General features: G+C 37.4%; 4 protein-coding genes across 4 annotated transcripts in view; 1 reads left to right on the top strand and 3 right to left on the bottom strand.

The window, feature by feature from the left end:
• Positions 1-91: 91 nt before the first annotated feature.
• LOC126778736 (uncharacterized) lies at positions 92-5,650 on the bottom strand. The gene is made up of 4 exons (XM_050502359.1): positions 4,891-5,650; positions 3,643-4,808; positions 2,951-3,086; positions 92-138 (listed from the first exon to the last, which is right to left on the bottom strand). Exons 1-4 carry the CDS (start codon positions 5,648-5,650, stop codon positions 92-94), a joined length of 2,109 nt encoding a protein of 702 aa, XP_050358316.1.
• A 14,382-nt stretch (positions 5,651-20,032) lies between these two features.
• Positions 20,033-39,822, top strand: LOC126778737 (isocitrate dehydrogenase [NAD] subunit gamma, mitochondrial-like). Its single transcript, XM_050502360.1, has 4 exons — positions 20,033-20,686; positions 37,922-38,061; positions 38,592-38,746; positions 39,534-39,822. The coding sequence occupies exons 1-4, from the start codon at positions 20,033-20,035 to the stop codon at positions 39,752-39,754; spliced, it is 1,170 nt and encodes a 389-aa protein (XP_050358317.1). The 3' UTR covers positions 39,755-39,822.
• Positions 39,823-43,537: 3,715 nt separating this feature from the next.
• Positions 43,538-46,086, bottom strand: LOC126778738 (fatty acyl-CoA reductase wat-like). The gene is made up of 3 exons (XM_050502361.1): positions 45,896-46,086; positions 44,202-44,583; positions 43,538-43,543 (listed from the first exon to the last, which is right to left on the bottom strand). Exons 1-3 carry the CDS (start codon positions 46,063-46,065, stop codon positions 43,538-43,540), a joined length of 558 nt encoding a protein of 185 aa, XP_050358318.1. The 5' UTR covers positions 46,066-46,086.
• Positions 46,087-66,056: 19,970 nt separating this feature from the next.
• Positions 66,057-72,089, bottom strand: part of LOC126778739 (fatty acyl-CoA reductase wat-like) — a 7,909-nt gene continuing 1,876 nt past the window's right edge. The window contains exons 4-8 of the mRNA XM_050502362.1: positions 71,894-72,018; positions 70,799-70,957; positions 70,473-70,582; positions 69,215-69,282; positions 66,057-66,122 (exon numbers count right to left, since the gene is read on the bottom strand). Of these exons, the coding sequence (XP_050358319.1) occupies positions 66,057-66,122; positions 69,215-69,282; positions 70,473-70,582; positions 70,799-70,957; positions 71,894-72,018 (528 nt within the window). The remainder of the gene's footprint in view (positions 66,123-69,214; positions 69,283-70,472; positions 70,583-70,798; positions 70,958-71,893; positions 72,019-72,089) is intronic.

Raw genomic sequence — 72,089 nt, forward strand, 5'->3', positions numbered from 1 at the left:
CACCATATATTAACCACCAATTTTCATTAAAACTAAACTAAATTTAAATATTTTCCATACATTTAACAAAAACAGATAAAAAATTTATAGCTTATAATACGATAGCTTCCCTTTCTTTAGCGACGGGTATAATGTTGGCTGGAAATAGAAAAAAAGTACTTTAATTAAAACTATTACTAGATTAACTTAAGAATTTTACGTCACTATCTTAAAATTGGAGAAAATCGGGTTTAATTTGAACTATTTAAGCCGGGATTTACTTTATCTAGAGAAATAAAAAAATAAAAATAGTGGGAGTGCCAAGGTACACGAGAGTTGATGTGTAAGCATGCGTGCTCGTGTACCGATCTCACGCACACATTAACACACTCACAATAACAAATCTTACGCAGACGTCATCTGACGCTCGAACTCTTCACACATATAAACTAAATACACGAAAGGGTCAAACAGGTGTAGCTTTGCATCGGTAAAGCCATTGCTTTATTTATCTGAAAGACTTGTAAGCGAGTGTTTGAAGTAGATATAATTGCCACCGGACGGTAAGTGGTCACCACCGCCATATAGATATTGGCACTGTAAGAAGCAATAACCTTTCTTTAAGTCGCAAATGCGCCGCGTTGGTAACTAAGATGTTATGTCCCTTGTGTACGTAGTTACACTGGCTCACTCATACTTGAACCTGTAACACAATAATAATAAGTATTGCTATTTGGTACCCAGACGGGTTTGCACAAAAGTGCTAAGTCTAAATCTAGTAAAAATTTTATTTAATTTCATGTGGTTGACATAGGACTTTTTTTAATTCCAGTTGTAATTTTTTATTTAGGGTCCTGTTCTAAAAACGCATACCAATCTCACAAAAAAATACTAACCCTATTCAGACGTGTAATGGAGGTTACAAAGTCCTGTATGAACATCAACGAATACCAAATCCAAGTTTCAAAAAAAAAAAATTTTTTTTTATCATTGTACTTCTGACGCTACACTGCCATATATCGCAGTTTCAAACGGTCCTATACTAAGCGGCTCATGGAACACATAATATACTTTCTTATTGATCTTAAGAGAGATTAGCCAACTGCGCGGGACATTTTATAGGACACAAGTGTGTGCACAAACACAGGTGCACTCTCTATTCCCTCACTCTCATAATACGATGGGACGACAATCCGACACGACCGGAAAGAGTTCAGGCGCAGATCCAACGGCTTTACGTGCTTTCCGAGGCACGGGAGTGTACACAATTTCAACTTCTAGACTCCGGGCTGCTACTGAGATTTATCGACATAAAGTCCAGTAACTTTTTATCAGCCTTACCTGAGGTTAGACCTCGGGGTGTGCGGCATATCTAGCCACTATACCAACGAGGCAGTCATTTGGTAGCATATTGCCAATATAACTCAAGAGGTGAATACTTTTTTTTTTTACGCTGGAAAAACGCATTACGCGTTTCCCCCACGGGAACAGTGGGGGGGTAGTGGGGCTCGCCGATGTCCGAGGCGCCGAGAGCGCCCCGAACAACGGAATACCCACTAAAAAACCAGCGGTACCCTTTCCGTCATAACGAGGAGCGCCACGGGATCGCTTGCGCATGCTACCGCGACGCTCTGACGGGTGGTCTGCGTATGCAGGCCGCCATTCTCTATGGGGATTACCAGGGTACTGAGAACCCCCTAGTCCCAGCGACGCCTATTGCGGCGGAGGGAGAAGGTGCGCATAGCGCCTCATTCTTCTTCTTCCGCCGAAGAAGACTGGAGAGAAGAAAGAATGACCTCCTTCTGCGACATTACATTTTCACAGAAGGAGACCATTTCCGACCAACACTCATCGCTTCCGAGCATCGCGTTGATGATGCTCGGCAAGGAGAGGTCTCCGCCGACAACTGCCGCCAGAGAAAGCCTCTGGGGCCCCCACGCGACACACTCCGTCAGGGTGTGTTGCGCCGTGTCGGTTGGCGCACCACACTCGTGGCAGGAAGGTGACATTTCCCGCCGTGCTATCTTGTGCAGGTACTTACCGAAGCAGCCGTGTCCGGTAAGTACCTGCGTTAACCTAAACGAGAGCGTGCCTCGTTTTCTTTTGAGCCAGCGATTTAAGTGGGGACGTACCGCCTCCACTGTCGCCAGGCCCGCTGTGGGGGACCTCAGATCTTCCTCCCATCGGGCTATCAGGGCTTGCTGGGCTAGAGCCCTGATCCGCCTAACATCAGCCGACCCTGGACGGTCGCCGCGGTCTCTCGCCTCGGCCCGGAAGCGGTACACCTCTGCGAGTACCTCCGCCTGGAGTTCCCAGGGCAGATCGCCCGCGAGGAGCGTCGCCTCAGTCCAAGACACCGTACGATACCCTCTTATCGCTCTTACCGCTATGACCCTCTGTGGCCTTCGCAGGAGGGCTCGGTTGTGAGCAGTGAGCGCATCGACCCATATCGGGGCACCGTACAGTGCCATCGACCGCACTACGCCAGCATAGAGGCGCCGACATAGCGATCCCGGTCCTCCCACGTTGGGTAGGAGGCGACCCAAGGCGGCAGCTGTGTTGATGAGCTTCGGGCCGAGTTGCACGAAGTGCTGTCTGAAGCTCCATCGCCCGTCCAGGATCAAGCCCAGATACTTCATCTGGGCCTGCACCTTGATCACCGTCCGTCGTGGACGGTGATACTTGCCCCCCGAGGGGGGCCTCTCCGTGGACCGTGGAAGAGGAGAGCCTCCGTTTTGGATATGGAGACTCTCAGGCCCAGCATTTCCATTCGGTCCACGGTCAAAGTTGTTCCAACTTCGGCCAGGCGGGCCGCCTCCCCAAAGTCCCGTCCCGTCGCGGTAATGAGGGTGTCGTCCGCGTACCAGAACACCCCCCTACCGGGAAGGACGGGTGCCTTCAGAAGCCAATCAAAACCGACGTTCCACAGAATTGGGCCGAGGACCGACCCCTGTGGAACGCCGCAGCCTACCCGACGCCGGACCAACTTTCCGTCGCCTCCTGCCCATACGACCTCCCTGTCCTGGAGGTACGCCTCCAACAGTCTCCTCAGATAGATCGGCACCCCTTGGTATCGGAGAGCCTCTGTGCTCGTCTCGAATATTAAACTGTTGGAGACTGTTAAAGGCGTTTGCAACGTCTAACCGCCAGGACCACTTGCCCCTGGGCCACTGCTTCCGTGGTCCGAGTCTTCAGGGCGTTCAAGGCGTCGATCGTTGAACGGCCCGCCCTGAACCCGAACTGAGCCTCCGAGAGACCCGGACCGGCCTGGTTGAGGTGTTGAACGAGACGAGCTGCAAGAATCTTCTCAAACAATTTGCCCGTCTCGTTCAGCAGCACTATCGGCCTATATGCCGAAGAGGAGCCTGGTGCCCGCCCCTCTTTTGGCAAGAGCACCAACTTCCCTTGCTTCCAAGGCTTCGGAAACTGCCCGCTGCGCAGACATTCGTTGAACAGCTCCCGAAGCCTTGTACCTAGGTATTCCAGGGCATCGCACAGAACACCGTCCGGACCCGGCGCCGTGTTTTTGGTCCTCAAGCGGCCGAGGGCTATCTCCATTTCTCGCTCCGTGATCAATGGTGGGGCCACTAGGTCTTCTATCACAGAGCGAGGGACCATCTGTGGAGGGACAAACTCGCCTGGGTGGGGAAACAGTTCCCCGACCAGGCGCAGAACGAGCTCCGGCGGCAGCGTCTCCGTCACGGGGGTAGTTTGGGTGCGGAATTTTCTGCGAAACCCTCGATATGCTCGCCCCCATGGGTTTCGGTTGAGGCTCACCAGCAGCTCTTCCCTCGCCTTCTCTTTGGCCCGACTTATTGCCAGCTGCAGGTCCTTTTTTAGCTGGCGGTAAGCCGCCAAAAGCTGTCCCTCCAGGTCCACATCGAGGCCGTTGCGTCTTCGACAGCGGACGTAGGCCCGCCGCGCCCGATTGCACGTCGCCCGAAGCTCGGCTATTTCGGGCGACCACCAGTACACATGCCGGCGCTGGGCTCTGCGACGGGTCCTCGGCATGGCCGCATCGCAGACCTCTTTGAGGGCACGGCTAATGCGGCCCGCCAGCTCTTCCACGCTGGCACCCTCCCTCCGTCCCGCGGAACCCCACCGTTGCACAATGGCGGCCTCCTTGACTAGCTCGCGGTCTAACTGGCCAAGAGACCACCTCGGCAAAGTGGTCGGCACCCTCTGGAGTTCCGCCAGCCTGCGAGTGGTAGAGATCTCGAATTGGATGTAACGGTGGTCCGACAGAGTCTCCACCTCTTCCTCTACCCTCCATTCCGACACTCTGCGTGCTACGACAGGTGTGGCGAAGGAGACGTCCACCACGGACCCCCCGTTATGGCGCACGCAGGTGTGAGCCTGCCCCTTGTTCAGTAGGGATAGGCCGGAGAGTAGTGCCCACACTTGGACAGCCCTTCCTCGCAGGTTCGTGGCGGGGTTGCCCCAGGCGCGTGACTTCGCGTTTAAGTCGCCGAGAACCAGAATAGGTTTCATCGACTGTCTGGCCACCGCAGCTCTGAGCGATCCAAGATATGTCTCGAACTCTACCAAGCTGCGGTTAGGGGAGAAGTACGTTCCCACAACTACGTACTCTCCCCACTCCGCCACTACGTAGCCCGAGCCCCTCTCAATGAGTGAGAGGGGAGGAACTGTTCCGTTGCGAGTGAGGACCGCCACGGTGTCGTCCAAGTCACCTGCCCAATGAGGTAGGGGAAGGACGTAGTAGGGCTCGCAGGCCACAGCCAGGTCGATCTCCCACTCCGCCATGGACTGCAGCAGTAGGTCTTGAGCCCCGGCGCAGTGGTTTAGGTTCGTCTGAAGGAAGCTGATTTCTGCATGACGACATTGCAGCTTCCTTCTCGGCCTGGTGCCGTCCGACATTGGAGGTGGTCTGTGTGCCTAAGACCACCTTACCCTTCGTGATGGGTGGGATGCACTCCCTCGACCCCATCATGTGCCCGGAGGGCTTTCCAGCGTCCGCGCACACTGCGCAGCGCAGCTTCCCCGTGCAGCCCACCGATTTGAGGCCATCGACGCCGCACCGGAAGCAAAGTCCCGCACGTTCAGCCCTAGATGGGCAGAGTGCCTTGGTGTGACCAAGACCCATGCACTTGAAGCAGCGCAAAGGACGCTGCTCCAAAACGTGTACCCTGGCTGAACTCCATCCAACCAGAAGACAACCGCTGTCAGACAGTTTTTTCGCCACCGCTATCGGACATGTCACACGAGCCATACCCATGTATCCGGGTCCGCGTGACATCTCTCCGCACTTAATCGCCTCAACGGGGCAACTCCCCTCACGAGCGACAGCGGCGATTAACTTTTCCCTAGTGACGGAGTCGTCTAGGCCCGTCACCCTTAAGTCCACCTTCATTGTATGGCGGACAACGTTAGCCACCCCATCCAAAACAGTGCGGAGCTTCTCGGCAAGCTTTTCTGCTTGGTCCGACTGGGCCCTAGGCAGCTCCAGGACTCTGGCACCCGTCGCAGAACGACGGACTTTAAGTCCGCCACAGATACCGAGGTCCTGAAGCTTTACACCCTGCTCGGCTCGCTCCAGGACGTGGGCGTACGTGACACCCTTTACTTGCGCCTCCGGCTGCAATGTTACCACTGCAGCCGTGCGAGGGGTAGCCAACTTCGGTTTCGGAGCTTGAGGTGCTATTGGCTCCATTGGCGCAGCTGCAGTGGGTACAAAAGCTGTGGGGGAAGGTTTCTTTCCCTTCCTACCCTTCTTTACTACGGTAAAGAAAAATAATAATAATAATAAAAGAATAGATAATAAGAGATGAATGATATGATAGAATGATAGATAATAATAAGAGGTGAATACTTACCATCACACTATTTATTATATTTATTTACAATCGACTATTTTATCAAATCTTATACAATTAAAAACAATTGTAACAAGAACAAAAAAAAATATAACTACAGAAGCGGTTATAACTCGCTTATTTCAATAGATTTTTAAATATATATTTAAAAGATATTAAAATTAAAAAAGGTGTTTGCAAGGTTACGTCCAATCGCTTGTCTGGAACTAGCTTAAAATTTAGTTAGCGCGAGTCACACATACTAACAAGTGAAATTAAAAAAAAGCTTGTAAAAAAACGCGTGCAATTATATACCCTAAGCTTAGCGATAGCGACGCAATAGTCCCCGAAAGACGCCCAATGTTTTACTTTAATTACGGCAAATACACACTTATCGAATTTATATAAAAATCTATTGAAAAAATACGAAAATACGACAACAATAATAAAACGACCGTCTAAATTTTTCGTATTTATTTGTTTACAAACTAAAATAAATATTTAACAGAATACTCGGGTAACTTTGTTACGACATATTTTTGCACAGAAAAAAAAATCACACTTAAAATTACAGATAATATATACAAAATTCGTCTAATTATAATACATATTGTAAAATGAAGTACATTAATGATTTAAACGGCGCTAGAAAGAGTCCGATTCATTAAATATACAATTTAATAAAAAAAATAAAATCTCAATTTCAATTCTACTGCAATTACTTATCGACTTTAAAAAGCTTTTATATAATCTATGGTTAAACAACGAAAACTATAAATACTAATCGGACAGACTACAGTTTGCGACTATAACATTATTACAGATTAAAAAAAACTAGTTATTTGGTTGAAATTTAAAATAATACTATAAATTCATTTATTTACACTTGTAAGACCATTTTTCAATATGATTTAGCAAAAATTAAAGTCTTAGTGAAGTGTAAATATGTCAATATAAAGGTAGGTTCAGATAAGCGATGTTAATCGACAGCCGCTCGGATACGATTCAGATGTAAGCGGTTAACATATCACTAATCAATATGATTGCGTTCATTTATTTAATCATATGATAATGGCAACATTAATTACGTCATAAATAGTAAATTTGAGTGTTCATATAATGTACATACTATATATATATGTTCATATAATGTACATACTAAATACAATGTTTAGCGAAATATCGCTTAAGACAATCGCTTTGGTATTAGAGAATTTCGCTCATATCTGAATAAACCTTATATATTATATTAATCATCAGGAAACTGTTATTAAAATTAATTGTGCATCTGTTTTTACATTAAATTTTTAAATTGGTTCCATTTTTAAAATCATAATTGACATATTGTTTTTTTTATAAATCCATTCTTTGAAATTAAATTTACATTTATAAATTAAAATTTTAAAAAGAAATGTAACAATTAGTTCCTTCTCAATTTATTTTTATCAATAATAACTGATTTCTGTGATAGATACTAGCTACGGGGTATTTAGAAAACAGGGGAAGCCAATTAAATAATAATAATTATCATGATAATAAAACCTTTTTAGTATATATATATATATATATATATATATTACAGTTCAGAAATCTTAAAACATTTACTTTTTATGTATAAAATTTATTGAATATAATCCAATTTGATTTATGCATTGAACGAAGAGACATTTGGTCATTTCCTTCTAAAACTTAAAATCCAAATGTAATATAAATTATCATGATAAACACCAATTAAATACTTAGCAACGTCCAATATTACCCATAATGTGGTTGACCACTTCCGTCGATGAGGCTGTACCACCCACGTCCGAGGTGAGGACCTTGTCAACGTTGATTGTCTTATTAACAGCTCGTCTTATCAGGTCAGCATGGAAGTGGTGACCGAGGTGTTCTAGCATATCGATGGAAGCGTTAATCATAGCTATTGGGTTCGCGACATTCTTGTCAGCTATCGCTGTGCCTGGAAAGATTCAAAATAACAAAAAATATAAAGTTAGTTAATGTCACATGCTGCTCTAATGTGGTTTAGTGGCTACACCTCTTCTTGGTGCTAGGATTTTTTTTTTATAGAATAGGAAAGCGGACGAGCATATGGGCCACCTAATGGGTAGTGGTAACCAAACGCCTTTAGACAATGGCATTGTAAGAAATGTCAACCATCGCTTACATAGCCAATGCGCCACCAACCTTGGGAACTAAGATAAACCCTCGTGCCTGTAATTACACTAAAGCTGGATAGTTGAAATGATTATGCTGTGTTGTGTGTGTGAGCTTATTATTATTATTGGATGTGACACATTTGACAGAATATCATCAGAGTCATGTAGGTTTTCCTTCACAGATGAGCAGGAGATAAAGCCCAGCGGAGCTCGGATTAAGCCCACAGCCTTCAGTTAAGATTCACTGTTGATATGTATGTATATATATGTTATAAGAATAGTTGATCTCTACAACAGCGCTAAAAAAACGCACGCTAATTTAAAACCGCCATTTTGTTTGGGGACAAAAGAGTGAGGTAATTAATTCATTATTGGCGTGATCAAGTCACGCCAATAATGAATTAATACGCCAATAATGATTTGTTGAATGTGTTCGAAGTAATTTAGTGAGTTATTTATATCAATATTTAAAAAGACCAATTCGAGGTTTTTATAAAATCGGTTTCACTTCTGTATGCTAAATGTATTATATATTATTTTATAATCTTACCTAGCAACAAGTTGCATACAACAGTTGTCGATAATCATGTCGTTGTGTTCAATCTCTGGGTACTCCTGTGCGAGCCAACGCGAGGTTTCTAGGAACAGGCCATCAGAGAGCTTCATTATATTCGCCTTGTGAACTGTCGCTACCTGAATAATTGAGAAACAAGAAACGTTTATTTAGTAAAAATGGTAGGCACGTAAATGGATCAGCTGATGAGAGAGTGAGGTGAGACATCACCAACGCCCATGGACATTGCCTGCTGTAACATATATTAACCAATCCTTACAATTTTAATGTGTCACTAAACTTAGGAACTGAGATGTTATATAATAATAATATCCCCACCGACGTATCTTTACGTTGCCGACATGGTGGGGCTTGTGCGCTTCAATGATTCTTAGGGCTATGCCAATAGAGCTACTCATGTTGGATTGGCCTAAGATGAGAAGACAGACCAAGAGAGATACAACCCAAGCCAAGGTGGAACAGCGTACGCCGAGGGCTCCATGACTAAGGGGGTGCTAAGTCGTTAGTATGCGAACTTTAGAGACAAGGGGACCTCTAATTTAATTTACCCTTATCACAGTGAATGCAGGGCTCTGCTGTGATTGACTTTTATGTCCCTAGCTACTTGTGGAAATAATATGATAACTAGGTCCAAAACTAAAAAATATATACAGGCGAACGTGCCATTGTTAGAAGAAGAGTCCACGCAGACTTCTAATTCATCCTCCAAATCTTTATTCCCATTAATACCCTCTTCATCACCAATTTTGTATGCATCTTCACCAAATTCATCACCAACCGGTGCTCAACTGGCAGATGTTGCACAGGAGACAAATTTTGTCAGTGAACCTGTGCCCACCACCAGTGGCGTAAAAAAACGTAAAAAGTGGAGTATGGAAATGAATAAGTTCATCCTACGTACCTACCTATATCTTACAAATTTAGAATCAGACACAAATTCATATCTTTCTTCATTACATATAAAATTTATAGATAAATTAATAAAAAAATAAACAGTTGCGCTGTTTGTTACATAGCGACAAGACGTATTAACTATTGGTGCTTTAATATTATTTGCCAAAATATAATAGTTTTCAACAATAACTTTGTAAATATAAAAGTGATTTACATATGTTTAACGTTGGTCAAGTGCATCGTGATCTACTTCGTGCGTCAAGACGTTAATGAGCTTCATATTGAAAAAACATACCGCAACCGATAGGTCATTGACCACACATAAACAACGTACAAAACTGATAACTATTTTTGCCCGGTCAACTTAAACAGTTGTTGGAACAGAGGTTTCGAACGCACCGCATACGCAGTCGACACAGGTTCAAATCTCACTTGTGCGTATCTATTTTTTTTTTTTTTTTTGGTTACGAAGTAATAATATGGAGTTCGCCTGCTGTAGCAAATCAATAAATGATGCTGAAGATCCTATTGTATGTACATTTTGCGATAGGGAATTCCATGTAGCTTGTATGCTACAGCTAAAAGATCAAGAACTAAAACCGGACGATGATCTTAGACTCTCCTGGCGGTGTTCATCGTGTACCTCAAATAATTCTCGGGACAACAAATCTGATACCCCAATTCGCAATGTCACAAAGCGGTCCAAGCAAAAAACTGATAAGAGTACGTCTTCTGAAAAAAATACACATAAGGTAAATCTCACTGCGCTACAAATATCAAGGGATGAAATTCGAAATATTATTAAATCTGAGTTTAAAGAGGCTTTTTCTGGATTTCAAAATATCCTTGAGGATGTTAAAAAGGAAATTTTGTCACTCCAAGACTCTGTGAAATTTTTAAGTGATACTCATGATGCGATTCTTAAGAGACTAGAAACAGCCGAGAATGGGATAAAAAAGTGTGATGCATTATATTCCGATGTAAAAAACTGCCAATTATCTATGATAAACCTCCAAAATGAAATTAATAATAAAGAACAATGGTCCAGGCGTTCTAATGTTGAGATTATTGGCCTTCCCGAATCCAAAAACGAAAATTTAATGACAACAATGAATAAGTTATCGGAACTGGTGGATCACTCAGCTTACAGTCATTCGGACATCGATTTTATAACCCGCGTGGTCCCTAAAAACAATGCTTCTAAAAAACCAAGACCCGTAATTATTCGATTTTTGTCCAGATGGAAGAAGAATGATTTCCTTGCTAGATTACGAGCAAAGAAGAATATCAGGGCTTGCGACCTTGGCTACGTGGGAAATACTAATCGTGTTTACTTTAACGATCATCTAACAAGTGCTAATAAGGCGCTTCTTCGTAAAACAAAAGAAATAGCTCGCGATAAAAAATATACGTATATTTGGGTAAAAAACTGTTCTATTATGGCTAGAAAAACTGACACTAGCCCTGTTATTCATATACTTAACGAATGTGATTTAAAAAAATTGTAATACGCGCAATTAATTTATCCAACATATTATATTTAAGTACATTTGGTGGCTTCTTTATAAATTTACTAAAATTATGTTGGCTTTTCTATTTAATTGTAATTTTATTAGGCTTTGAGAGAGAGATGAAACTGCTAAATCTGTTTAAGGTTTATTCTATTTGTATAATTTTGGAAAGGAGAATTATTATAATTAATTTAGATGAAATGGTCAGTTTAAATGTATTTAGTATAATTCTTAAGTCTTATATGATTTATAAATTATTTATTTCGCAATGGTATCCAAAATAGCGATTTTGTAACAAAACGTGCGAGGTCTCAGAACAAAAACTTCTGAGTTTTTTTCAAATATATTAAATTGTGAACATGACATAATTTGTCTAACTGAAACGTGGTTATTTACCTGGAATTTTTGATTCAGAAATTTTTGATAGTCGCTACTCGGTCTATAGATCTGATCGTAACTACAATGAACGTAACGATAAAATGGGAGGCGGTGTCATGATTGCGGTGCGTAACGGACTCGTTGTTAAAGACCCTGTCTTTTTGCCGTCAAACGATATCGTTTCCTGTGACGTTTTTTCATTATGCGTAGCTTTAAGGACAAAAGGTAAGCCCGTTAATTGTAGATTTTTTTGTTGTTATTTTCCTCAGTCGGATTCACAATTTCAAGATCAGTTGAACTTTTATGAACGTATCTCTGAATTAGTGATATTGAATCCGAAAGATATATTTTTAATAGTTGGTGATTTTAATGTTCCTAGTGCTATTTGGTCTCCTTCGTCCACATCCGCTGAGCTCTGTGAGAATATTGGAAACTCAATGGTCAATGCAATGTCTTCCTTCATGTCCTTAAATAACTTTTCCCAGTATAACTTAGTCTCAAACATCAATAATCGCCAATTAGACCTTGTCTTCAGTAACTCAAATTGTAGGGTTATGCGCTGTGAAACACCTTTAGTAAAGGAAGATTTACACCATCCCACGTTGGATATTATGTTAATAGATATTAACATTAGTAGCTTTCTTAGCCCTCCTCGTATTGTTAAACTTTTTCATAAAGCTGACTATAAAATAATTAATGAATTATTGGCTAACATTGATTGGTCGGTTATTTCTGATTACTACGATATTGACACATCCGTTGAGAAATTCTATTACATAATCAATGATATAATTACAATGAATATTCCTTCTAAAGTGGTTGTTGATCTTAGTAAGTATCCAGCGTGGTATTCTCCTGCACTTATTAAAATTATTAAAGAAAAACTAAAATATCACAAAAAATGGAAAATGTATGATAATTACAGTGATTACAGTACTTTTAAATTACTTCGTGATAGACAAAAAAGGGTTGAAAAGACATGCTACGATAACTATCTTGATTTTGCGGAAAATAATATTTTGAGAAACTCTTAAGTGTTTTTGGACATTTGTCAAGACCGAACAGAATACAAATGACATACCTGAGCGGCTATATTATAACGATATCTCAACAAGTGACGGTCAGCAAATGAGCAATCTATTTAATGAATATTTCTATACATCCTTTGAACATAGTACACATCTTAACAATTTTTCCTGTAACAGTCAAAATAATAGTGGATATGCTAATACAATTAATTTGTCATCTGTTGATATTTCACTTGCTGATGTTCGTAAGTATTTCAAAACCTTAAATATTAAAAAAGGTAGCGGACCCGACGGTATACCACCTCTTTTTCTAAGTAAACGCTATATGGCTATATCTATTCCTTTACATTTATTGTTTTGTATTTCCCTTCATACATGTACTATGCCTTCAATTTGGAAACAGTCTTATGTTGTGCCTATTTTTAAAAAGGGAGATAGACATGATATCAAAAATTATCGTCCTATTTCGAAATTAAGTTCAATTCCAAAACTTTTTGAACGTATAATTTATGACAAAATCTTTCCAAGTATACGTCCCATAATTATTGACCAGCAGCATGGATTTATTAACAAGAAATCAACTGAAACTAATTTGTGTGAATTCACTGTCTATGTTTTGACTGCAATGGACAAAGGATATCAGGTGGACGTTGTGTACACCGATTACTCCAAAGCGTTTGACAAAATCTCTCATTCTATCTCAATAGCAAAAATGGAGTTCATCGGTGTACATGGTGACCTCCTTAGATGGATCAAGTCATATTTATTGAATAGAAGTCAAGCCGTGACTGTGAAAGGATGTTGCTCATCTTTTCTACCCGTTCCATCTGGAGTCCCTCAAGGCTCACATCTTGGACCACTGTTTTTTAATATATATATATAAATGATGTTGTTTCGGTATTTGCATCTTCTAAATTTCTATTATATGCTGATGATACAAAAACTTATAAAATTATTAAGAGTGTTGATGATTGTATTAGTCTGCAAAAAGATTTGAACTTACTTAGCGATTATTGTACTACCAATTCGCTGTTTTTGAATATAAAGAAATGTAATTGTATAACATATACCAGAAAAAGAAAAGTGATCATTTACAACTACCGATTTAAGGAAGATGATATAAAACGTGTATCAGTGGTCAAAGATCTTGGAATAACACTCGATTCTAAACTTCTTTTCGATGAACACATAAATTCCATAACTTCTAAAGCGTTTCGTATGCTAGGATTTGTGCTGAGGATTTCCAGAGAGTTTAAGCGTGTTTCAACTTTTGCTCTTTTATATAAATCATTTGTGAGACCTATTCTAGAATACGCTTGCACTGTCTGGAACCCACAGTATAGTAAATATATAGAATTCATCGAAAATATTCAGGAAAGGTTTTTAAAATATTTAAAATTTTCGTCTATAAATAATTTGAATCAAATAGAAAGGATACCGACAACTGAACAGAGACGACTTGAACGTGATATGGTGTTTTTATATAAATTGATCCACAACATATTTGATTCCCCTTATCTCCTTTCTAAAATAAATATCAAGTGTCCTCGCCCTGGTAGTCGCAACAAATCTATTTTTGATTTTCCATTGACAAAGACTAAATGTGCAGCAAATGCATTTATTAATAGATCATCTAAACAGTACAATAAAACATTTATTGAATGTGACATATTTCATCTCTCCCTTAAAAAATTCAAACTGCAAGTAAAAGAAATATTATACTCTGAAGAGCCTTAATTTACTTATGCATTTTTAATTAATTAATTATAATTTGATTATTTATTATTAAATTATGTTTTCTTGATTTAAAAGTTAAATTTATATTAAATTAAATTATATAAATGAATTATATAATTTCATGCACCTATTAAATATAAAAAATGTTTTGTAATTACTTATGATTAATTTATAAATGGAAACTGTTATGGTTTAAGAATTGTTTTATATTTTTTATTTTATTGTAATTATTTCACTGTTTGTTTCCTGTACACTAAATAAATAAATAAATATCCACATATGGAAGTAAGCAGACAGAGAATTGCTGACCAACGTAGAGCTATTATATTATATTATATTATACAAAAGAAATTATTATCACAAGAAACCATTGATCAGATTTACGATGAAGTTAGATCAGAATTGCAAGTAATCCAAACTCAGTTACAACAAAACGCTACAAATCTTAAAACATCCTAACAGGAAATCTTAACACACTAACAGGAAAACGTATGAAATGGACAAATGAATGCAATGAAGCAATTATTAGGATTTATTTCAAAATAACACAATTAGAGACTAATAAGACCGCTTATAGAAAACGTTTGTATGAAGAGTTTATAAACTTATACCCAGAGTTTACACACATTACAGAGCAAAGATTAGCGGATCAACGAAGGGCCTGCCTGACATCAAAATCAGGCAAAGTGATGTGCGTGCGGAGCTGCAATCACTTGATATACGGAAAGCTAGCGGTCCCGATGGAATACCAGCCATTGTGCTGAAGAAGTGCGCGGCGGAGCTGTCTCCTGTGTTAACGCGCCTGTTCCAACTTTCTCTCTCTTCGGGATGTGTGCCGGAAGCTTGGAGAAGAGCTAATGTGCAAGCGGTTCCCAAAAAAGGGGATCGGTCTGACCCGGCAAATTATCGACCAATAGCTATCACCTCAGTACTTTGTAAGGTGATGGAACGGATTTTAAACAACCAACTGATCCATTACCTAGAAGATCACTGTCTGATTAATGATCGTCAGTACGGGTTTCGACCAAAACGGTCCACAGGTGATCTTCTAGCGTACGTAACACACCTCTGGGGTGAAGCTATCGACAAGCATGGAGAATCGTTGGCTGTCAGCCTCGATATCTCCAAGGCTTTCGACAGGGTATGGCACAGAAGTCTTCTCTCCAAGCTGCCGGCATATGGTCTGCCTGCTCAGCTATGCACCTGGATTGCCAGCTTCCTACACAAGCGTAGCCTTCGTGTTTTAGTAGATGGTTGCGCTTCACAATTCTATGTAGTGAATGCTGGGGTCCCCCAGGGATCTGTGCTATCTCCGACACTCTTTCGTTTGCATATCAATGATATGCTCTCCCTTGGGAACATACATTGCTATGCAGATGATAGTACAGTGCATGGTGGATACCACAGACGTGCAGTAGCTGGGCGGGCGGAAACTTAGAAGAGGCGGGAGAATCTTGTCATTGAACTCGATAGGACGTTAGAGCTCATCGCCAAATGGGGTTCTGATAATCTTGTTGAGTTTAATGCCAAGAAAACACAGGTATGCGCTCTCACAGCGAAAAAGTCACCATTTTACCCTCATCCCTCCCTCTGTGGCACACCGCTGATGATACAAAGCAAAATCGCCATGCTGGGGATGGACGTTCGCTGCGACCTTAGTCCAAGGGATTACATCGAGGCTATTATAAAAACAGCTTCACGGAAACTCGGAGTTCTGAACAAGGTGCGGCGTTTTTTCACGCCACAACAACTGTGCCTGTTATACAAAACACAGGTACGGTCTTGCATTGAATATTGCTCGCACCTTTGGGATGGCTCCGCTAAGTACCTACTGGAGGCCTTGGACCGGTTGCAGTGACGTGCAGTACGCATTATTGGCGACGTAAAGGTCACAAACACCCTTGAACCTTTACAATTGCGTCGCGAGATAGCAGCACTGAGCGCTTTCTATCGACAGTATCACGGCGAGTGCTCTGAGGAATTATTCTCTCTAATTCCTGCTTCCCCCTTCCTTCTTAAGTCCACGCGAGCTGGTTCTCGATGTCACCGCCTAACTGTGACATCAATTCCATCGCGCACAAAGAAATTTGGCAACTCCTTTCTTTGTCGCACTTCCAAAAAATGGAATTCCTCACCAGCTCACGTGTTCCCCTCCTCTTACAACCCGGGCTCCTTCAAACGAGGCGTGTAGAGGCATCTTGCGGGCCGGCAAGGCGGGGACGGCTAGTACAGAGCATTCTTCCCGACTGTACTGGCCGACGTCGCGTTTAGACTCTACTACCACTTACCATCAGGTGGAGTAAAGTCATTTGCCATCCCGGCGCATATAAAAAAAAAAACAAAGGACTTCTAAAAAGTTTTCATTATTAATGAAATACATAGATGCGATGATACTGACAAAATTTGTAAACACTGATACTGATTTTATCATTCTACAGACAATAATTTACTGTGCCGCATGGACAGCTGCTAAATGTAATGGAGCAAGAATGACATTCTCAAGACAAAACAACCATCAAAACAAATTATTTAGAAATGCAAGGATGACATTCTCAACACAAAACAACCATCAAAACAAATCATTTAGAAAACCTAGCTGGCAAAGAAGATAAGTAAATAAAATAAGGAAATTTCGAGTCAATATAGGCAGGTTAACGCAATTTATTAGAGGAAATAAAAACCGAAAAGTAGTAGCTGCAGTAGAACTCATAAAGACACAATATCAATCATACGCACAATATGAAAATACAAACACGCATATAGAACACTTCTTAGATACCTTAAAATAGAAACTCAATGCAGCAGCAGCAGCAGTAGACTTAAGAGATATTTGAGGTGTACTGCCCGTAAAATAGAAAACAAAACATTTGCTAACAATGAAAAAATCTTCTATAGAAATTTATTATCTAATGCAAAGATAATGAGCAAAATCTAGAAATACCTACCCCTGAAATATTTCGACAATTCTGGGCTAAGACATGGGAAAACCCCATAGAACATAATGAACTTGCAGACTGGGATAACGAAATAACTATACATATTCCAGAGATGGAGTTCAAATTCATACCAATAGAAAAATTTATAAATGTCATCAAACGAATACACAATTGGAAATCCCCAGGCTCAGACAATATTCACAACTATTGGTACAAGAAATTTAGTAGCATACACTCATACATACATAAGTACTTTACATTCATTCAATCACCACATTTACTACCGAAATATATAACACATGGAATCACATACTTAGTACCTAAAGATAAACATGATAACACAAATCCAGATAAATACCGACCAATAACTTTCTTACAAACCATATATAAAATTTTATCAGCTTGCATAAGTGAAGAAATATACAATCATTTAACTAAACATAATATATTAGCCGAACAGCAAAAGCGGTGTAGAAAAAATAGCCAAGATTGTAAGGAGCAGCTTACTTTTGATGCAATCATTTTAATTAGTGCGGTAAAATCAAAAAAAGATATCCATACTATGTTTATTGATTATCAAAAAACCTTTGATTCAGTCCCGCATAGCTGGTTATTGTATGTCTTAAAATTGTATAAAATAAACCCAACCCTCATATCATTTCTTCAAAATTCGATACAAAACTGGCAAACTGTATTAAAAATAAAACAATCGTCCATGAAATCTCTAACTACTGAACCAATCCGTATCGAACGAGGAATTTTTCAAGGATACGCTCTAAGCCCCCTCTGGTTTTGCTTGGCCTTAAATCCTCTTTCACTCTTGTTAAATAAAACCCATACAGGATTCACACTTTACGGTAATAACACCCAATATAACTTATCACACCTCATGTACATGGATGATATAAAACTTTACGCCACTGACAAAAACACGCTGCTTGAGTAAGCAAGCATTACGGAACAGTTCTCAAAAGATATTCATATGAAATTCGGAGTCGACAAGTGCAAAATTCTGTCAATCTCGAAAGGAAAAATCCTTAATGATAGCTACACACTCGAAACTGGTGAACAAATTGAACCAATGGATGAACTAAGCACATATAAATACCTTGGTTTTAAACAATCTAGGCATATACTACAAACTACGACAAAACAAGAACTGCTTACAAAATTCTTGCACCGATTAAATCTCGTATTAAAGACACACCTTAACTCTAAAAACACAATAAAAGCTATTAACACATTTGCCATACCCTTACTTACGGACTCTTTCGGAATAATACAATGGTCAAAAAGTGACATAAAAAAATTGCAGCCAACTATAAACACTCACTTCACTAAATATAGGAAACATCATCCAAAATCTTTAATTCAAAGGCTCACACTACCACGCAAAGAAGGAGGAAGGGGATTAATAGACATACAAAATTTACACAATAAGCAGATACTCTCACTCAGAGCATACTTCCATGATAAATCCGAACACTCACCTCTACATAGACACGCAACAGAAATAAAGAAAAAGCTTACACCATTAAACCTACATGACAAAAACATTCAAGTAAACGAACATATCATAAGTACACAAAAACAAATGTTGGCAAAACGCAATGGAAAGCACAAACAGTAAACATAGTCCCAATAGTCCTATCATCCACAGCTATCGTGCCAAAATCCTTGACAGAAAGTCTGAACAACTTACAAATGCCAACATATATCCTCCATATACTTCAAAAAGCCGTAATCCTTAACACCTGCCGTGTCACCCGAAAGTTTATATCATCATCCACTTTACAACGCTTGTCTGCAGCCCGCGTTTTAGGTTTAAACCCTTCGAAAGAAGAGAAACTTTAAAAGTTTAATAGAAATAATAATAATAATAATCGTAATTTATTTGCATGAAACATAGTTTTACAGATGTTCTGATTTCTTTATAAGAATCTCTCATCTCATACATTTCGCCCACGATAGGCACGCAAAAATATTCATAGATCATACCAATTGTTCATTAAAATAATTATATTAATATATGTATAAAATGATAGGTATATAAAATAAAAATTAGTTTAATATTAACAATAATTAATTAAATGAAATGATTTACTTAAGTTTATACATTTAAGTGCATAGTTACATAATTAATAATAAAATATACATTTACTTTATTTTAAAATAGGTAGACATCCTTAGATTCGCCTTTCGGACGTCGTTGAGCGTGGTTGTGTTTTTTACTGCGATAAGATTGTTCGAATTGATGAATAAACGACATCTGGCTTTGTAAACTGGTTTTGTTATCTCTAATGCGACACATATGGACATTCTTGCTTGGTATATGGACTTTTGTTTCGCGTATTGATTGGTTTTGTTGTTTTGAATTAGGTCTTTATAGACCTTGTTTTTTGTTAAAGTTGGTTGTTTTTTTTTTTGCGTCGTTCGATTTCGATTTTTGTTTGTTGTTTTCGGCAATGGATGTCGACACTGAGGTATCAGCCGCAATGCGGCACTTATTCTGGAGGTTGCCCAGAAGTCCAGCAATTTGATAGGTGGCTTCATCAAGAAGTTGAAGGAATCGGCAGCTTCTCTTCAGAGCATTGTGGATGCTCTGGCTTTAAGAACCGAGGCGGAGGAAACCCGTCGGCTTCGCGCCGACAATAACCGTCTTGTAAGGAATTAGAGGGCCTTAGGTCAGAACTGAAGGCCCATCGCCGCGAGTTTAACGCAGCAGCAAATGGGTCGGCGAGTAATTTAAGTGACTCGCAGGTTGTGGAGGAGCTCAAAGCCTCGATTATTTCGTCAATCGAGGTTATGCTTAACGCTCGGCTAGCAGGGATTGAGGAGCGCCTCCCCCTGCAAACATTCTTCGTCCACCTCTAGCGGCGGATAAAAGGCCTGTTGTGATGCAGAATACAGCACCAACCTACGCACATGCGGTCCACCTGGCCCCTCTGCTGAAACCCGCACCGGCACCTAAGCGGGTGACTCCAGCCGCCACGCAGGCATCGATCGTTGCCCCATCGAGCGCTATGATTGTGCCGAAAAGGATTCCGCCACAAGTGGTCCAGGAGACGTCCTGGTCCACAGTGGTTAAAAAGGGAAAGAAGGGGAAGAAGACTGCTACTCCGGCAGAAGTCACCGCCTCAGCCACACCGACAGTGTCCAAGGTGCTACAGGTGGTCAAACCTAAGCTGGCAGCACCTCGCACGGCTGCAATAATCGTCACATTGAAGCCGGAGGCGCAGGAAAAGGGCGTGACTTACGCCCACATCCTGGAGCGGGCCGAGCAAGGCGTTAAGCTCCAGGATCTAGGGATCTGCGGTGGACTCAAGGTCAGAAGGTCGGCAACGGGAGCCAGGGTCTTGGAACTCCCGAAGGCACAAACAGAGCAGGCGGAGAAGCTAGCCGTGAAGCTCCGCACTGTGCTGGATGGAGTGGCCAACGTTGTGCGGCCTGTGAAGCGGGTGGACCTCAAGATGACGGGTCTCGATGACTCCGTCACAAAAGAGAAGGTGGTGGCCGCAGTAGCACGCGCAGGGGACTGCTCCCTAGAGGAGGTTAGCTGTAGGGATATGCAACGTGGTCCCGGTTATATGGGGATGGTCCGGGTGACGTGCCCCATTACAGCAGCGAAAAGGCTGTCCGAAGCTGGTCGCTTCCTGGTTGGGTGGAGCTCGGCCAAGGTGTGCGTGCTGGAGCAGCGCCCTTTGCGCTGCTTCAAATGCATGGGCCTTGGTCACACTAAGGCGCTCTGCCCATCTAAGGCGGAACGAGGGGGACTTTGTTACCGGTGTGGTGTCGAAGGCCACAAGGCAGATACCTGCACCGGAAAGTTGTGCTGCGCTGTATGCACAGATGCCTTCCCTCCCATAAACATCTTACCCCCCCTACTGCGCTCGCCAACACGACTGCCCAGCGCGGCGAGTATGGGCAAACCCCTCCATTAATGGCAGATGCGCCCAAAAAAAGGCCCCCAGTTACCGGCAAGCCCGCTAGGCCCGACCAAGGTAGCGGTCGCGGTATCGGCAGGGCAGGGGGTGCTAAGAATCACCGGTTCACGGCAGGCTACCGTATAAAACGACTGAACATGGCAACGTATAATGGACGCTCGATGAGGCTGGACCATCACCTCGCCGAATTAGAAGTAGAGTTAAGTCATATAAACTGGCATATACTGGGGTTATCTGAAGTCCGAAGACAGGGGGAGGACACGATAACTCTAGAGTCCGGTAACTTACTCTACTTCCGCGAAGGTGATAACCGCTCCCAGGGTGGTTTCGGTTTTCTAGTCAAAAAGGATCTCATTAGCAGCATTATGGAAATCAGTAGTGTGTCGAACCGGGTAGCGTACCTTGTCCTAAAACTTTCCGACAGGTACTCCCTGAAGGTTGTACAGGTATATGTGCCAACTTCGACATACTCTGATGATGTGTTCGAAGCGATGTACGAGGACATCGCAAAGGCCCTCAACGACACCTCGAAGGCCCACTACAATGTTGTTATGGGAGACTTTAATGCTAAAGTGGGAGTACAAGATAGCGGTGAATCGAAAGTCGGACCTTACGGCTTGGGCTGCAGAAATCACAGGGGGCAAATGCTGGTAAACTTTCTCGAAGCGCAGGGGCTTTTTTTGATGAATTCTTTCTTTCAAAAGAAGCCTCAGAGGAGGTGGACCTGGCGAAGCCCCGATAACGTGACAAGGAACGAGATAGACTTTATCATTTCGAATAAAAGGCACATATTTAGAGATGTTTCAGTGATCAACAGGTTTAATACCGGAAGTGATCACCGCTTGGTTCGAGGCACTCTAAATATCAACTTAAAAGCCGAAAGATCGAGAATGATGAGGTCTACTCTCCGACCTACCATGCTCCAAGCTGCTCAAGGCTCCGAAAAGTTCCAAATGGAACTTCAAAATCAATTCACCGCGCCCCATGCCCATCCCCCCTTTTCCCCGTCCCTCAGTCGCCTCTTACGACACCCACGGGATGAGATTGGGGGAGTACTATTCTAAGCCGGTACTCCACGGCAAATTATTACATTCATAGGGACATAAAATTTTGCCATCCTTTAAATCTTTCATAGCCATTTCTATTCCTTCTACAATGCTTGTTACATCAGGTTCTGTTAAGTATATCATGTTTTGAGGTAAGACCTCAGGTATACCCCCTACTTTTGTCGACACAACTTTTAATCCACATGACGCTGCTTCCACAATTGCCATACAATAAGCCTCAGTTAAAGAAGTGTTTAAAAAAATGTCACCTTTGACTAAAACATCCCTAACTTCCGAATTCCGAATGCTTAAGACTACCTAGCAATGTAACACAATGATGAAAACCTTTTTGCTCTCTTACTTCTTGTAGTAACCACATTTTTGGACCATCACCTCCAACTATAAACCTGATATTAGGATATTTTGGACACAATGCAGCAATGACAGCAGCCATTAGATCCACACCTTTTCTATAAACTAATCTTGAAATTATAACAATGGTTATGACATTTGGGTCTCTTTGGCTTGGGTCTGGTGTAAAGGTATAGGCATCAACTGCATTAGGTATAACGGAAACTTTATGAGCTCTAACTTTCGCCCTTAAGACTGTATTTTCGATCGAGAACCGACAAGGAAATTAATTCACTTATATTAAAAGCATCCCTAGTTAACCATACTTTGGGGATAAAGTTTTTGTAAACACTGATATTTCTAACTTAATAAAAAATAAAGTTACCCAAAATTATCCATTTACTAATGTTGAATGAATCATCAAATTCATTAATTATTCATTCATTCAATACATTCTTGGATTTTTAAATATTCATAATTTTTTTTTTTATCTATTAACCATTTTTTAAGTTTAGACCTGAGTAACTTTAATGGTAACTCTTTTAAGCTTTTTGGTATATTATTAAATATATTGATGCACATTATGTAGGAATTTTTTTGAAAGAGCACAGTGGCAACGTAGTATCAATAACCTAGTAGGATCTCTTAATCCAAGCTTGCTTCTTTCACCTGCTTTTTCGAATAAATGTGGATATTTTTTTACTAACATGACTACATCCATTATATACAATCCGGCTAGTGTTAAGATTTTGTTAACTTTAAAAATCGGTCTACATTAATCTAAAGGTTGAATTCCAAAAATTGCCTGTACACACTTTTTATGACAGATAAAAACATTATTAAAATTAGTAAAATTGTCCCATAAAATTAAGCCATAATTTAATAAAGAAACAGCATATCCATAATATGCAGTGAGAGCAGCATTTTTGCCAACAGTACGTTGTAGTTTGCGAAGAGCATATACAAACTTATTTATTCTAGAAGTAAGATTACTTATATGCAGTTTCCAATCACAATGATGATCCAATTTTACACCAAGGAATTTTACATCATTGTTTTCCACAATAACCAATTTTTAGTTTTATTTTTTTGTTTTAAAATTTGAAAATTGGACAAATCGCGTTTTTTATATGTTGGCGCATAAATCATTTGATTCTACCCAAGACAACACTGATTCGACTATATTATATATATATTCACTATTCTAGTCATAGTCTACAGATTAAGAGTTTTTGAGTTTACCTATTATATTCACTAATTCCACATTTGATGTTGGATACAAGAATATGCTAGCACTAACGTCGTTTATTGCAAAAGAATGCTTTGGTTTATTATTTGCTAAATTTCTATTTTTTGTGATATCTATAAAGTGCTCATTAAATATTTTTTGCGATTTCCAATGCGTCATCAATTTTCTTGTTATTAAAGATAATGTCGGTAAATTCATACAAATATTTTTACAATATTTTTTATTTTTTGTTATGTCCCATGTCGCTTTACTTTTGTTATTTGCAGTTTGTATATATTTATTATTATCTTTAGTTTTTGAACAATTGATGCATGATTTTAGTATTTTAGAATAACTATCATATGTCTTTTTTAGACCTGCTGATTTTTATTTATAGGATAAGAATCTTAACTTTCCTTTATATATTCAAGAATTCCTAATATCCTTTGTTATCCATTTTAATTTTGCAACGTTAGAATTAATTTTTAATTTTTTGTAAGGGAAAGCAGAGAAAGTAAAACATGCTAAATATTTCATGGAAATTATTAAAAGCTAAGTTCAAATTATCATCTGCTTCAAAAACTTCCGACCAAGCCATACTTTGTAATGAATTTTTGAATATTTTCTTTACAATAATTGTTGCGTCTAAATATGTACCAGGAATTATTTTTTTGAATTGGATTGTTTAAAGATATTTGTATTATTTGGCATGTATCATGATCTGAAAGATTAGACTGTTTCGAGATTGTTTCAGCTTTGGTAATATTCGTTGCAATATTATCTATGCAAGATTTTTGTCGTGTTGGCTCATTTATGCTTAATCTAAGATTATATTCTAATAGAATGTTTTTAAATTCTTCTGTGATTTTATTGTTTTTTAATACATCAATGTTAAAATCACCTGCCAAAATTATAGATTTTTTATCTTGTTTGGTAAGCCTACTTAAAAATGAGTTAAGTTTATTAAAGAATATATTTATGTTTGAGTTAGGTGTTCTGTATAAGCAAATAATTAGATATTTCAGGAGAGGTATATCTACACCACAGCATTCAAATATTTTTTCTGTTGACATATCACGGCATAGTTGTATTAGTTTGCATTCTAAGTTTTTATTTAATAGTATACAGACTCCCCCACGCTTTTCCAGTTTTCTACAATAAGTTGATGCTATATTATAGTTACGTAGACTAATATTGTGTTCCTCACCTTCTTTAATAAACGTTTCAGTAAAACAAAGTGCATCGACATGAAAATAGCTATTTTATAATTCATTTAAATATAATTCAATCAAATCTAGTTTATTTAATAGCCCGGCTATGTTTTGATGTAAATTACGTTTACGATAGCCGGAGGATTTGAGAAAAACCAAAGTTTCTACTAACATTTTAATTAATTACTAAATATTATATTTAACTTAATCCCAAGATACAATACTGCCCGATGCTGGATGCAGATATTGAATCATACTTAATATACAATATAACTTAATCCTATGAAACAATACTGATCGTTACTGGATCACATATTGAATAATACATATAATTATTCCATTCTAATATATAGTGCTGAACCTAGAACCCTATTTCATTTACTTACTATTTTATCACTTAATACAAATATTTTTCCAACTTCAATTCAAACCAAAAGTTCAGCCCGCGCACAAACTACACATTTGCGACTTTGACGTTAGTTTGACGTTTGTAGGAACACTCACCATAGACTAAAGTGTAGGTTTTTTCTAAGTACATTGTAGAGTGAGCGATCGACTTACTCGTGTCAATTTGGCTACCACTTATCGTTTTCTAAATTCGCTTACGCTGAGGCGCTAACCATTGTAGAAAGAGATTCGATATGAAACGAAAGTAACTTGGCTAGGCACGCTGCACTAAAAATGAAATTCCTATTAACATAAATATTCTTAACCAAGATCATCTTACTAAACTTTTTATTAAACCAAGTAAATTCAAAGATGGAGGAGCTGCTATATTGGAAGATATAAATAAAATCATCATATACTTATAGAAGGTATAAAAGTTATTATTACTATATTTAAAAATAAACTTCGTCTATTAATTCGTTCATAATTAATATTAGATAAACAAAATATACCAGATGAACACAATCCATGACCAATTATTAGAATATAAGAACCTATAAACCCGAGGTTGTTTATAATTGCTCATAGATAAAGTTTTATTAAAGAATTGTGGCAAGTCTGTCGACAAGTCTACTAAGTCATTAGAAGTAGAAGGTTTTAAAGTCATTTTATCATCTCCATCCGTCATAGCTAGCATATAGCATGTCCCAAATATTAATTATTTGCGACAATACAATTAAGACTTCAAATCAAAACTTTACAAAGTTATAAACTTGGCGTTCAAATTACATAAATACTTAACAATAGTATTTAGTACAAAATTATTATATTGTAGAGTCAGTCGAAAAGACCGGCAACAAAGGGGCACCGGGCTATAAAAGAACCCCTCTCGCCATGATGGGCCTCTTTTTGTTCCTGAAGATTGGAACTCTAATTTCACCCACCTAAGCTGTGTCGTAGTGGTATATTTCTCTGTTAATGTTAAACAGTCATTTTCCGTTACTAATTTAATTCCTTTGTTTCTTTATTTAACTTTTAATTTCCGTTATTTTAAAATCCACTTCTGGTTCCTATCCTTGTAATTCTTGACACGTATCGTGTTTTGCACCAGTGTTTGTTTTAATATGTCGAGTAGACCGCGGTGTCTTCGTTCTCGTAGCCGAACTCGCCGAAATTCTTGTGACAAGTCCAGTGATAGTGATAAACCCCGTTCACGAACAAGGTCACGGGCACCGGTGGTGCATAGGTCGCGTAAAAAGCGTTCTAAAACGGAAAAGCTACAACGCTCGTTAGACGTAATTTTTGCAAGATTAGACATGATTGAACAAAATGGCGGACGTACTGGTGTTAGAAATACGGAATCTGTTACAGCTCAACCTTCAGTTTCTGAAAGTGAATTAAATTGTGCTCAATTGAATGATACGAACGTGTGTGTAACTAATGGGAAAAAGAAAAGTTTACTAATTAATTGCTTACTATTGTCCTTATTGACAGTATATCATTTGATTTACTGTCAATGTTTGATTTACTGTCGATATTTATCGATGATAAATCGTTTTGAATTAATCGAACTATTTTTTTTTTATTGATAATTCGTGCTTGCGTATGAGCGTGAGTATTATACATGCATATTTCAAGTTTTGTTCTTATAAATGCAAAATATACTGTCAGCAGAAAAAAAGTTGTTGTTTTAAAAACTACAACATTAACGGTTAGCTACGTTTTATGTTATTTATGTAAGGATGTAATAAGGATTTCCGAACATATTTTTTAAATATGTCGTTATAAATTAATAAGTTATTTTTGAACGTCGTGTTCAAGTTATTTATCATTAATTAAAAATTAAATAGACATATTTAAGTTTTTTTTAAAGAATATGTAGGCGGACGAACATATGGTCCACCTGATGGTTAGTGGTCCCCACCGCCTAAAAACATTGGTATTGTACGAAATATTCACAATCCCTTACGTCACCAATGCGTCACCAATCTTAGGAACTATGTGACATCCCTTGTGTCTGTACACTATCTCACTCATTCGGTATTGTAGGCGGTAGAACATGCCATAAGTGGGTGATACCCACACTGGGTTTTAAACCACTAAGTGATCCACTGAATTCTAATAATAATGAGTTGTTTATATACGTATATATATATATATATGTCGCGGATTCAAATGGATCGCCATTTAATGGCCGCAATTGTCGTCCAATAATTTATTAAATTTTTGGATTTATTAAATCAGTCAGTGCGCACGTCCGGCGCTGGCGCAGTCCTGAGAGCAAGAGACCAAGAGACCAAGGGGGTCGCTCGACAAAATGATTACACGCGCTACTGACATATTCCTTTATATTTTATATTTCCATCAGTCGGCTACATAATAAAATAGGCACCAGTCTTATATTTTTCACACTTGACGTCTGACAACCGACCAACCTACAAGACACATATCATCATCACATACATCACGTTGTGTGGTGTTGCTATTCTAATAAGTGACGTCGTATTCCCGCTTAAATTTATTATATCTGATATATATATATATATTATAATTGGAACCATTATCAATTGTTTACGCGTTTGTAATATTTAGAACACTTTACCTTTACGACGTTTGCGGTTATAACACATTTTATGTTGTAATTTATTTGTAAAATGTTTTACAGAACAAGTTCATTGTTAAGCGTGACTGTGTATCTGATTGTGGGTGGCAGTTATATCGATGGTGAGGTAGATTTAATCTTTTAATTATAAGTATGTATTATTGAGGAGTGATCAATTACGTTTATTATAAAAACAATAAAAAGTAAAAAAAAAAAAACAAATATTTTTTGAAATTTGTCATATTTACTCTTTGATGTAGACGCTCATTAAGAACGGACTTTACGCCAATCCTATCCGTAATACTTTTTTCTTCTTATCGTGTGAAGCTAAACAGATTAGCTAGTATTTTAATATAAGCGTTGCCTTATTCGCCTTTTTTTTAAGAGATCAGTCACCATTTGTGACTATGACGCTGTTAGTTATACAATACACTTATTTCCTTAATTGTAAACATTTGTTGGTTAATTTGTATAATATTTTCGCCTCATTGCTGTTAGAAAATGTCATAAAAGTTATACATTTATCAATAGTTAACGTAGTTTTTAAAGTAAATACGCAATTGAGTTTAATGCCAGTTGGTCCGCTATCTCATTGCCAGTTATTTCAATATGTGATGGTATCTACTGAAAAGACACAGATTTTGTGGTTTTATTTAATTTATCAATTTGATCTAGGATAGTGTAGGCTATTGAAATACCCCGATAACTGGTGGTCATTTAGTCAAATGCTGAAGAGCACTCTTGGAGTCTGTTAAAAATACGAAATTCATTAAATAGCGCAAAATGAGAATACCTTTTTCTGGTAAATTTTTTAACATTGTGTATGATATACCATCACAACCAGGAGCCGTGTCAGTAGCCTTAATAGCTAATAAAATCTCTTGCATAGAGATAGGAATTTTTAAACTGCTGTTGTGAATATCAAAATAGGGCTTGAGTGGCAAAACATAATCGGGGGTTAAGGATTTTAAAACATCGTGAGTCAGTTGTTCATCAATTCCATCGCGAACAAAGAAATTTGGTAACTCCTTTCTTTGTCGCACTTCCGGATTTGGAAAATGGAATTCCTTACCAGCTCACGTCTTCCCCTCCTCTTACAACCCGGGTTCCTTCAAACGAGGCGTGAAGCGGCATCTTGCGGGCCGGCAAGGCGAAAGCGGCTAGTGCAGAACGTTTTTCCCGTCTGTACTGACCGTCGTCGCGTTTGGACTCTACTACCACTTACCATCAGGTGGAGTAGAGTCATTTGCCCTCACGGCGAATATAAAAAATAAAATAAAAAACAATATATGACTTTGTAGTTCTATAGCTTTTAATCCAACGCATACGTTGCCACAATTCAGTTGAGGAAGAAGTTTGATTCAATGACGAACAATATTTATGCCACGAAATAGAATCAGCTTTTCGAATTTTTGTAGTTGAGATATTTTTTTTTTTTTGTAGAACATCGAGATTACTTGCTGGTGGGTTTTTTTCTAAAGTTAGTAAGAGACAGTCGACGTTCTGCAACTAATTTTGATAATTTACTATTCCAATATGGTTTCGGGGTAAAATTACGTGTTGGATTTTGATTTATGTAACTATTTGGAATATACGTATCCGCTGCTTCATTTAAATATGATATAAAAAATACGTAAGCCTGTTGAGGATTTTTTGGTAATCTTAGGTCGGAGAATATGCGATCAAGATATTCCCGATAACATGGCCAGTTCGCTTTTTTAAAATTTCGTTTTTTAAGAGGTTAATATGGGGTTAATAACAGTTGTCATTTTGATAATAAGGTGATCACTTCCTGATGTCTCATTAGTCACTTTCCAATGAAATTTCTCAAACACGTTAGATAATACTATTGATATATCCGGAGAAGACTCTTGTAGAATGCCGTTAACCAGTCTAACACGAGTTGGCGATGAATCGTTTAATGTTGCAAAATTACTATCTAATATAGATTTGTATATTTGAATACCTCGTTGATCAACCCTATTAGACCAATTTTGAACTCCCAGAATTAGTGTGTTTTTATCGACTAAAGAAAATAAATGGTCCCAATCACTCTGACTAGTTCTTACGGAGGAAGGACAGTATACTACAATTATATTATTAATATGTGAACAATTATACATTTTTACAAAAATTATTTCAATGCCTAAATTAGGTCTAGAATTTAAATGTATCATTTGAGCTTTAACAGAACGATGAGTAAGAACTGCAACGCCTTCTCTTGTCTATCCACTCGATAATTGACATATTTATTAATTGTAAGGTTCGTTTCTGAGTCTAGCGACGTTTCACATACAGCAGCAATATGAATTTTCTCTTATGCTAAAAACTGACGGAATGCACCTAGCTGCCCTTTTATACTCTGAGCGATATTTCTAAAGCCTTTTTATACGTACTATTAAATTCAGTCATGATTTCACGTATTTTTCTTTCTTTTCTGAATATAGGGTAATCCCTGCTCAATGGTAGATGAGATCCTAAACAATTAACACATTTAAGATTTATTAACTCACAGTTAGCATGATTAGATCCACACTTAGGGCATATCATATAAGCATATATATATATATATATATATATATATATATATATATATATGTATACCCCCATATATATATATATGGGGGTAAAGATGAATCTTTAATCCTAATCGAACTGCTTCACTCGTTAACCAGTCCGATTCGCCATTTCTCCGCATCAATCGTTTTACAAATAGTAAATCTCTGTCACTAGTAATATTTTCTTTGATATATTCTTCGCTTAACTCAATTTCTACATTCTTTATGAAACCATATAATATTCCTACTTCATATCTATTGTGCATTCTCCATCCTATTTCTATTAAGTTATTACATGACATTAATTTTTTTGCACTGTCTTCTTCAAATTGAATTAAAATTTCATACGGGCTTATATATTTTATTCGAGATATGTTTAATATATTTTCTTTCTTTAGTAGTTTTGCTAATTGAAATTGTTTAGGCATTATGTCTTTCGCATACACACGAATTTCTATTAAATCTTCTTCAAAGACAACTACAAAAAACACGACTGCACTACTAAGAAGTATCGTGCGAACTGTTATTAGCCTATTTTAATATAAGTTAATATAAGGGGGTAATTTGTTTATAGAAATGAGCATCAACGTTTAAATTCTTATTTTGTGAATACTTTTAGTGATGTTCAGATACAAATACTGTGTCGTGTGTGATAGTGTTGGTTTATTATAAATTATCGGTGACAATTCAAATAAAACTTGCGAATAGATTTATTCGGTTCAATTAATTAGTGAATGCACAAATAGAAAACGAATAAAACTGTTATATAACGAAATCCGTTTTTGTTTTTGCTTATAACTACTATATAAAATGTCTTTAATTAATAAATGTCATCAAATGCATTTCAGTTTGACCATAAATGACTGATTATTTTAATTTCTTGAAATCAATTCCTTTAACCGTTGCTAGGACTTTATGCTGGTAGACTGGGATATTGGATCGAATCGATCACGATTAATCTATTGTCAAATAACTCGTTGAGCCAGTGTAATAACAGACACAGTGGTGACATATTGGATCCCGTGATGAGCTTAAATCTTAATACCGAAATGATAATAGTCGAGATGGGTCAGTGGTCATATGATCTTTATACAATGTCCTTATTAGTTAGCTAGCTTCATTATTAAAAATATGCTGCCAATGTTTTGGCCTAGTGGTTAGAACGCGTGAATCTTAACCGATGATCGTGGGATCAAACCCGGGCAAGCACTCCTAACTTCTCATGTGCTTATTTTGTGTTTATAATTCATATTGTGCTTGACGGTGAGGAAAAACATTCAAATTTCACTGAAATTCTGCTACATACGTATTCTACCAAACCGCATTTCTTGTGGATATTTTTAATCATTATTCATTAATTACAGCTGACTCAGAAAGGAACGTTTATGGATATTTAAGAAATAAACAAATTCTCGGATTAAAACAAAAGAATTTCAGAAATTATCTCCTTTTGAGGACAATTAATGAAGCGATATATATAGCATTAGAAGAGACGAAGATAGTAGACGCGATTAATCTAGCTAGAACTAGTTTAAAAGAGCAGGAATACGAGCAGAATATAGGAGATTATAGTGACCCACAGACGTGTGAAAGAACTTGCTCAGAAGTATGTTTTTATGGGCCTGGTTATTAGAATGAAAAAGGAAAATATTATACAGCCTAAAAATACATTTTAATTAAATTCTTGAATCGCTGCACTAACAGTTGCCCCGGAGTTAGTCTATATTGTTGTTAACATTATATAAATTGTCATAAAATAAATTATTGAGTAAAACTTTTAAAATAAAATATTTTGAAATACTTTCTTTTGTATTAGATTGTTCTTTTTTTCAAATTTAAGTACCTATTTTATTTATAATCAAAATAATCAATAGTCTCCCTAAATACAGGCTAAATAACCTAAAATGATTAATCATATAATATAAACATAATGTAAATATTTAATGTATAAAATATGTCTATCTAGAGAGTCGGTGCTGGGGAAATTAAACATTAAACCAACTTTCACAGACTATCTATAAATATGAAAAAGTGACTGCATCGTATAGTCGAGTGTCCGTAAATCTTCAGCTAAATAATATGTTCGTTAGAAGTGGTTTAAAAAGTTGCAATAAGCACACACATACTTGTGATTTTATTTTTAAAATTGGAATCATTGTAATTTAATCTTAGAACCGAATGGGAATAGTTTCCTAAATGATTTTCTATTCGAGATTATTATTTCATTTTAATTAAATTAAATTTAACAAGGATCACACGTGTATCACAAATGTACTCGCTTCGGCGGTACATATACTAAAACGTGTATCACAAATCTTCGTAAGGAGAACCGCGGACGTTGTAGAAATGATCACAAACCTGAATAAGAAACATACTGTTATATGTATATTGATAGGTACCTAGTAAATTAGCGGCTGTTTAGTTAAACAATTTATCTCTTTCTATCATTATTCTTTTGATATTCGAATGAAGAAGACAACATTGTTAATATAATTACCAGCTGAGCAACATTTATAAGTAAGACCGTAAATATTCGTATTAAAGTAACGATGTACTACTAGAGCTTTAATAATAAATTTGGTTTTATTGTTTTTTTTTAGAATATATTTCTTGGTAATTTTTTAGTTAAACTAACAACCAAATTCAGTTAAAAAAATATATCTATTACAATTAGTTTTTGTCTAGCGGAGACAGTTAGTTGCCTAGAATTGGTACATATATCATTTTTTTTATAGAATAGGATGGCTGACGAGCATATGAACCACCTGATGGTAAGTGGTCACCATCACCCATAGACATTGTAAGAAATGTTAACCATCGCTTACATCACCAATGCGCCACCAACCTTGCGAACTAAGATGTTATGTCCCTTGTGCCTGTTATTTATATTATATTACACTGGCTCAATCACCCTTGAAACCGGAACACAACAATTCCAAGCACTGCTGTTTTGCGGTAGAATATCTGATGAGTGGGTGGTACCTACCCAGACGAGCTTGTACAAAGCTCTACCACCAGTATATATATTTCTTAATTGTTTCGAATTATCAAGTATTTTACATATGTACTGATGATGTGCCTTTTCAAACAAAATAAACTGTTTTCTTTACCTGAAACTGTTCATTGAACAGCGTTCCATTATGAAATGAATATATGAAATGAAATGCCTGGAATGATTCATTAATCGTATATAAAAAAAATGCACGTGACAGAATTGAAACTTAGAATATATATAATCTCTCACTTTCGACGTCATATCTTTCTTCTCTCTCATGTAACTATGTTCCTAAGAATTTTCACTTCAAAATGATATGACTTTTGCAAGTATTCTATGAGATGAGATGATGAAAAAGTTACTTAATCGAATGAACTATGCTATATGATATTGAAAAAAATGAGGTTGATTTCTTTTTCTATTTATTTCATTCTCTAGTTACCTGACAGCCGCTGTCAACCTTCGCAAGTAAGGTGCGTTGGTGGTGCCTTCTCGAACACGGGATGGAGTGGCGGGTCATGAGGTAGATGCAACATGTGGTAGTCTGAGTATTACCACATCTTGCATCTACCTCATCCTCCATCTTTGGGATGCTGACTAACGACGGCAGTTAACGCTGCAAAAGTACGTATTTTGTAAAATCAATCTGCAAATAGGCAACGAAGTTCCCACTGCATAGATTTGTAATAGTGTTTACAATAGAAATAAATAAAAATCATATGTAATAGCCGTGGACTTGCCATGTAAACGGTACGTAATAGTATCCTTACTTTTTTCTTTTACCCACCTACGACAATGTTAAATTATAACAAACTAGATTAAGAAATTACTAATACCCACTTGTTCCATAATTTTTGTATCTACTTATATTAATAACGTGTATTTCTCATATTAAGTGAATTGTATTCTTTTTTGAGAAATAAATGTCTTAAACCATAATATTAGGTTACATCATCAATGCGCAATCGACCTTGGGTGCTATGATGTTATGTCTTGTGCCTGTAATTATTAATAATAATAATTTTAATTAAAAACCATCATATAGATCAGAAAAAAAATGTGAACGATAATTACTGCTATTGTGTACAATAACACTGGTTACCTCACCCTTTAAGCCGGAACACAACAATATTAAGTATTGATGTTTGGCGGTAGAATATATGGTATATGTTTGTCTGTTAATCCTTAATTCTTATGGGTGTTTTTTATTGCGCCCTGGCGCGTAATCTTTAATACGCTACTGAAATATTGAACCGCTGTGGTTACTAAGCAACATATATTTTCCAATGTAATCATTAATATAATATTTCCAAATAAAATTAAAATTCACGGTATTTTTTTAATAAAAAAGGCAATACTGTATATATATAAATGACAGAAGAGCACGGAGTAAGTTTTCGTTGATGTTTGTACTGTATAATAATAATAATATCCTGGGGCATTATTCACATACGGCCATCTGATCTCAAACTAGCAGAGCTTGTACTATCGAAACCAGACAACTGTTATACTACATATACTACTTTTCTTTTGTAAATACATAATGAAACAGACATGTTCATACACACGAATGTCTGTCCTGGGTGGTAATCGAACTCACAACCTTCGGCATAAACAGCAAGTATCTACCAACCACGCCAACCGGCCCGTCGAATATATAGATTCTAGTATATATAGATATAACTGTATATGATTGTTCCATGACATTTTTTGGCTGTTAAAAATACTAACTTTTAAGAGTTTCTTGCCGGTTCTTCTCGGTGAAAATTACGTTCTGAACCGGTGGTAGTTTTATATTAAAATTGTTTAATGACGATTCAAACGTGCTTCTCGAGCTTCTTGAATAAAGTATATTTTGATTTTGACCTTGACGAAGCAACAAAAAAGAGCCTTAGTTATCTTTAGGTCTTTATATTGTAAGGTTCACTCATTCATACTCACATACTGGTGACTGTGAACTCATTTACGAAGTTCGTTTTCATAGAGACTTAAATGTGATAAAAGTATGAGGAAACTAGTTACGCCCGCGGTTTCACCCGCGTATTACGTAAAGAAATCACTAAAAGCAGACTAATAATATTTTAGTATAGGTATACAACATTTTTAGTTTTATTTTCGAAGGATATTAATATTTATTGGTTATTACCCGGATCTAGAAAGGACAACATAAGATTGGTCTTGAAGAAACAGCATTCCCTTGAATCTATTCCGACATTTATTATTTAAACTTAGATAATTCTGAGGTCAGAATTACCTAAGTTTAAATAATTGTTTCTCTACTAATTGTTTAATATAAAACTACCACCGGTTCAGAACGTAATTTTCAGCGAGAAGAACCGGCAAGAAACTCTTAAAAGTTAGTATTTTTAACAGCCAAAAAATGTCATGGAACAATCATATACAGTTATATCTATATATACTCGAATCTATATATTCGACGGGCCGGTTGGCGTGGTTGGTAGATACTTGCTGTTTATGCCGAAGGTTGTGAGTTCACAGTCTGCTGCTGCCGCTGCATTGAGTTTCTATTTTAAGGAATCTAAGAAGTGTTCTATATGCGTGTTTGTATTTTCATATTGTGCGTATGATTGATATTGTTTCTTTATGAGTTCTACTGCAGCTACTACTTTTCGGTTTCTATTTCCTCTAATAAATTGCGTTAACCTGCCTATATTGACTCGCAATTTCTTTATTTTATTTTCTTATCTTCTTTGCCAGCTAGGTTTTCTAAATGATTTGTTTTGATGGTTGTTTTGTGTTGAGAATGTCATTCTTGCTCCATTACATTTAGCAGCTGTCCATGCGGCACAGTAAATTATTGTCTGTAGAATGATAAAATCAGTATCAGTGTTTACAAATTTTGTCACTATCATCGTATCTATGTATTTCATTATTAATGAAAACTCTTTAGAAGTCCTTTGTTTAGGAATGTATGTATGGTCTGCTAGTTGGTTCAGTATCACGAAATTGTTCTAGAGCATGTACGAATGTGTTCTCTATTTCAGTGTTTACTTCTAAGGTAGTATTAAGCATTGATTGCGTGTTGTTGAGGTGCTCCATATCATGATCGTGGGTGATACTTTCTATGTTTTGTTCATCGATAGGGGTTGATGTAACGGAATCAGTGCATGTAACTGTAGTGTTTTGCATTTTCTTAGCTTGTGAGTTTGTTTTTGAATTAGACTTGAATGCATCGTAGTATGTCATATTACTTTGTTCTGTTGTTTGTAAATGTTCATTATCTGTGTCTTCCGTTAGTGTGTGTGTATAATGTATTTCATCTGCTACTTGTTGTTTAATCAGTGTTAATCTATCTTCTTTAATATATTTATTATTTATTATTGCCCTTCGTTGATCCGCTAATCTTTGCTCTGTAATGTGTGTAAACTCTGGGTATAAGTTTATAAACTCTTCATACAAACGTTTTCTATAAGCGGTCTTATTAGTCTCTAATTGTGTTATTTTGAAATAAATCCTAATAATTGCTTCATTGCATTCATTTGTCCATTTCATACGTTTTCCTGTTAGTGTGTTAAGGGATGTTTTAAGATTTGTAGCGTTTTGTTGTAACTCAGTTTGGATTACTTGCAATTCTGATCTAACTTCATCGTAAATCTGATCAATGGTTTCTTGTGATAATAATTTCTTTTGTATAATATAATATAATAGCTCTACGTCGGTCAGCAATTCTCTGTCTGCTTACTTCCATATGTGGATATTTATCTATAAATTTTATATGTAATGAAGAAAGATACGAATTTGTGTCTGATTCTAAATTTATAAGATATAGGTAGGTACGTAGGATGAACTTATTCATTTCCATACTCCACTTTTTACGTTTTTTTACACCACTGGTGGTGGGACAGGTTCACTGACAAAATTTGTCTCCTGTGCAACATCTGCCAGTTGAGCACCGGTTGGTGATGAATTTGGTGAAGATGCATACAAAATTGGTGATGAAGAGGGTATTAATGGGAATAAAGATTTGGAGGATGAATTAGAAGTCTGCGTGGACTCTTCTTCTAACAATGGCATGTTCGCCTGTATATATTTTTTAGTTTTGGACCTAGTTATCATATTATTTCCACAAGTAGCTAGGGACATAAAAGTCAATCACAGCAGAGCCCTGCATTCACTGTGATAAGGGTAAATTAAATTAGAGGTCCCCTTGTCTCTAAAGTTCGCATACTAACGACTAAGCACCCCATTAGTCATGGAGCCCTCGGCGTACGCTGTTCCACCTTGGCTTGGGTTGTATCTCTCTTGGTCTGTCTTCTCATCTTAGGCCAATCCAACATGAGTAGCTCTATTGGCATAGCCCTAAGAATCATTGAAGCGCACAAGCCCCACCACGTCGGCAACGTAAAGATACGTCGGTGGGGATATTATTATTATATAACATCTCAGTTCCTAAGTTTAGTGACACATTAAAATTGTAAGGATTGATTAATATCTCTTACAGCAGGCAATGTCCATGGGCGTTGGTGATGTCTCACCATCAGCTGATCCATTTACGTGCCTACCATTTTTTGTTTACGTTGTACTATTTGCCTTTACTAAATAAACGTTTCTTGTTTCTCAATTATTCAGGTAACGACAGTTCTCAAAGCGAATATGATGAAGCTCTCTGATGGCCTGTTCCTAGAAACCTCGCGTTGGCTCGCACAGGAGTATCCAGAGATTGAACACAACGACATGATTATCGACAACTGTTGTATGCAACTTGTTGCTAGGTAAGATTATAAAATAATATATAATACATTTAGCATACAGAAGTGAAACTGATTTTATAAAAACCTCGAATTGGTCTTTTTAAATATTGATATAAATAACTCACTAAATTACTTCCAACACATTCAACAAATCACAAGTCGCGCCAATGATGAATTATTTACCACACTCTTTTGTCCCCAAACAAAATGGCGGTTTTAAATTAGCGTGCGTTTTTTAGCGCTGTTGTAGAGATCAACTATTCTTATAACATATATATATACATACATATCAGCAGTGAATCTTAACTGAAGGCTGTGGGCTTAATCCGAGCTCCGCTGGGCTTTATCTCCTGCTCATCTGTGAAGGAAAACCTACATGACTCTGATGATATTCTGTCAAATGTGTCACATCCAATAACATGCATTGGATTAGCATAGTGGCATAAGCTCACACACACAACACAGCACAATAATTTCAACTATCCAGCTTTGAAATAGTTGAGGACACATCGCATCCTCATTGTTTTAAAATGATAATAATATACTTTCAAACCTCATCAGTTCGACGTGATGCTCATGACAAACTTGTATGGTTCGATCGTATCGAACGTCGTGTGTGGCCTGTTCGGTGGCGCCGGCCTGCTCTCCGGCAGGAACTATGGTGACCACTATGCTGTGTTCGAGCCCGGCACCAGAAACACTGGTGAGTGCGATTTAATTCGAACCCTGATGACGTTTGTCATAATATCTTCTCGGCGTTTTGGAATAAGGAAAGTGCGGTTAACAATATTGATAGCTATAGATCCTTATAATATTATAATCTGTCTTTCCGTATAGTTCAGTACTGTGGGTATTGAAAAGATAGGGTCACTTGATGGTAACCACCGCTCATATTGAAGATATTATTGCTGTAAGAAATGTTAACCATTCCATACAACGCCATTGCGCCAACAACCTTGAGATAAGATGTTATGTTTCTTGTGCCTGTTACATAGGCTCACTCACCCTTCAAATTGGAACACAACGATACTAAGTAACGCTGTTTAGCATTAGGTTATCAGATGAATTGGTGGTACTTACCAAGACGGGCTAGACCAATTGCTTTACTGGTGCAGGGCTTTGTGCAAGCTCGTCTGGGTAGGTACCACTCATCAGATATTCTACTACAAAACAGCAGTACTTGTTATTGTTGTGTTCCGGTTTGAAGGGTGAGTGAGCCAGTGTAATTACAGGCACGAGGGGTATAATATCTTAGTTCCCAAGGTTGGTGGCGCATTGGCTATGTAAGCGATGGTTGACATTTCTTACAATGCCATTGTCTAAGGGCGTTTGGTGACCACTTACCATCAGGTGACGCATATGCTCGTCCGCCTTCCTATTCTATAAAAAAAAAATCCTAGCACCAAGAAGAGGTGTAGCCACTAAACCACATTAGAGCAGCATGTGACATTAACTAACTTTATTTTTTTTGTTCTTTTGAATCTTTCCAGGCACAGCGATAGCTGGCAAGAATGTCGCGAACCCAATAGCTATGATTAACGCTTCCATCGATATGCTAGAACACCTCGGTCACCACTTCCATGCTGACCTGATAAGACGAGCTGTTAATAAGACAATCAACGTTGACAAGGTCCTCACCTCGGACGTGGGTGGTACAGCCTCATCGACGGAAGTGGTCAACAACATTATGGGTAATATTGGACGTTGCTAAATATTTAATTGGTAATTATCATGATAATTTATATTACATTTGGATTTTAAGTTTTATAAGGAAATGCCCAACGGATTATAAGGAAATTAACTCTTCGTTCAATGCATAAATCAAATTGGATTATATTCAATAAATTTTATATATAAAAAGTAAATGTTCTAAGATTTCTGAACTGTTATATATAAAAATAATTATATACTAAAAAGAATTTATTATCATGATAATTATTATTATTTAATTGGCTGCTCCTGTTTTCTAAATATCCCGTAGCTAGTATTTAGTATCTATCGCAGAAATCAGCTATTATTGATAAAAATAAATTGAGAAGGAACTAATTGTTACATTTCTTTTTAAAATTTTAATTTATAAATGTAAATTTGATTTCAAAGAATGGATTTATAAAAAACAAACAATATGTCAATTATGATTTTAAAAATGGAACCAATTTAATGTAAAAACAGATGCACAATTAATTTTAATAACAGTTTTCTGATGATTAAGTAATTTATATAAAACCTTATTTGTTTACAAATAAATGGTATTATCTGTAGTAATTATTTGTTGTTGCCAGTACATTGTTGCTATTTTAATTTATCTGTAGGTATATAATATATAAGGTATATTCAGATATGAGTGACATTCGCTAATACCATAGCGATTGTTTAAGCGATATTTCGCTAAATATTGTATTTACAACTAACTCAAATTTACAACTATGGGACGTTTATGAGAGAGACTCAAGGTCGATTTTGACCCCATAGGCTATTGTGTTCAAGGCCTAGCACTAATTTGCCTAGCTATTCAAGGAAACCTGGATTAAAATTACATAAAGAATTGGCAAATGGTCATTTTAGTGAGTCCAACTACAAACTTATGGGATATTTATAACATTTTGGATCACATAATTGAAAAAAAAACATTTGTCAACACTGGCAATTAAATGTGAATACAGATAAGTGTATTTATTTTTATGATGTAATTATTGTTGCCAGTATCATGATTACATATATGAACGCAATCATATTGATTAGTGATATGTTAACCGCTTACATCTGAATCGTATCCGAGCGGCTGTCGATTAACATCGCTTATCTGAACCTACCTTTATATTGACATATTTACACTTCACTAAGACTTTAATTTTTGCTAAATCATATTGAAAAATGGTCTTACAAGTGTAAATAAATGAATTTATAGTATTATTTTAAATTTCAACCAAATAACTAGTTTTTTTTTTAATCTGTAATAATGTTATAGTCGCCAACTGTAGTCTGTCCGATTAGTATTTATTATCTGTCATTGTTGATAGTTTTCGTTATTTAACCATAGATTATATAAAAGCTTTTTAAAGTCGACAAGTAATTGCAGTAGAATTGAAATTGAGATTTTGTTTTTTTTTTATTAAATTTTATATTTAATGAATCGGACTCTTTCTAGCGCCGTTTAAATCATTAATGTACTTCATTATACAATATGTATTAAAATTAGACGAATTTTGTATATATTATCTGTAATTTTAAGTGTGATTTTTTTTCTGTGCAAAAATATGTCGTAACAAAGTTACCCGAGTATTCTGTTTAATATTTATTTTAGTTTGTAAACAAATAAATACGAAAAATTTAGACGGTCGTTTTATTATTGTTGTCGTATTTTCGTATTATTTCAATAGATTTTTATATAAATTCGATAAGTGTGTATTTGCCATAATTAAGTAAAACATTGGGCGTCTTTCGTGGACTATTGCGTCGCTATCGCTAAGCTTAGAGTATATAATTGCACGCGTTCTTTTTACAAGCTTTTTTTTAATTTCACTTGTTAATATGTGTGGCTCATGCCTAACTAAATTTTAAGCTAGTTCCAGACAAGCGATTGGACGTAACCTTCCAAACACTTTTGTTACTTTTAATATCTTTTACATATATATTTAAAAATCTTTTGAAATAAACGAAAAGCTATAAGCGAGTTAGAACCGCTTCTGTAGTTATAATTTTTTTTGTTCTTGTTACAATTGTTTTTAATTGTATAAGATTTGATAAAATAGTCGATTGTAAATAAATATAATAAATAGTGTGATGGTAAGTGTTCACCTCTTAAGTTATATTGGCAATATTGGTAGCACCAAATGACTGCCTCGTTGATAGTGGTTGACAGTGGCTAGATATGCCGCAGACCCAGGTTAAGCTGATAAAAAGTTACTGGACTTTATGTCAAAAAATCTCAGTAGCAGCCCGGAGTCTAGAAGTTGGAATTGTGTACACTCCCGTGCCTCGTAAAGCACGTAAAGCCGTTGGATCTGCGCCTGAACTCTTTCCGGTCGTGTCGGATTGTCGTCCCATCGGATTATGAGAGTGAGAGAATAGAGAGTGCACCTGTGTTTGTGCACACACTTGTGTCCTATAATAAGTTTCGCTCAGTTGGCTAATCTCTCTTAAGATCAATAAGAAAGTGTATTATGTGTTCCATGAGCCGCTTAGTAAAGGACCGTTTGAAACTGCGATATACGGCAGTGTAGCGTCAGAAGAACAATGATAAAAAATTATATATTTTTTTGAAACTTGTATTTGGTATTCGTTGATGTTCATACAGGACTTTATAACCTCTATTACACTTCTGAATAGGGTCAGTATTTTTTTGTGGGATTGGTATGCGTTTTTAGAACAGGATCCTAAATAACGCTTAAAAATTTTCAACTGGAATTAAAAAAAAAGTCCTATGTCAACCACATGAAATTAAATAAAATTTTTACTAGATTAAGACTTAGCAGCTTTGTGCAAACCCGTATGGGTAGGTGCCAAGTAGCAATAATTATTATTATTGTGTTACAAGTTCAAGTATGAGTGAGCCAGTGTAACTACGTACACAAGGGACATAACATCTTAGTTACCAACGCGGCGCATTTGCGACTTAAAGAAAGGTTATTGTTTCTTATAGTGCCAATATCTATATGGCGGTGGTGACCACTTACCACCAGGTGGCAATTATACCTACCTACTTCAAACACACTCGCTTACAAGTAATTCTGTTAAATAATGCAATGGCTTTTTCGATGCAAAGCTACACCTTTTTGGCCCTTTCATGTATTTAGTTTTGATGTGTGAAGAGTTCGAGCGTTAGATGACGTCAGCGTAAGTTTTCGAGCGTCAGATGACGTCAGTGTAAGATATGTGATGTGCGCGAGATCGGTACACAAGGTCGCGTGTTTACACATAAATTTTCGTGTACCTTGTCACTCCTACCATTTTTTTTATTTCTGTAGATAAAGTAAACCCCAGCTTATTAAGATCAAATTAAACACGATTTTCCCCAATTTAAAGATGGTGACATAAATTCTTAAGTTAAACTAGTAATAGTTTTAATTAAAGTACTTTTTTTCTATTTCCAACCAACATTATACCCGTCGCTAAAGAAAGGAAAGCTATCGTATTATAAGCTATAAATTTTGAATTTTTAAAAAAAATTATCTGTTTTTGTTAAATGTATGGAAAATATTTAAATTATTTTAATTTACTTTAGTTTTAATGAAAGTTGGTGGTTAATATACCATATATTAACAACTTCTTAGAAAATTAATATAAATATATATAGACAATTGGTTTCCATAGTACAATCTCTGCTTATTTTGGGATCAGATGGCCGTGTGTGAAAATTGTCCCAGGATTTTATTATTATTATTATTATATAAATCTTTATAGAGCTATTCTGGTTGGAGAAATTCGTAACTCACCGCAGAATATCGTGAAATGTCAGGTATACGACATCCTGTTATAATAATAATAAATTAAGTTATCCCTGTTAAAAGGGAAATATAAAAAATAGATTTAAAAATAATTATAACATTTAATTAAGCGTGTCTTACACGAGTGACGTACGTAGTGTCTTTTAAAAGAATAGTGTAGCTCTGTATTCGATTATTATATAATTACGTATTTGTAGTCGTTCTTATGTAATAGTGTTTTATTATATTATGTATTAAATGTTTATCATTCATGTTGTTTTATTTATTTTTATATTATTTATTATATTGGGTTGGTGAAATACACATGTGGCAGAATTTCAGTGAAATTAGACACATGCAGGTTTCCTCACGATGTTTTCCTTCACCGTCAAGTGCGAGATGAATTATAAACACAAATTAAGCATAAGAAAATCAGTGGTGTTTGCCTGGGTTCCAACCCTTGATCATCGGTTAAGATTCTAACCACTGGGCCATCTCGGCGACAAATGTTGACACATCCCTAACAAATAGTTTTTGTCTTACATTGCTTTATATTTAACGATCATATATTTTACGATCCAGTGGACATACTTGTGGCAAATTACAATTGAAATCTTTATCAATTAATAAGATTTATTAGCTTATTTGGTTTTGCAAAATCGAGACGAAATACTGAGGATGCCATAAAAACAGTTCGACAGAGTTTACACATGACCATGTATCGCAAAGTACCAATTTAAAATAATACAAATAAGTACTGACAACAACAAAATATATAAACTTAATGACAGCCGACGTCAGTTTAAATAACCCGTACAAGTACAATGGGAGTACTATATAATGTACTATTCTCAACACCGACTGCTTCCATAAGGCGTAACTTCTGTTCTCCATGTCTTCTTTCACGATATATTTTATAACTCCGTAACACCAAACTAAAACTAATTCCTTCATGTCTACAGATGAAATATCACAATTGTATATTACTTTGTCAGTTTCCGATAACTTGTTGTGTAGACTCAGAGTGTTTGCGTCGTGGAAGTTCCATTCATTGTTTGTGAAATACGCTAACGCCGACGAAAGGGATCGCACCAAATTGTGTACCTTAAATAACCTGAAAATTAAAAAAAAAACACATTATCTAAAATCGTTCTCCTAATTGGTATGACGCAATCGCTCCCTTTTTGGTCTAGTGGTTAGCTTTTAAGATTCCAAAAGTATTTCTTGGGTTTTTCTGTCGAGAACTTCGCTTCACTTCTAATAGTTTGGAGTTAGCAGTGTGTACACTCCTGTATATAAATTTTGCTCTGCGTCTGAATGATTTAAGTTCGGATTTGCCGTCCCATCGGCTTATCACTCATAAGCCGATGGCACTTTGCGTACACATGCCTTTACTTTAATATGTTCTGCTAAGTTGGCTAGTCCCACAAAATGTCCGTGTGGCCCAAATCATTCAAGAAACCATCAACAAGATAGCGTCGAGCGTTTTTCTTTACATAAAGCAGAATTTCATTGTTTATAGTACGGCACTCTTACAAAAGTAATAGTAATACCTTGCTTTTTGTCCAACCAACAAACAGCATCCATCAATTATAGTAGCAGGAATGTAATGTAAAATCAATGTTAATATTAAGTACAGAAACTTGTATGGGGTAACTTTCTCACTCGAGAACCTTTCTGCCCCAGCGACCGTCGGTTCTGCGAGCAATGTGCCCCGCCCACTGCCACTTCAATTTAGCAATTCTTCGGGCTATGTCGGTTACTTTGGTTCGCCTGCGGATTTCATCATTTCTGATTCGATCTCGCAGAGAAACTCCGAGCATAGCCCTTATTCCAGGTCGGGCCAACCCGACCTGGAATTTTTATGGGTAAAAAGTTATTGGGTTTTTCTGTCAGAAAATTCTAAGTAGCAGCCCGGAGTCTGAAAGTTGGAAGTGTATTTGCTCCCGTACCTCGGAAAGCACGTAAAGCCGTTAGTCCTGCACCTAAACTCTTTCCGGTCGTGTCGGATTGCCGGTGTCTAATAGTAATGTGTGTAAAATAATTATTCTAAGGAGTTCTTATACTAAATACATTATATATGTCAGAAGCTGTAGACTGACATTGTACATTTAAAAATAATAGTGTCAAATTTATTTTTTAATAAAGCGTGTCTTCTCCTCAAGTAAAGTGTGGTTTAATTTAACAAAACGCGTAATAGTAATGAACAGCCGTCCTATCGGATCATGAAAGCTAGGGAATAGAGAGTGCACCTGTGTTTACGCACACACTAGTGCACTATAATATCTCCTGCGCAGTTAGCTAATCTTTCTTGAGATTGGCCGCTGGGGCCGAAATCGATGTGGAGGACCTTACGATACAGTACCATTAAATCAAATATAATTCTTTATAGACATTCTATAAAAATAAATTAAAACTCTAAATACCTAAAGATTTTCTCGATCATGTGTTTGCCAACAAATCCTGACCCGCCAGTGACAAAGACCACAGCGTTGTCGTAAAACTTCTGCACGGAAGAGTCTCCGCTGGAAATTGCCTTCTTAATTGCGTCATTCGTTGCTTGCGCTTCTTCTTGAATATCTTCGATGCTCCTCATCTTGTCTAAAACAATAATATGACAAAACAATTTATTACCCGCGTATAACTTAAAGAAATCACTTATAATATTTGATTATTTACGATATTTTTACGATTTTTTTTTCATGGGATGTTAGTATTTATTGGTTTATTTATATAACCGATAGGACAACATACAATTGGCCATGAAAAAAACATCAGTCCTTTAAAATTATTCCGACATACTTAAATTTCTTTCTCTGTGCTTATTTACTTTGACTGCAAACGACACCTTCCCAGGGTATTGTAACCTTTTAAAACTGAAAGTTAAATTTGGGTATTTACAAAGAAAGTACATATTATCAAGTAACCGACTAATTATAAATTTCACAAAACAATGAGAAAAAATTTTATGCGGCGACGAAACGAAATACCTTAGGTAGGTATTTCGTTACCTACAAACTATAATTTTAAACCGAAAACAAATGCTTAAGTACGAGTGTTTTCAAACCATCTATTAACTACCTGTTGAAATATCTCAAAACTATAAAAAGGTACTAAAAACTGTATGATCTTATCACGATATTTTTCATAAGAATTAATTTCTGTAATACAGGAGCCTAGCTCAGAAATCAGGAACTTCATTATAATTTGTAACTTTTAATGTCAATAAAGATTATTTATTATTATTATTATAATTAATGCCATGTTTATAAAAACGAAAAAATAATGCATTATTTTAGAACAAATTGCATACAATACAAAAAGTTTTTTTTTTTTTTTTATAGAATAGGAAGGTGGACGAGCATATGGGCCACCTGATGGTAAGTGGTCACCAAACGCCCTTAGACATTGGCATTGTAAGAAATGTCAACCATCGCTTATAGCCAATGCGCCACCAACCTTGGGAACTAAGATTTTATGTCCCTTGATTATAGATTATAGTGAGTCAACCTCAAAAGATAGACACATGCTATCGCGTACTTCTTTTAGAACTTTTTAAGAGGAACAATTTCGTCACACATGATTGTCATGTAACTTTAGCCGTTTACACAGCGCGTGCAACGGAAGCTCTCAAAAGGTATAAATTCCCATTTTTGCAACATTTTTCATTGATGTTCCGCTCGTATTGATTGCAGCGTGATGTTATATAACCTAAAACCTTTCTCGATAAATAGGCTATCCAACTGAAAAAAAAAACAATTCGAACTAGTAGTTCCTGAGATTAGCGGGATCAAACGAATAAACTCTTCCCCTTTATATACTAGTGTAGATTAGTGTAGACTTATATATACACATTACTGTGTGATAACATCGCAAGACTCGTGTGTTGTGTGTCTATAATTTATCTTTGATTAGTTTGTACTTTGCACACCTTGGGAATGAAACGATCGCCTCCAGTTTATTTTGTATGTTACTTACTAGCTGACCCGTGCCCACTTCGTTGGGCTGTAAACATTTTACTTGTGATCGATTGGCCGAACATTAATAAAATTGTCTCGCGTATTTGATATTTTAAATTATCTCTTAAACTATGCAACCAAAAAAAAACTGCAAAAATGAATTTTATTGAAACAAAATGTCCTTGGTAATAATTTATTTCTAATTAAATTGACGTGTTGTATATGAAAAAACCGTCTAATAGAAATATCACTCAATAGATTACAACACGGTGGCTTTTCCATCAATCAATCAATCAACAGCCAATCATTGTCCACTGCTGAACATAGGCCTCTCCCAAGGTGCGCCAAAGCTCCCTGTCCTCCGCCTTCCGCATCCAGTTGGTGCCCGCCACCTTTTTAAGGTCATCGGTCCACCTGGCTGGAGGGCGCCCTACGCTGCGCTTGCCGATTCGCGGTCTCCACTCTAGGACTCGTCTGCTCCAACGACCATCGGTCCTACGATATACGTAACCAGCCCACTGCCACTTCAGCCTACTAATTTTGCAAGCTTTGTCGGTGACTCCGGTTCTTTTCATTTCTGATCTTATCCTTCAAAGATACTCCGAGCATAGCTCGCTCCATAGCACGCTGAGCGACTTTGAATTTGTGGACTAGTCCCGCAGTTAGTGTCCACGTTTCGGCACCGTATGTCATGGCAGGTAAGACGCATTGGTTGAAGACTTTCGTCTTCAAACATTGCGGTATAGACGACTTGAGGACTTGACGAAGGTTGCCAAATGCTGCCCATCCCAAGCGAATTCTTCGATCGGCTTCCTTCTCTAAGTTGTTCCTACCGACTTGTATTATCTGTCCTAGGTATATTCACTAACAACTTCGAGAGGTTTCCCCTCGACGTATATCGGTCCCGGCACGACATGCCTATTGAACATGACCTTGGTCTTGTCCAAGTTCATACCGAGACCGACACACCGGGAAGACTCGCCTAGGCTACGCAGCATTTCGGTGAGTTGTTCCAGCGACTCTGCTATGATGACGATATCATCGGCAAATCGAAGGTGTGAGATGTACTCGCCGTTTACATTAACTCCATACCCAGTCCAATCCAGCGTCTTGAAAACGTCTTCCAACGCGTTGGTGAACAGTTTCGGGGATATTACACCCCCCTGTCTCACCCCTCTGCGCAGTTGGATCGCCTTCGTCTTACAGTCTTGGATGTGGACAGTCATTGTAGCAGCATTGTACAGACATCTCAGTACCTCGATATATCTCCAGTCGATATGACATCTCTGCAATGAGTCGAGCACTGCCCAGGTTTCGATGGAGTCGAAGGCTTTCTTGTAGTCCACAAATGCCATAGACAGCGGCTGATTGTACTCTTCGGTCTTCTGCACAATCTGCCGAACAGTATGGATGTGGTCCACGGTGCTGTAGCCTGATCGAAGACCGGCTTGCTCTGGGGGCTGGAACTCGTCAAGTCGTCTGGCGAGACGGTTCGTGACGACTCTTGAGAACAGCTTATACACGTGACTCAGGAGGGAGATTGGTCTGTAGTTTTTCAAGAGGGTTTTATCACCTTTCTTGAAAAACAGTACCACCACACTCCCACTCCACGTTTCCGGGGTCTTGCCATGTTGGATGACGGAATTAAAGAGTCTTGCTAGCTCTTTCAGGACCGGAGTCCCGCCTGCCGTAAGCAACTCTGTTGTGATTCCGTCATCTCCCGGAGCTTTGTTGTTTTAAGCTGTTCTAGAGCCGCCCTAATCTCGCCTTGGTCAACGACCGGGAGCTCCTCGGAGTAATGGCGCATAAGAGGGGCGCGCTGGTCATCAATACTGATTCCCACGGGTTTATCCGATCTTGAAGAGAACAACTGCCCATAAAACCTCTCTACTTCTCCGACAATCTCAGGCCTAGAGGTAACGACCCCACCATTTTCAGTTTTAAGTTTTGTCAGACTCGGCCTCCCAAACTTGCGAGCGAACACTTTCGATCCCCGATTTTGCTCAATCGCAGCCTTGATGGCACGGGTATTGGAGCATCGGAGATCGCGTCGCGTCCGCGTTTTTGTTGTTCGGTTTAAGGCCTTATATGACAAAAACGATGGTAGTTCTCGTCGTTTTCTCATGAGCTCGAGTGTCTCAGCAGAGAGTTTTGGTGCGTTGTCTCTTCTCTGTGGCGGAAAACACTTGCGGGATGTGTATTGCAGTATTTTGACCAGCGTGTCGGTTTTCTCATCAATGCTGCTTACGGTTTCCAACGCAGTGAATTGATTTTGAAGTTCCATTTGGAACTTTTCGGAGCCTTGAGCAGTTTGGAGCATGGTAGGTCGGAGAGTAGACCTCGTCTTTCTCGATCTTTCGGCTTTGAAGTCGATATTTAGAGTGCCTCGAACCAAGCGGTGATCACTTCCGGTATTAAACCTGTTGATCACTGAAACATCTCTAAATATGTGCCTTTTATTCGAAATGATAAAGTCTATCTCGTTCCTTGTCACGTTATCGGGGCTTCGTCAGGTCCACCTCTTCTGAGGCTTCTTTTGAAAAAAAGAATTCATCAAAAAGAGCCCCTGCGCTTCGAGAAAGTTTACCAGCATTTGCCCCCTGTGATTTCTGCAGCCCAAGCCGTAAGGTCCGACTTTCGATTCACCGCTGTCTTGTACTCCCACTTTAGCATTAAAGACGAGCAAAAAGATGTCGAACTTGATTCACGAAATTAGTAGAAATTAGAATGCGACAGACGTTAACAATAAACCGAATATATTTTTGCCTCCTTTTATATCGATATAGTTCAAGGCAAGTTTAAATTTAATTATGAAAACAATGTTCCGTGAGATTTAAAATAGACCAAAACACAATACAATATATACGAGTATATAAATATCGGAATCAGTAAAAGTATTTATTTAAGTAGGCTTTTATCAGAAATAAAATTTGTCATTTTCCATGATTATATCAATGTTAAAACTCGGAGAAGATTCGACAACAAATTTCGTAGTTACTAATTTTCATCATCATATTGTATCCTATATGAAAATTACAGTACAGTACAGTAACAGCCTGTGAGTGTCTTTCTGCTGAGCTAAGGCCTCTCCTTTTCTAGAAGGTTATTCCACCACACTTGTCCAATGCGGGTTCGTGGAATACACCATTATCAATGAAAATTAATGAATATATGTTCTTAGAGAATTTGCAATAAAATAGTAGATGAAATGTATAGAGTGCCTCCACTGTCTCACTTCGCTTAAGAAGACCGAGGTTGAGGCCAACCATATACGCAAGGCGCATACGCAAACTATTCAGTGACGCTCGAGTTCCACACCGCACTCCGCTGCCCCCCACACTTCATGGGCGACACGCAATAGGCGTTTTTCAAGCGAGAAAAAAGTACTTCTATTGGTTAAATTTCTTTCGGATCATCTATCTGACTTTTGAAAGATTAAATATATATATATATATATATATATATATATATATATATATATATATATATATATATATATAATAGTTTTAGAATTTTTTCTGGTTCTCTTTTAAGTTGAGACGATTATTTCAACACAAGGAAGTAAAGGGTAGCGGGGGAGAGGGGGCATGAAGTGACTGTATAGGAGAGCGACACGCCGTTTGCCGTCACGGCTTACGAGTCGGTCTTGCCTCCCAAGTGCGCCAATTATATAAAACAAACTATTTGACTTATTGCTAGTAACGGAACGCTAACTATAATAAATATGTTAACGGAAGTTTTTATAGGTATGTAATGAAAATCTAGTTTTATTAAATACTGTATGCTTTGAAATGACATTGGGTCGTATTTCTATTTCCATCCGATTTTAATTTAAATATTTTATGTGCAATTCAAATGAGCATTATGTACACTAACATTCTAGACTTAAAGGTTTTTCGTCACAATTTAATTTCACGCTTGTTTTGCTATTATTTTATAACATTGATATAATAGTACTTATGTTTAATTTTATGCAATCACAAAGAAATATATATAAATACAAAGATTAATATTAATTTAAGTATCGTGCTAGGGAATCAAATTAGTAACTAGTGAGTTTGTTGTCAGTTCTTCTTGGAATTTTAATATTAATATAATCTTGGAAAATGACGAATTTAAGTTTTAATAAAATCCTTTTTTAATATATATTTCCGATATTATTTGTAGTTATTTAGTTTAAGTCGACCGAACGATATCGAACTCAATTCTCGAATCTAGATTATGACTGAAAGTGACGTTGATTGCAATAAATCAAATATGCCTTACCTTTTATATAAATAAAGTTTATGATTAACATTTAAGATAATGTTCCGTGTGATTTTTTTTATAGAATAAGAAGGCGGACGAGCATATGGGCCACCTGATGGTAAGTGGCCACCAACGCCCATAGACATTGGCATTGTAAGAAACGTTAACCATCGCTTACATCACCAATGCGATACCAACCTTGTGAACTAAGATGTTATGTCCCTTGTGCCTGTAATTACACTGGCTCACTACCCCTTCAAACCGGAACACAACAATACCAAGTACTGCTGTTTAGTACAAAACATATTATAGTGTTGTATTGACAATGACATATTTTTTTATTTTATATATTTACTAAAAATTATATATACGTCTAACAAATTTTGAGGCATTTATTCACGCAGGCTTTTAATAATCATAATTATAATATTATGTTCAATTAAATTTATTTATTCTATATAGCTGAGATGGCCCAGTGGTAAGAATGCATGAATCTTAACCGATGATCGTGGGTTCAAACCCGGGCAAGCACCACTGAATTTTCATGTGCTTAATTTGTGTTTATAATTCATCTCGTGCTTAACGGTGAAGGAAAACGTCGTGAGGAAACCTGCATGTGTCTAATTTCATTGAAATTCTGCCACATGTGTATTCTACCAACCCGCATTGGTGCAGCGTGGTGGAATAAGCTCCATACCTTCTCCTCAAAAATGGAGAGGAGACCTTAGCCCAGCAGTGGGGCATTCACAGGCTGTTACTATACTATATGTAAATTAATTTACACTAAGTTTTCGGTCAGTCTATTTTATCATATTAAAATATTGTACAGATCAATATACCTTATTTATTATTCATTCTCAACATGAGCAACATAACATGATAAATGGAAATTATTTACGGGTTTTCGAGTGGGTCTTGCCCCCTAGGAAATAATATAAAACAGAATCCTATATGACTTATATATATTACATTTAGAACTCAACCCTAAATTTTATAAATATTTTAAATTTCCTTACCGAAAATGGTAATAAGTATGTAACGAGAATTTAACATTGCTTTGTATAGTAATTAGCCATTGAAAGGACGTGAGGTCATAAACGTATATAAAGAAAAATAAAGATGTTAAGATTATATGATAGGTTATGTTTCAATCGAAATTGAAGTATATGTGCGGCACACTCGTCATGTTAAATTTTAATTTCAAGTAATTCTCTGAGCAGGTGTTTAAGGATCACGTAAGATCACATAGGATGATTAAGGAGCATATGTCACAGCTAACTGAAACAATAAAGACAGTCACTTTTATACAAAGTCGGACATGACGAAACACGATAACAAAAATGTCCTCCGGAGCGAGTTCTACCACAGCGGCCAATCTCAAGAGAGATGAGCCAACTGCGCAGGATATTATAGTGCGCAAACACAGGTGCAGTATATTCCCGAACTCTCATAATCCGATGGGACCAATCGGACACAACCGGAAAGAGTTCAGGTGCAGAAACAACGGCCTTACGTGCTTTCCGAGACACGGGAGTCTACACACTTCCAACTTCCAGACTCCGGGCTGCTCCTGAGAATTTTATATAGAAAAACCCAATAACTTTTTATTAGCCTGACCTAGGATTTGAACCTAACCCCAAATTTTCACCCTCCTAACCCATCATCCCATTTTGTAATCACTATTTTAGTATTTTTGTATGAACAATATCAAAATAATTACTTTTAGTGAACCTCATTACCTCAAGCTTTCGTCTACGTCATTCACGAGAAGCGTCGCGTCGTTTTGACATTTAAAAATTTGCAAAATATTTAACGATTTATTTAATCGATAAGAAATACAAACAAGTTTTATGATATTGAAAAGGTTGGTAAAATACTAAAAGATTGAAGATTTGTATGTATGTGTTACAGTTAAAAATGCCAGCAAGACGCAAGGGGGCCCATTTGAGCCGACGAACTAATAAAGCATCAAGCATGCGTAATAATAGAGCAAAGCAAAATAACGAAAATGTGCGTGTGAGCATGTCACAATTGAACGGTTTGCTCATCGGCACTTATCCAGTAGCAAGGCTGTTCCTGAAGTCCATTCGCACACGAAAAAATATCGCAAAGGACTTCGTTCCTCCCCGGGTCTCTTCTTCCCCAACCTTTGTACATTGTTTTTTTGTTATCATTTTAATTTACACGGGACTATATTGTGTCTTCATCGCAATTATATGGAAGAAGTGCAAATAATGCCATCTTGAAAAATAAATGAAAAAATCATGTAAATTAATTCAAGTATACATACATTACATACATTCAATATAGACATAATTCGAGTGTTTACTATTGACAGTATAATCAGAGAAATGATAGTATAATCATAACTCAGCTCAGCCTCAAAAAAACTATTATTTATCTAGCTATTATAACAATATTTAATTTATAGTAGACTCTGTTTTGATTGTTTGAAACTTTTAAAGACACTTTTAATTTTTAATTTATTGTTAAAGGGTTTAAATTACTTTGACAACATTCAAAATAAAATCCTTTAGAAACAATATCATTATTCTGAGTCAAATTTAATTATTTAATGCAATAAGTTAAACTTAATTCGATTTGAATTCTATTAGCAGCGCCACCTTTGAAAAGACTATGTTTGTTTATATATAAATATGATTAAAGGCACTCGACAGTTTAATAATAGGCATAAGGAAAGTAAAAACTCAACACGACCCACCTGAAATTAGATGGACCTGCCAAACCAGTCTTCCTTTCTGAAAAGTTGACCCCGAATACCTATCGTATATACTATCTGGCCCTGGTTGTTTGCCCTTTGCAATTAATTATCTGTTACGTTTGATATGCCTTTTTAATGTTAAGCTTAATTTACTCATCAAATTATGTCACTGTAACAACCCCTGTGTTTTTATTTTATATATACTGTTCCACAAAGTATCAGTACACATATTTCACTCACATGTACCTCGACTAACTTTTATACACATACACACAATAATATGTTTCACAAATAGCAATCTCAATACAGATTTATTACAATTAGCATTCCTAGTTCTTACAAAGCATGTATTCTTTAACATTCTATTTTGTACCAAATTAATACCTGTCATTTGCAATGATTGATTCAAATGATATTATCGCAACGGATATAGATAACATTAATGTAGCATCTGCGTATTTATGTGATACAGAAACATGCAACTTATTAAATATAGGTTCTGCTGGTTATCTTAAGATGTTTTGTCAAAATATTCGTAGTATATATAAAAATTTCGATCATTTAACACTTCAGTTGTCGCGCTTCAAGTTTGACAGTGACATTATAATATTAACGGAATGCTGGTTAAATAGTCACAAACCTAATCCTATTATTGCTAACTATGATTATTATTACTCGAGTAATTGCCTTAATCAAAACGATGGTATAGTCATATACGTGAAAAAAGACATAAAATGTTCTATAACGGAACCCGAAGCAATAGGAGGCAACTTTTTACTTATTAAAATTGAACCAGACATATTCATTTTGGCTATTTATAGATCCCCGTCCATACAATGCACAGACAGTTTTTTTAAACTCTATTGATAATATTATTCGTCTTATTAACCCGAGAAATAACTTGATAGTTGCCGGAGATATAAACATAGATATTAAAGCCTGTTCTATTGATAGGAACTGTGCAGCTTACCTAAATGTAACCGCTGAACTGGAACTATTGCCTGGGCACACATATCCTACTAGGTTGCACAACTGTCTAGACCATATTATGCTAAAAACAGTATTTCGAGCATCAGTATTTGTAGTTGATTCTACCATGCCTCAGTACTGCTCAGCATTGACCTCGCCCCTTCTAAGTCTAAAAAACCAACCTTTTACAAAGAATTAATTTTGATGCCTGCATTAAGTAGTAAGAGACAGTAGACTTCTCTTTTATCACTCCCTCTTGCGATGCTAATGAAACAGCATCAAGGTTTGTTGATATACTGTCTAGTTCTGTTAAGCGGAACTCTGAAATTAGCCGTATACCTAGTAAAAAAAGAACACTTAAACCATGGATAACCACTGGACTTCTACGTTGTATCCGGAATAGAGATAAACTACACAAAAATGAACCAAATAACGTAATGCTCGAGGTTACATATAAGCGATACCGGAACTTTTGTAACTCTCTGTTGAGAAAGCTTAAAAGAAACTGAGAAAACGCTTTTATGTAATGCAAAAACTAATAAAGAATCTTGGAATGCAATCAAATCAATTATAGATTATACAAAACAGAAAACGTCAGCTGAAAATCTTTTAAGTCCTAACAATAATATAAATAATAGCATAGACTCTGTAAATAATTAATTTTCTAGTATAGGGAGGCAGCTTGCCGTAACTGCAACTGCGTATAATGAAAATAACACTAATTCATACAATTTCACGTTTCCTCCAGAGTGTAATTCGGCCTTTGACTGAAATTGAGGAGTTCTATGGTCAAGTTGAAACTCTCTTGCAATATACCAAAAAACATTATTTAAATGTAATAATGGGCGACTTCAACGCTAAGGTTGGTTCCATGTCTGTACCAGGGGTGACAGGGGATTACGGATTAGGAACCAGAAATGAAAGAGGTGATACTTTAATAGAGTTCTGCCAAGAGAAAGGATTTATGCTAGCAAATACCCTCTTTAAGCTTCATCCTCGTCGTTTGTACACCTGGACCTCGCCACAACATGCAGCTGATAACATAGTTCGTAATCAAATAGATTTTGTATTGGTCAACAAAAGATTTCGAAATTCAATCAAGGACTGTGTTACATAACCGGGAGCAGATATAAAGTCTGATCATAATCCTGTCGCAGCAACACTACACTGTAAATTTAAAAAATTGGCTCAGCAAAAACAAAATTTTCGCACAGATTTAAATATGTTGAAAGAATCCATAGTTAAAGCAAGAGTTTCAAATGCTATAAACGAATGGGCTAACGAGCACATGACCTGCCCATCAACATCTTTGATAACGCGGTCAATACTCAAGGATACGGTCAGCAATATTTGTCGGACTTATCTGCAGCCTGACCATCTAGTCAAGAAACAGCAATGGATGACTGAGGAGATCCTGAAATTAATGGATGAACGCCGAACACATAAAACCGCAGACCCAAAGAGGTACGACGAATTGGATAAGCTCATTGCTAGAAAAATTCGAACTGCTCGAGATAAGTTCTATGAGACCAAATGCGAACGTATCGAAGGCCTTTTGAAACTACATGGCGGGTTTAACAGTATTTATTTTAGTATTTTTATAATTTTTTTCAGATGATGTTAGGAAGTTGCAGTTAAATAACACTTTAATCAACTTATTTTGAGCGGTTTGTATTTTCTTAGGGTGTACTTTCGCCGCAGTCCCCCAGATCTCAATTGAGTAATCGAATGTGGTTTCACCAATGAGTTATATATCAGATATTTTACTTTTCGCGGTAAACATCGCGCTACACCACGAAGAGCTCTGGTCAACGATGATAATTTTGATATGATTTTTTGGATGTGTGGTTCCCATGTCAGCTTATTGTCGAGTATCAAACCAAGATATTTTTCCGACGTCTTTTTATTTATCTGTTCGGAATTAATAGTAGGTTCAGTGTACGCTTTTATCTTTTTGTTTTTTGCAGTAAACATTGAATAATTTGTTTTTTCGAAATATTCCTTTATATAGTAATTTTTTTTATCTATTAACCATTTTTTAAGCTTAGACCTTACTAACCTTAACGGTAATATCCCTTAAGCTTTTTGGTATATTATTAAATATTTTGATGCACATTATGTAGGAATTTTTTCGGAAGAGAGCACAGTGGCGAGATGGTATCAATAACCTAGTAGGATTTATTAATCCAAGTCTGCTTCTATCACCTGCTTTTTCGAATAAATTTGGATATTTTTTTACAAACATGACTACATCCATTATATACAATCCGGCTAGTGTTAAGATTTTGCTAACTTTAAAAATCGGTCTACATTAATCTAAAGGTTGAATTCCAAAAATAGCAATAATGCGTACTGCACGTCGCTGCAACCGGTCCAAGGCCTCCAGTAGGTACTTAGCGGAGCCATCCCAAAGGTGCGAGCAATATTCAACGCAAGACCGTACCTGTGTTTTGTATAACAGACACAGTTGTTGTGGCGTGAAAAACGCTGCACCTTGTTCAGAACTCCGAGTTTCCGTGAAGCTGTTTTTATAATAGCCTCGATGTAATCCCTTGGACTAAGGTCGCAGCGAACGTCCATCCCCAGCATAGCGATTTTGCTTTGTATCATCAGCGGTGTGCCACAGAGGGAGGGATGAGGGTAAAATGGTGACTTTTTTGCAGTGAGAGCCTGTGTTTTCTTGGCATTAAACTCAACAAGATTATCAGAACCCCATTTGGCGATGAGCTCTAACGTCCTATCGAGTTCAATGACAAGATTCTCCCGCCTCTCCTCAGTTTCCGCCCGCCCAGCCACTGCGCGTCCGTGGTATCCACCATGCACTGTACTATCGTCTGCATAGCAATGTATGTTCCCAAGAGAGAGCATATCATTGATATGCAAAAGAAAGAGTGTGGGAGATAGCACAGATCCCTGGGGGACCCCAGCATTCACTACATAGAATTGTGAAGCGCAACCATCTACTAAAACACGAAGGCTACGCTTGTGTAGGAAGCTGGCAATCCAGGTGCATAGCTGAGCAGGCAGACCATATGCCGGTAGCTTGGAGAGAAGACTTCTGTGCCAGACTCTGTCGAAAGCCTTGGAAATATCGAGGCTGACAGCCAACGATTCTCTATGCTTGTCGATACCTTCACCCCAGATGTGTGTTACGTACGCTAGGAGATCACCTGTGGACCGTTTTGGTCGAAACCCGTACTGAAGATCATTAATTAGACAGTAATCTTCTAGGTAATGGATCAGTTGGTTGTTTAGAATCCGTTCCATCACCTTACAAAGTACTGAGGTGATTGGTTGATAATTTGCCGGGTCAGACAGATCCCCTTTTTTAGGAACCGCTTGCATATTAGCTCTTCTCCAAGTCTCCACACATCCCGAAGAGAGAGAAAGTTGGAACAGGCGCGTTAACACAGGAGACAGCTCCGCCGCGCACTTCTTCAGCACTATGGCTGGTATTCCATCGGGACCGCTAGCTTTCCGTATATCAAGTGATTGCAGCTCCGCACGCACATCACGTTGCCTAATTTTGATGTCAGGCATCGTGTGGCCACATGAAGGTATTGTTGGTGGCAGCGCACTACAATCATCGATCACGGAGTTGTCGGCAAAGAGTTTAGCCAGGAGATCGGCTTTCTCCTGCGGACTGTGAGCTAGCGATCCGTCCGGATTTCTGAGCGGTGGCAGCAAAGGTTGTCCGAAATGTTTTGCACAAACTTGGTCAGACGCCAGAAGCTACGGGAGCCCCTAGGATGCGAAATAAGGTCATGACCAATCTGTACAATGCGCTGTGCATCCGCTCTAGTGTATGCCTTCCTACAGGACTTGGAATTTTTATTGTAGTTTGCTTTCAGTGAGTCAATGTTAGATACCCCGCTAACGCAGCCGTTGATCCAAACGCGCGAAATTCCGCCTGCTTAGATGATACAGCGTCGGCACATTTACGAGTGAACCAACGGTTACGGGTACCCCTAATGATGAGATCTGAGCTAGGAATGTAGTATTCCATTCCTAACATGATCTCATCAGCAACAGCAGCGGCACTAGCTGTCGGGTCGTTCCCACTGAAGCAACGTTCCTTACAAGGGACTGACGCATAGTAATCGCGCATACCGTCCCAATCTGCCGACTTATACTGCCAAACGCGACGTTTGCATACCGCTGATGGCGGCAGCTTGGTCTGTGGCACTTTGGTAGATATAAGGCCGTGATCCGAAGAACCAAGTGGAGCTTGAACCACAACCTGATATTCCACCGAGTGAGAAGTCAGCAGAAGATCCAGTAGAGAAGGCGCTTGCCCATCAATGTCTGGGATCCTGGTGGGCTGATCAACCAGTTGGGTCAAGTCGTGTGTGAGAGCAAAATCATGAGCAGTTCTTCCAGCATGATCAGTTTTGAGGGATTTCAACCATGATTCATGGTGAGCATTAACATCCCCCAAAAACACCAATTCCGCGTTAGAAAACTGCTCTTGCGCAGCATCTGCCACCCAACTAAGATGGTCAAATAATCGGCTTGTCTCCAAGTCACCACTGTGGGATCTGTAGAGCCACACGTAGACTCGACTCTGACGAACCAGGTCCACACGTACCACCAACATGGAGAAGGAGGGGTCCTCCAAGCAGCACAATCGGTGACAACAAACATCCGCCCTGACGAACAAGCATACTCCGGCTTTCGCTTTGAAAGATTCTTCAAGCATGTAGCCGAGATAGTTAAGGTAGCTGGTGTCGGCAGGGCGGAATATTTGCGTCTCCGTGAGAAACAACATTGCTGGCCGTGCTGTCTCGAGATGGTGGTGGACAGCGTTGAGGTTAGTGTGGAGTCCTCGGATGTTAGAGAACTCGACCTCAAACAGCGTGAGTATGGTGGGAGTGTGCACCGCTGAACGACCGTTATTTCTTAGTTGCGCTACCATTTCGAAAAATAAGGAAAAGAGACGTGAAGCAAGCGACGTATTGCCACGATAGGTGTGGGCAAAGTATGGAGGCGTGTTTCCCCAAATGGTCGCCAAAAGGGAAAATATACTGATCCTCCGGACGGAAGGGCCCCCGAACCCCCCCCCCTCGGAAGTGGCCGCCGCGACCCCACCTTCCGGTCACCAACCGGCACGACGGTCCACCCCGAGATTATGCGTGGCCTGGTGGGGCAGCCTCGCGAGCTGGTTAGGCACGCTCGGGCCCCTGTACTATGCCACGGGCGGCCAGCGGAACAGCCGTTTCTTCAGGTCTCCCTGTCCGGCAGGTCAATACAGTTTCCCCCGGCATTGGTTCAACAGCCGTCTCCACTGGACCAACACCCATCGCTGCAATACTCGCTCGGGCACTGGCTTTACGAGTCGAGCCACTTTACGAGTTTTTCACCATGCGTACGGTGGTAACAAGCCAGGCGGATGTTAGCATCCTACCACCAGATGAGCAGATGGTCGCTCAGATATCCCTTAGTCGCCTCTTACGACACTCATGAGAAAGAGAGGGGCAGTGAAATGTATTCTTTCTCTATTTGTTATTGTTTTAATTTTAATTTTAAAAAGGTTTAAAGATAAATTTTTAAGTACGGATCGAAACCTTCAGAATCCAGATGTCTCTGATGGATTTCTTCCATCTGAACTGCGTCAGACGCAAACAAGGTCGTGTCGTCGGCATAGCGCAAATTTGTAATCTTGCGCCCACCAACTGCAATACCGTCACTCCAGTCCTCAAGCGCAATGCGCATTACCAGTTCTGTGTAAGCATTGAACAAGAGCGGTGATATTATGCATCCTTGGCGGACTCCAGCGCTGGGATGAAAGTCTTCAGATAAAACATCACCGCCCGCACGGATGCAGTCCCATCTTCGTAAAAACGCCTAAGAAGATAAACTAAGTGTTTCGGTGTACCCATGTCCAGTAACACCCTACATAGCTTGGGCCATTTTACTGAGTCAAATGCTTTTGAGAAGTCAACAAAGCAAATATAAGTAAGCTTGTTAAACTCTCGTGCCTTCTCTATTATCTGGCGAACAATGAGGATCTGCTTACGTGTACCCCTTCCTTTTACAAAACCGGCTTGTTCTGGTGCAATTTCTTTGGACAGAAAGTTCTTCAGTCGTTCATTGATTATGTGTAGCAGGATTTTACTAGCATGAGATATGAGGGCTATAAGGCGGTAGTTGCTACACTTCTTAGTTGAACCCTTCTTGTGCAAAGGAACGAAAACCGTGTGAGACCATTCTGTTGGCCATGTTCCTGAATACCATATCTTGTTGCATATGTTGAGGAAGATATTGACACCTATGTCCCCTAAGGATCTTATAGTTTCGATCGGTATAGCATCTCTTCCTGTGGCTTTCCCCTTCTTTAGATGCATAATGGCGGTTTTTACTTCCGATCGAAGAATCGGGCTCTGTACCAGGAAAGTTTTTCGACTGGTTGTCCTGGAACAAGGACTGGCAATATCTCTTCCAAACGTCAGTTATATGGTTTAGCTCATTGACTACTCTACCATTACTATCTTCAATGGCCCAGGACTTGGAAGGAAGTGTCTTTGTGATGGATCGAATTTTATGGTAGAGATCTCTAGACTCATGTCTATTTGCATGAGCATCGATTTCCTGACATTTATTTATTTATTTATTTATTTATTAGGGAAACATACAGCATATCGTATATTACAACTTAATATAATAATCATATTTTAACACTTATGCCAGTTAAGTTTCCACTACTGTTTTAACAGGGAAGTGGACTAATTTTGATGTTACATAAAATATAACTATTTATGACAAAGTAAAATTTTAACGTAAATATGGTTATGGTTAATTACTAATAAGTATTTTTCACAAGATTATAAAATTTACTTAAACTATTTTTAAACAGATCAATGTGGTTGTATTTTCTATTATGACTATTACAAGATCTTAGAATAAAAGAATTTTTGAAATAATTAGTTTTATAAATGGGTATTGAAAAAGTATCCTGAGAGCGAGCGTTAAAACGAGGACACCTAAATAAAATCTCACTGAGCAGATATGGAGAATCAATTAAATTATTTAATATTTTGTAAAGAAACATTTGGTCTCTTTGTTCTCTACGTTCTTCAAGTGGCATAAAAACAGAGTCAGGAAAAGTAAATTTGTATCGCAACCTCCTGATAAATTTGTTTTGTATATTTTCAATTAAGTTGACATATTTTGCATATTGTGGATTCCAAACAGTTGACGCATACTCTAAATGTGATCTAACGAAAGCATTGTACAAAATTACAAAGATATGAATATTTTTAAAATCTGCCCCTTGCCGAAAGATAAATCCAAGCATTTTATACGACTTCATCACTATTTCCTCAATATGCTTATCGAATATAAGTTTGTTGTCTAGTTGTACCCCAAGGTCTCTCACCTCGGTTACCCTTTTTAATTTAGTATTAAATATGGAATAGTCAAAAATTATTTGTTCTTTTTTTTTCGAAAATGTAATTACACAGCACTTGTTAACATTAAGCTGCAAATTATTAGCAATGCAATATTGTCCTAATTTATTTAAATCCTCTTGTAAATGAAAACAGTCTTGATTATTTTTTATTATCTTAAAAATTTTAGTGTCATCAGCGTATAATAAAACTTGAGAATTTTTGAAACAATTAGTTACGTCATTAATAAAAATGTTAAAAAGTAAAGGGCCAAGGTGAGAACCTTGTGGTACACCCGATCTTACAGGAATAAAACTAGACGTATATCCTTTAATAGCAACGGCTTGAGATCTTTCGCGGAGATAAGATGTAAGCCAACGTAGAAGGTCACCATGTATACCGATGTTGTTAAGTTTTTGTAATAACAAATTGTGCGATATCTTATCAAATGCTTTCGAGTAATCAGTGTATACGACATCTACCTGGAAACCAACTTCCATAGCACTCAATACTGTATGCAAGAACTCACACAGATTGGACTCAGTGGATCGCTTATTAATAAAACCATGTTGGTTACAGGTAAGTAGAGGCCTTAATAATGGAAATATCGTATCATAGACAATCTTTTCAAAAAGTTTTGGAATAACTGACAATTTAGAAATACCGCGATAGTTTTTTATATCGTTTTTATTTCCAGACTTATAAATCGGCGTAATTAAAGATTTTTTTCCAAATAGTTGGTAATAATCCATTGTCCAATGATTTTTTGAAAAGCATTGTTAAAGGCACACATAACACTTTACTGCAGTTTTTTAAGAAAATGGGATGTATTCCATCTGGACCATAACCCTTGGATGTATCTATGTTCGATAAATATCGTTCTACTTTTTTGTCAACAATCTCGATAGAGCTGATGATAGTCTGATTTGCGCTAGTAGAATAGTGATCCATTGTTTGATTTCCACTATTATCCTCAAAAACTGAATGAAAATAAGAATTAAACATATTTGCTATATCGTGTCCACTGTATCCAACTTGAGAGTTAAAATACATTACATTAGGTACAGATGTATGACCTTTTTTAGTCTTTATATAGGACCAAAACTGTTTTGAGCTAAAACGAATATTATTCTCTGCTCGTTCCAGAAACTCATTATAACACGTTTCTTCTAAGTTTTTTGATTGTAGTCGTAATTCAGAGAACTTGTTATAATCGTTTTGTTGGCCATAAATTTTCCATTTTTTGTGGAATTTTAATTTTTTATTAATTAATTTTATCAAGGGTCGCGTAAACCAGCGTGGATATTTATTGATCTCATTTATACACTTAGACGGGACAAATGTCTCTATAATGTGATTTACGATAAGATAGAACGTATCAACTGCCTGACTAATATCTTTGTTTTTAAATTCGTGTTGCCAGTTGACTTTAGCTAATTCAAAATTAATTTTATCATAATCAGCGCTGTGAAAGCGACGTACAACACGAATAGGTGGATTTAAATTTCGCTCAATGGTATTCATATCAACTTTAATACAAAGGGAAGGATGATGTTCATCTTCAGGTTCTGATAAAGGGTCCACACGAGATATGTTACAATTCAGATTGGAAAGTACTAAGTCTAAGAGCCTGTTATTTAAGTTAAGAATATAATTTAATTGTTGTAATCCAGTAAAATTCATAAAAACAAATATTTGATGTACAAGGAGACATTCCGAGGGATTTAAAATATAAATTGAATTATTATTATTTAATGACCAAACAGCATCTCGTATATTAAAATCACCTGTAATAATTATATCATCTTGTGAATTTTCTATAATCAAATCAGATATATATTCAAAAAAATTAAGCTGTGAATCCGTTTGAGAATTATTCTGTGGACAGTAACAACAAAAAAGATGCAGAATTTTCCTAATAATACCGCGTTTAGTTATAATTTTTATATAAGTGACTTCAGCACTAGGAAAATTAGGCAACTGAACATTTCTCACATCAACATCAATTTCACGACGGGCCGCTATCAGAGTACCACCTCCCTTTGTCATTTCTAACTGCTCGTAATCACGGTTGTTACGATAAACATTATATCGAGCATCAAATAATTCACTGTCAAAGATTCCATATTTTGCAAAGATTTTGCATTTTTCATTATAATCCTTTCTGCAACCTGCTTGAATTTGTGCTGACAGTTTGTTTAAGTCACTAACGCCTGCACCTGTTGACTTTAGCGTGCGTCTCCGTTCGACAAGTTTTAAGGTATTATCTGACATCCAGTGCTGTCGCTTGTATGTTGCAGCTGAAGATCCAGAGATCGAAGCAGACTCTATTATTAGTTTTTTGGTTCGGTTCCACAAGCTCTCATTGTTGTTGTTTCGACGTGTTTAACTAATAAAATAATAGGTAACGTTAAAATGTAGACAATATGTGTTTAATTCTAATTTTGTATCAATAAATTTACAATATATTTCAGACTATTTTATAATAATTATGTTCTACGTGATATATCGATATCGAAATTATCCGACAATAGTTTATTTTCTTTTTTCTATTCTTCCCTTGGGTAACAATTTTAGAGGATGATACTTCAGTACTTTTTCGTAATTAACTGGAAGAACACAAAGTATACTTACTATGATACTATTTATTTCATAATATCTGGAGCAATAGTTGGATGGGAATTAAGGATTCTCAAAGGTATTATATTACGTATCTATTGCAGCAGCTATTAAATTTGACAATATGTCCATTTTAAATCAGTGACAGTGGTGCACTGTCAAATGTAGAGACTCGTAGACAGAGATTTGTTTCTTAGTCTACGAGACGACTTATGAAAAAAAATAGGTAGGTACGATGATCCCATAGATAATTATTATTTTTTAACTGGTTCGAAATCTTCATAACAAGAATTTCAGAGGGACAGATTTTTTATTTTTCACACAATTTTCACAACACCATGTATCATCAAGTTACAATTAAATATTAAATAATGCAAGTAGGTATTTACAAAATACAACAATAACAAAATATGTAAATATAATAACAGTCGACGTCAATTTAAATAACCCGTACAAGTACAATGGGAGTACTATATAATGTACAACTCTCAACACCGACTGCTTCCATAAGGCGTAACTTCTGTTCTCCATGTCTTCTTTTACGATATATTTTACAACTCCGTAAGACCAAACTAAAACGAATTCCTTCATGTCTACAGATGAAATATCACAATTGTATATTACTTTGTCAGTTTCCGATAACTTGTTGTGTAGACTCAGAGTGTTCGCGTCGTGGAAGTTCCATTCATTGTTTTTGTAAATTGTCAAAACCGAAGAAAGTGATTGCACCAAATTGTATACCTTTAATAACCTAAAAATTAAAAAACATATTTAACATCATTCTCCTAATTTATATGATATAATACGTAATAATACTGTACTCGTACATACGTATACAAAGACAACAATTATACTTTGCAACAAGAATTTACAATAATCTCAATAATCTATGACTTCAATTACAAATAAATGAAAATAGTAAGAAATATTTGTATATTGTTTATGTTTGTGTCCGTATGAACAGTGATACATAGGAGACTATTATTGTACTATATATGCTTGGTAAAACAAAGCACATAGGTATAGTATGTTCTTTGTTTTGTTTATTTAACTATCCACTAGACTAGGCATTGACTACTTAAACGTAGACATTTTTTTAACGCTATTATTCTTACTATTGGTATGGTGGTATGGTAGCACCATGTGAATGTCCCACTACTGCGCTAAGGCCTCCTCTCCCTTTTTGAGGAGAAGGTTTGGAGCTTATTCCACAAGGCTGCTCCAATGCAGGTTGGTGGAATACACATGTGGCAGAATTTCAGTGAAATTAGGCACATGCAGGTTTCATCACGATGTTTTTCTTCACCGTAAAGCACGAGATGAATTTTTATTACAAATTAAACACATGAAAATTCAGTGGAGCTTGCCCTGGTTTGAACCCACGGTCATCGGTTAAGATTCACGCATTTTTACTCTGGGCCATCTCGGCTTGATACTATTAGTTTTTTTGTTTTTTTTTTTTATTCCACTATATATTATTTACGTGATAATTGTGACTGACATAGACCCTACTCACACGTAGCCTTGTGGTGGACTGTAATCAACGATATTGGAATGAGACCATAGGCAATTTAAATTTTTTATACTTTTGACATATTCCTCACAGAGATCTTTTTTTTTTTATAGAATAGGAAGGTGGACGAGCATATGGACCACCTGATGGTAAGTGGTCACCAAACGCCCTTAGACATTGGCATTGTAAGAAATGTCAACCATCGCTTATAGCCAATGCGCAGCCAACCTTGGAAACTAAGATTTTATGTCCCTTGTGCCTGTAATTACACTGGCTCACTCACCCTTCAAACCGGAACACAACAATATCAAGTATTGCTGTTTTGCGGTAGAATATCTGATGAGTGGGTGGTACCTACCCAGACGAGCTTGCACAAAGCCCTACCACCAGTAAAAAGATAAAAAGATCATAGATAATTTGCTAATTTTTAAAGATTTTATATATCACTAACAAAATCGGTCAAGAAGAAAATCATAGCGTCAACGGATTTTTTCTTCATCGAGTCTTTTTTATTACAAGAATGACACTCGTACATTAGTAATAATAATACCTTGCTTTTTGTCCAACCAACAAACAGCATCCATCAATTATAGTAGCAGGAATGTAATGTAATATCAGTGTTAGTATTAAGTACAGAAACTTGTATGGGGTAATAAATGCGCCACAATACCATAATGCTTTTGTTGGTATAAGAGCTCTTCCTTCATTATTCACGACATCCACAAGTTCCCCTGTAATATGGAAAGTACTCTTTTTATGTTATAGGTAGGCGGACGAGGAAATGGGCCCCCTGATGTTAAGTGGTCACTACCGCCCATTGACATTGGCGATGTAAAAATTTTAATCATTCCTTACATCGTCAATTCGCCACCAACCTTGGGAACTAAGATGTTATGTCCCTTCTGCCTGTAATTACTCTGGCTCACTCACTCTTCAAACCGGAACATAACACTACCAAGTACTGCTGTTTTGCGGCAGAAGAAGAAAAACCCAGACGAGCATGCACAGAGCCCTACCACCAGTAAATATATAATAATAAGTGTTATCAATTTTAATAGGTATTTTTAAGTTAATTTTAAACATGGTCTTACAAAATTTACACAGTTAAAAATTTGATTACAAAATTTAATAAAAGAAAAAAAAATAGCAACAAGTCGTCATTCATTATTGCGATATAATTCGTTTTCCTAAAATACTCACAGAAAGTCAGTGGATTTCTTTTGCTACTAACTGTATAAATAATTGGCTGTTGGTTTCCTGCTATATATCTGTCGTGTGTCTCCAACGCTGCAGTTATCATTGTATTGGTGACGATATCCACGGGTACAAAGTCGATTTTTATGTTATCAGCCAATAAAGTCCGTATAACGCCTAGTCCAAGTCCGAGTATTATCTGAAAAATAGTTATTTTTTTATATCGTAGGTAGACGAACGGGCAAATAGGTCACCTTATGAAAAGTGGTCACCAACGCCCATAGACATTGGCGATATTAACCATTCCTTACATCGCCAATGCGCCACCAACCTTGGGACCAAGATGTTATGATATTATGTCCCGTGTGAATAGACTGGCTCACTCACCATTCACACTGAAACGCAACAATACTAAGTCGATATTTAGCGGTAGAATATCTGATGAGTGGGTGGTACCTACCCAGACGGGCTTACGCAAAGTCCTACCACCTAGTAAAATTAAATAAGTAGAATAATGATAGAACTTCTAGGCATATATTTTTGGGCTTCGCAGGGCAGATGTAATCGTTATCACTAATAGGCTTTCATGGGTGGAGGAGGCAAATTGGGGAAATCCATCGTTAATAAAACTTATTCTCAGATCGGGTAAAAAAGATTCGTCTTAAATATTTTGAGGAAAAATTGAAGTTGAGATAAAATATCAGCAACCGACTATTATCTAGAAAATCGATGTGGACATAAGTTAAGCGTATTGATCAGAAATGGGTGCAATCTAGCGGCGTGTTATAACAATGTATAATATAGGAACTTTCTCAATAAAATTACAATAAATAAAATTAAATTTTATTAAATGGCAAGACAACTTGCCGGTGAGGAACAGTCCGGGTTATGGGGCAACTCCGAGGCCGGTACCCAGACTGGCCTAGGCCAGTCAGGAGGAACCAGCTCTCTCTCTCAATGAAAAATACATGTACATGCAATTTTTTAAGTGACCATTAAAACGGTGTCGAAGTCTATTAATTTCAACAAGATGCACCAACATCTATTTATATAGATTTGTTTTTGGCACATCAGATCTAATCTAATATAAGCTTTAATTATAAGACTGTTAGTATATATAAACGGTGGCTGCTCACCCCGCTTGGTCCATACGCATTTTTAACGTCAACCCATCCAAGCTTTGGTTCCCTGTACGCAGATACCACTGGAAGAAAAAGGCATGTTTTTGTTAGGAATATTTGGTTAGTAAAATATTAAATAATTAATTGTCTGTGATAAATGAAGAGTTAGTATATAAACATATTTGGCAGTACGCTAGTTGTTTGTGTTAGTAGAGTCTATGCCGATTGCCTGATTGCATATATGAGGTAAAATATGAGCAAATAACTAAGAATTAAGTCATATTTTACCAAATTAATTATGTTAATTAAAATTCTCTGCTTTTGCGTATTAGAAAACCACAAAACAATAAAACAAATTCCGTATAATTCATGATGTACAGATGTACGTTTTAACTTGAAAACTAGTATATACGACTAAATTGAGTGTATATACGATATTTTTTAACCTCTTACAAGGAATGTATCGTATTTCTTATCGGATAATACAGGATAACTAATGAAACAGAAGCTTCAAACGCTGATCAAATAATTTAATCAAATCCCAGTAATATGTGGAATGCAACAAGCTTTGGTAAATAACGTTGTTGTTAAGTTCGTTATCAGTAATTATAAAGGCTAAAGATAACAGAAAGCAATCGCTGAACTATTTGAATAAACATTCGGAAATATATATTGTGATGATAATTACGAAATATGCTTCTTATCCACTATGAGTATTTCGTTTACTATATTCCAATGTCAGGAGTATAAAAATTTAGATTTATATACTTCATGCGATTTGATAATTGTTCTACTATATTATGTACTGTAATCAGTTATTTATTAATATATTTTTATGTATAAAACAACACTATTCCAGACAACTGCTTATATCTATTTTAATTCGAAAGTTCTGATAACAACGCTTATATTCAAAACGTCATTTATCCATAATGAATACCGCAGATAATCTTAGATCTTGGCCAATGATGTCAAATGATCAATTCATGGTCAATGTTTATTTTAACTCCTGCCATTGGAATAGACTTGAGCGTGGCCACATGTCTATGGTACAGAGCCGACCGCCGTGTAACGGCACGCTGCCGCGCCGGAAGACGGAGATATTAACACATGCGAACTAAGCAACAGCAATAAATTGCGGTGCACCGTACACGGCACCGCGTTGCGGCACGACGCCGCGCCGTACTGTAGACATGGGGCCATGCCCTTAAGGTAGTTTCTGCAATTCTTTTGTTGTGATTACTTGGCTTTCTTATTGTTACGCATATTTTACCGATTGCTGGTCGAACGATGCAAATAGGCAAGCCTTCTCCCATGACTCTGACGAGCTCTTCAGCGACTGCTTTTGTGATTGCATAACTATTTGGCCATTGATCCATAAATCTTAAAAGTGAAAATAAAAATGTAAATAGTTGTTCTATTATTTATGAAACATCAAAACAAACCTTTAATTGGAAGGTCATGCCCAACTTATAATATAAACGCGTTTTAATTTAACCGAGCTGAAGCTAGTCATTTACGATCAATAGAAAATGGGACACAGTATTTTTGATACATATGACCACAGTAAATAGCAATTTTGTGCGATCATATACTCACGGTTCGATCATGGCATCAAGTTTATCGTCACCCACACTTTTAGCGAGTTGTATCATTGTTTCAGGAGGTATTGGACTCTGGTAGAAATCATCTTTAACATCTCCTTTAATACGATCCTTTGTGGCGTGGGAGTACGCTGTAGAAACGTGGACAACCGATCTAGGAGCATAGGTAATAATTAAATAAATATAGGAATTAAATAATTGCAATGCAAAAATAAAACATGTATTTACATTACAATTATTTACATTTGGTACATAAATAAAATGCGTATATTCAAATAAAAAATAGCTACTGTAGAAATAATGACGGCGTGGTAGCAAAAATAACGGGGCATTTGCTCGTTGAATCGCAATTTCAATCCTCTCGCATGTGCTATATAAATGTGCTATTATTTAAAAGCTTTAGCGCACAAACGTTCGTCCATTCATTATTTGTTCATGTTATAAACATATTTAATTTCAGCCATAAAACCAATAATAACGACAATAAATGATAAGTCATTTACATGACCTGATGGTAGGGCTTTGTACAGGCCCGTCTGGGTGGAGTAGTACTCCCCCACTCACTTATCAGATATTCTGCCACTAAGCAGCAATACTTAGTATTGTGGGGTACAGAGACCCCTAGCCCCGGCGGTGGCCACTTACGGCGGGAGGAGAAGTTGTGAATAGCGCCAACGTTTTCTCACGCTCCCGCTCCGCGGCCTTCTTCTGCGACATGACATATTCGCAGAAAGAGACCATCTCCTTCCAGCACCTCTCGCTACCGATCATGACGTTTATCACGCTCGTCAGCGAGAGGTCTCCGCCTACAATGGCCGCCAGGGAATGGTGCAGAGGCCCTCATGTGGCACACTCAATCAGGGTGTGACGCGCTGTGTCCGAAGGCGGGCCGCTCTCGTAGCAGGAGGGTGTCACCTCCCGCCTCGCTATCCGGTGCAGGTAGCTACCGAAGCAATGCGTGTATGGTAAGTATCTACGTCACCCTGAATGTGAGTATGCCGTGATTCCATTCCACCCAGCGACCCAAGCGACTCAAGTGTGAAAATTATAGAGTAGATAATAATATAAAAATATTATATTAAATACTAACTTTAAATGCTTGCAAGCCTTAGCTAATTTTAGAATCTCTCTGGTCCCTTTAATGTTGGTGAAAGTCGCTATTTTAAGAGATTCGCGAAAATTTACGGACGCTGCAACGTGAAAAATTATGTTGACCTGAAATAATAATAAAAAAATAAACAGTTATTAATCTACAATTGACACAGACATACCAATAAAAGTGATTA

Source organism: Nymphalis io, chromosome 27, assembly GCF_905147045.1.
Source record: "Nymphalis io chromosome 27, ilAglIoxx1.1, whole genome shotgun sequence".
NCBI lineage: Eukaryota > Metazoa > Arthropoda > Insecta > Lepidoptera > Nymphalidae > Nymphalis > Nymphalis io.

Excerpts from the sequence above, each read along its gene's own strand:
- LOC126778738 (XM_050502361.1), bottom strand. The coding sequence starts at position 46,065 with ATGAGGAGCATCGAAGATATTCAAGAAGAAGCGCAAGCAACGAATGAC. Across the intron at positions 44,584-45,895 it reads ATGATCGAGAAAATCTTTAG|GTTATTTAAGGTACACAATT; the intron begins GTATTTAGAGTT and ends TTTAATTTTCAG.
- LOC126778736 (XM_050502359.1), bottom strand. The coding sequence starts at position 5,650 with ATGGAGCCAATAGCACCTCAAGCTCCGAAACCGAAGTTGGCTACCCCT. Across the intron at positions 4,809-4,890 it reads CATCCCACCCATCACGAAGG|AAATCAGCTTCCTTCAGACG; the intron begins GTAAGGTGGTCT and ends GTCGTCATGCAG. Across the intron at positions 139-2,950 it reads GAAAGTTGGTCCGGCGTCGG|CCAACATTATACCCGTCGCT; the intron begins GTAGGCTGCGGC and ends TTCTATTTCCAG.
- LOC126778737 (XM_050502360.1), top strand. The coding sequence starts at position 20,033 with ATGATTGTGCCGAAAAGGATTCCGCCACAAGTGGTCCAGGAGACGTCC. Across the intron at positions 20,687-37,921 it reads TTGGGTGGAGCTCGGCCAAG|GTAACGACAGTTCTCAAAGC; the intron begins GTGTGCGTGCTG and ends TCAATTATTCAG. Across the intron at positions 38,062-38,591 it reads TGTTGTATGCAACTTGTTGC|CAAACCTCATCAGTTCGACG; the intron begins TAGGTAAGATTA and ends ATAATATACTTT.